At 44.6% G+C, this 62,461-nt stretch overlaps 4 protein-coding genes and 1 long non-coding RNA gene across 5 annotated transcripts; 4 read left to right on the plus strand and 1 right to left on the minus strand.

The window, feature by feature from the left end:
- Nucleotides 1-28,820: 28,820 nt before the first annotated feature.
- LOC126367880 (brahma-associated protein of 60 kDa) lies at nucleotides 28,821-32,592 on the plus strand. Its single transcript, XM_050011659.1, has 8 exons — nucleotides 28,821-28,921; nucleotides 29,011-29,249; nucleotides 29,386-29,597; nucleotides 30,201-30,374; nucleotides 30,572-30,868; nucleotides 31,142-31,252; nucleotides 31,667-31,841; nucleotides 32,466-32,592. The coding sequence occupies exons 1-7, from the start codon at nucleotides 28,887-28,889 to the stop codon at nucleotides 31,838-31,840; spliced, it is 1,242 nt and encodes a 413-aa protein (XP_049867616.1). The 5' UTR covers nucleotides 28,821-28,886; the 3' UTR covers nucleotide 31,841; nucleotides 32,466-32,592.
- A 1,859-nt stretch (nucleotides 32,593-34,451) lies between these two features.
- Nucleotides 34,452-39,846, plus strand: LOC126367680 (uncharacterized; the record flags this gene model as incomplete). The annotated part of the gene is made up of 4 exons (XM_050011323.1): nucleotides 34,452-34,532; nucleotides 34,618-34,968; nucleotides 39,160-39,240; nucleotides 39,525-39,846. Coding segments are annotated over 4 exons (621 nt in total), but the record flags the coding sequence as incomplete, so codon positions are not given.
- A 5,600-nt stretch (nucleotides 39,847-45,446) lies between these two features.
- On the plus strand, nucleotides 45,447-48,987 carry LOC126367883 (aquaporin-like). The gene is made up of 4 exons (XM_050011662.1): nucleotides 45,447-45,763; nucleotides 47,236-47,513; nucleotides 47,953-48,201; nucleotides 48,274-48,987. Exons 1-4 carry the CDS (start codon nucleotides 45,754-45,756, stop codon nucleotides 48,478-48,480), a joined length of 744 nt encoding a protein of 247 aa, XP_049867619.1. The 5' UTR covers nucleotides 45,447-45,753; the 3' UTR covers nucleotides 48,481-48,987.
- Nucleotides 48,988-50,240: 1,253 nt separating this feature from the next.
- Nucleotides 50,241-52,044, minus strand: LOC126367242 (ubiquitin-conjugating enzyme E2 S). Its single transcript, XM_050010654.1, has 3 exons — nucleotides 51,646-52,044; nucleotides 51,242-51,573; nucleotides 50,241-50,563 (listed from the first exon to the last, which is right to left on the minus strand). The coding sequence occupies exons 1-3, from the start codon at nucleotides 51,800-51,802 to the stop codon at nucleotides 50,399-50,401; spliced, it is 654 nt and encodes a 217-aa protein (XP_049866611.1). The 5' UTR covers nucleotides 51,803-52,044; the 3' UTR covers nucleotides 50,241-50,398.
- Nucleotides 52,045-54,031: 1,987 nt separating this feature from the next.
- On the plus strand, nucleotides 54,032-54,423 carry LOC126367708 (uncharacterized). The gene is made up of 2 exons (XR_007566507.1): nucleotides 54,032-54,127; nucleotides 54,247-54,423. It is a non-coding gene; the product is annotated as an uncharacterized LOC126367708 (long non-coding RNA).
- Nucleotides 54,424-62,461: the final 8,038 nt, after the last annotated feature.

Raw genomic sequence — 62,461 nt, forward strand, 5'->3', positions numbered from 1 at the left:
GTTTCAGCGCCTATCAACAAAAATAATTTAATTTTCAATTTCCGAATTCAAAAATTATTAAAAGCGAGTATTGAATCGTTGTATAGTTTGCAAGGAGTGCTCCGTCCTTCGCGAGGGACATCTCAAGGTGATAGTATCGTCGAGGAAAGCTCTCGAAACTGTAAAACTTGTGGTTATTATAGACGTACCTAAGATTTATGTGTATGAAATTATTCATAAATAAACCAACTTCTAAGTTTAAGTGCTTCTTCCCTACTTTTAATACGTAACTTATAATTGTCCACGCGAATGACCACCCAAATCCCCTGGTAGTTGCGGCTTCCAAATACATCCCACTTAGGGACAGTACTGAAAAGTATCGGCATCTAAAGGACGTAATATACGATCCCGACGACCCGATTACTCTAGCCATAGAGGCGGCCAATCAGCTCGCGACACCAAACACTTCAGAACCCCGATACCGACCCCCCAAGCGTGGTCGACGATTTCCCTCATTCAGCGCTTATCGCCATCGACCCACTAAGGTCGATTAATCCTTTCAAATATTCTTCCTCTCAGACGACGCCCTGAGCCGAGGTTCGCGCCCAACTGGGCACCCTCAGGCCTGTTGTCTTAAACGTTGTACCGGGTGAGAGTCTTCAGCCCTCCCCATATGTCCGGCCAAGTAGTTAATGCTATCTGCGGAAAATCTACAATAAGTCACGTCAACAAAAAACCACGCGAATGAGCACCTATTATATTTAGGGTGCCGTACCTACCGCAACGGGATCCTATTAGTAACCTATCCGTCGACCATAAGAACCGTAATAGGTAGACAATTGATCCTATGGTCGTCTGAGAGGAAAAATATTTGAAAGAATTAATCGACCCTAGTGGGTCGATAGCGATAAGCGCTGAATGAGGAAAATCGTCGACCACGCCGGCGGGGTCGGTATCGGGGTCCTGAAGTGTCGTATGAACAGAAATGCGTGGCCAAACATACGTACTATGTTTGTTTGGCCACGCATTTCTCAGAAACCACAAATCATTTTTCAAAATAATTATCGCAACACATACTATTAAATGACCTCTGACGGGTTCATGTTGCCTACTAACACCGACAAGAGCCTCCTCTATACAAAAGACATCAACGAGTTCATTGTTATTGTTCCGTAACAATTATTTTTGACTATACTTAACCTCAAAACCACGCCGACTTTGCCCTGTAAGCAGGTAGGTATGCCCTGGGCACGGCCGGTCGGGTTCCCGACCTCAAGCCACAGACAGGCGACCTCAAGCTAAGGCAACCGTTTTCTTCTCTGTTGTCTCCAAACTTTTCAACTTATCGTATGAACTCGGCTTTACAATAATATCGTTTACTAAAAGTTGTTACTCGTTTAGTTATATTTCAATTCAGCAATTCTGATGTTTCGTTCAGGTTTTTATTTTGTTATCATAGTAAACATACATACAGAAATTAAAAATAAAGAGGCACTGTAAACTTAGGTAACTCCGGTAGTCGTGGAGACGATTGTGCCCAGCAGCAGTGGGAGTTGGATATTTATGTACGGGTATTATAGGTAGGTATGTACGGGTACGGACTTCAAACAAACAAAATGATCTATGAAAATAACACGCATCGCCATCTCTCGCAACCAGGCAGAACTAAATGCCTGGCGAGGTAGAGCAGTGTAGAGAACCGTACTAAGCTCCAACTAGCAATCAGCGGCTGCACCCGCAGAAGTTACACCGCCGCCACGCTAGGTGGCGCTGTGACATACAGAAACAGGAAAAACTGTGAAAACCCCGCACACATGTTCACGGATCAATGTGGTTATTGTGCAACAGATTACAAAAACACATTAAGTTTGGACGTAACCACTCGGATACGTTAAATTCTAATTCTGATTACTAATTAGGTTACTTAATCGTAATTGACATTTTAAAAGTCATGTTTGGAATATTCTATAACAGGTTGAGGATAGTGAGTGCGTATTATGTATACCTTTGTAAGAAGAGATTATTGTTGTCTATTGTTATGTTACAGAGAGATGCCGGAGAAAGATAGAGTCCATGAGCACATGTGTCGCGGGCGTGGGCGCGGGCGCGGGGACGGTGGCGGCAGATCCCGCGCGTTATCACGAATGCGCGGCCCGCGCGCTGCGGCCGCCGCCAGCTCATATTAATTCATTCAATGTATGCGCAATTTATTTACTCAGCCCACCACTGTACACTGGCTCTCACAACGACAAAATACGTCAGTAGTCATACACGGGTTATAATGTTTTAATAAAACCTCACGTAACTTGGTAGCGCTACTGGCTGCTGCGAGCCCCGCGCCAGGAACGTACCTTTAATTATACTTAGAGATGAAACGCAACAGCGAAACCACGAACCATTTGGTATTGTATTGGTCGATTTGCTAATTTTACGTGTTAATCATAATTATACTTATATATATTATACACAAAACCTCAATCCAGTAATCCCAAAGGGGTAAGCAAAGACAAGTCTCGCCGTGTACTTATCAGTCATCTCCATCATCGTCAATGCGTTATTCCGTTGTCACAGGGTCTACTCACCTTAACCTAAAGTTTTGACAAGTCCGGTTTTTTACAGAAACGACTGCTCTCACCTTCCAATTAGCGAAGGGAAAATCAGCCCAATATGGGTTAGGTCATATAACCCCGAAAAACTTTTCTCAGGAATGTGGGTTTCCACCAACCTGCAGTGGAGCAGCGTGGTTGGAGTATGTTCCACACCCCCTCCGGTTGATTGAGGGGAGGCTTGTGCCCAGCAGTGGGACGTATATAGGCTGTTTATGTTTATGTGAGTTTCCACACACCACTGATCGATTGATAATAATTTAAGATCTAAACATGAACACATCACAACATTCTCGGTAAGAAGAAGATCACAACATCGTTATATAAATTATTTTACCACTGTTTTGCACTTTGTGTTCTCGCAAATAAATTGCTTTGATTTAGTTACATTGGACCCGTTCTGGGTTTCGAACCTCATAGTGCGAGTTCTTCCAACTGGGATACCGCGGCTCCGTCAGTTGCTGGTGATATAAATGTTAAACTATAAAGCGACTGTTAAGACAGTTATCGCCGCCGCATACAATAAATCCATCACGTTGGCTAGTGAGGTGAGATTATCACGACACATACACGGGGTGATAAGCAGCGTGGAACACTCTTCGTTTTTCTTTCCGTCCCTAACCATGCATGGAGCGAATTATAATGTTAATTCTTAATAATTGTGGTTGTTTATGAATTAATCAGTGCAATGCAACAGCAAAGAATCAGCCCTCGCAGCATGTTACCGTCGTCCGCTACCGGCCGTCACCGTCCGCCCCACCACCACCACTACCACCACCACCACCATAACCACCACCATCGCGCGACCAAACCGACCGCTTCCACTGCTCACATTCGAAAATAAACTCCTCTCTGCTAACTTTTCACTTACTTTTTTCAGTTGCAAAAATATCTGAATATTCATACGCAGTGCGAGTGGTATGTATATTGTAAATAAGTATAAGTTAGGTATAAGTACTTATTCTAGAGAATATAATGAGCAGGGACACAACAATATATCATTCATCGTTTTACGAATCGTAATTCGTAATCAAACTTCCTAGTAAGTTGGTGAGTGCCAGCTGCAGAAGGCCCCTGGCAACAGCGCTGCTGCTGCGCGGGAGCAGGCTATCAGCAGCGCTATCTGCTGTCATCGCGGACACAAATAGAGCATCGAAATTATTACAACTTGTTAATCACTGATCGGAAAATAACGTCGCCGAGCGCGATAGCTCCTCGACCCGAGATTATGCGCGTACGGCTGCAGGGCAACTTGCGCCGTGTGTCCGCGGCGCAGCGGCGACAGTGGCGCGCACGCACGCCGGCGATAAGCGCGCGCCCCCTGACCCGGCTTCTGGAAGCGTATCTCAAGAACGTCCTATCTGAGGTCGCGCCCCACCGCCCCCCACCACCCACGCCGCCCGCGCCTACATACCACACTACAATTATTTGACTCGTTTCCCTATCGCTAACGACCCGCTTCTACTAAATCGGGACGTGTTTAACCCGCTACCAGTATCGGACTCCGATACACGGCTGACACTGATGACAGTGACAAAACTACCATAACAATAGGAGATCATGTGTGTATAGTAGTTGTCGACAGCGGCGAGGGCCGCCGTCCGCGCAGCTCGCTCGCTGGCCGCGGGCCGCGTGTCCCACCGCAGCGCAGCCGCTGCGCACGCGTCCCTCGCCGCTATTATGCTAAGCAGCGCCGGCGACGCGGCGACGCGCGCACGATTAACATCTAAATGCCGCGCGCTTAGCGCTAGCGTAAATTAATTAAAAACCAGCACGTACATTTTTTTGACCCACGTTGCTAATATAGTATATTTTCGACGTTCATTACATTATTCGTATTCGCTCCTACATGCAATATACGTCGCGGCCATTGCTTTTATTACTTGTTTTTTCTGTTTTGTACATCGAGGCATGCGATACTAAATTGTATAATAACAAATATTCCCGTATGAGAGACGTTGGTATCACATGGTAAAGCCGGCAAAGGGCAGTTAGTAGAGTCGCAGTCGCTCACTGAATTCCAAATTCCCGATTGAATTTCAAATGTAGCGCGCGCGCACTGCGCCGCGTCAAGTTCAATGTTAAAGCTAACTCTTTCCTCACAAAAACTATAGTTTACACACGGAAACCTTGACATGTTGGCGGCCCCGGCTCGGCACCCTATTAAAATTCATCAGGCTCATACACAATACATAGCTAGCTGTCGAATGGCCGCTGATACACACGTTCCGTGGAGGTATGTGCCGGCACGCTGCGGCCGCAGCTCAGCACAACAGCTCACCGCGCGCCTCGTCACTCGCCGACGGAGAGAACTCGTCCACGTACTAATTTCCGAATTGGATACGCAAAGCTATCTGCAATTAAAATGAGCTCTAGAAATAACGAACTTCTTGACGAGGCCTAGCATCGCTGCGCGGGCGGCGATAATTCATTCATCATTAGAGCAGCCGCCGACAGGTTCCACCGGTCACGCCGCTCGCGCCGCGCTCCTAGTTCGCCGCCAGCTTCACAATTCTATACTTTAACTAATCTTCTTTTCTGTTTACCCATACATGATCTGGGAATAGCAGAAAAACTATTAACGTTCCACGCCACATACCGCCGCGCGGGCACGGGCCCGTCGCCGTAGACAACACACGTGTTGTCGTAATACAAGCGGTGTACTGGTGAACTCTTGTTACTTACTTGTATATAGTTCACCAGCCACCTAAAATGGTGACAGGTTTGTCTTCTGATAACTTACGCATCTGCCAACCCCAATAGCTTAACTTAGTTTGATTAGGTAAGATTCTACTAAACTTTATAGAACTTGTTGAAGAGTTGGCCGAATATCCATCGATAGTTCAAAGACACCACAGAGATATATTAGGTATTACCGTTAGTATTTGTTTATTGAAATTGATATTTAGTGATCTGTTCGGAAAAATGAGTGATATTCCTGAAGACGTCGACGTGATGAGACTAACATGTAAGTTGTGTTCAACCATCTTTGCCATCACTTTTGTGAGTGAGTGGACGTATGTGTGTCGCGAGTGTCTGAGGTTCTGCGGGAATATGAATGATGTGTGAAAATTAAATATGTTTTTATATTGTTTACACCTAAGTTCCATAATGTTTAATTATATTATTGTTTATATTTAAAGTTTCACGGCGCATTGGCGCCTCTGCACTGTAAAGTCGTGAAATGTAAATAAATAAATAAATGAGATACATAAAAGACAGTCCATTTAATTACGTCGTCCCATGTTTTTTACGATTTTTGACTTCTGTAGAAATGGTTGAAAACCGGCATTGGATGGTGGCATAGCTGGCTGTATCTCAGCACGAGCTGAGCAACAACTTTTTGCCCTTATTCATAATACATAATAGTATATATAATTAAGATTAGTTGTTAGAAAAATGTAAACTGTTAATGGCAATAAATTAATATTAATCTTCAGTCCTGCTGGCCCACCCTCATGGCCCGGAGGAGAGGAGCACTGCGCCGCTGTTTGATTACATGTCGATAAGGAACCTCATGTACTGTTGACGATATTTTTGTCGTCATGCACACGATATCCAATACTATTTCATTATAAGAACCTACTGATAGGATTGGAACTCACGACCTTTAGTTTCAAGGCCAGCGCTCTACCACGTGTCGTCGCGGTTTGAAAGTGAGTAGCCCGGCAACCGGTTCCGCTGGTCACCTGCCCGTATCGAGACTCTAGCTAGCCACGGCGGAGATGATGTTGACGTACTACCATCCCTCTGACATCGCCGGTGGTAGAGCCGCTACTGCCAGCGAGGAGCGATTTGCATCATATGGCACAGTGAGGCGCGCGCGGGAGGGCCTGCACCTGTTGCGGCCCTCCCCGCACCGCCCCGCCCCGCTCCGCCCCGCCGGCCATCTACACGCGGCGGAATGAGAGCCGCCAGGGCCACTACATCACCTTGGGTGTTCCCCGACTCTATAGGTCTCGCATTCTCTTGAAAAGCCTCCGAAATCGTCGTAACTGAAACCTTATAACAAAAGACTTCAACGAGCTAGTGGTCACCGCGAATTTCTGACAATCGCCAGATTCCGCTTCCGAGTGATGTTGATACGATATAGATATAGATAGTGACGTCACTGGTACAGTCGGCAGCGACGTGGCGGCGAGGGCGCGGGCGAGGTGCCGCCGTCGGGGTGACAATCGATGCGCATGTTTGCTCAGGGCGGCGCTGGGGCTGCGGGCCACCTCCACTCGCTGATTATTACCAACATTCAACTCGTTTTAAAGCAACTATAGTGCCTATCATTGTATAACAATTTTAACAAAAACTAAGCAGCATCCTGCGAGCCGCGAGCGAGTACTTCAGTAATTATTGTCCTCACACGTGCGCCATGTGTTGCGATGGCTAAATGTGGTACATCAGCGCGCTACATTCCGCGCGCTCACTACATTTGAAATAAGTAACTAATTATTTTTATTGTCCACCTTCCGCTTCTTAAGGTACAGTAGTAAACTTTTTTATTATTATTATTATTATTAGTATCCACGTGGAGGGCGGCGTCGAAGTATATTTATGACGGGGCACGTCATATTTGCATGTCAAGCCACAGTTAGTGCTCCCCGGCCGCCGTCCATCACAGCGCCCGCCGCCCGCTATATACTTTCATATTTTTACTCTGAATGGATTAGGAATAATTAAGTTATCTAATACGCATAACACACCCTTATTTTGAAATGCATACATTCTATATCTACTTGTAACGTTTAGCGAGATTCGTACAATTCTGAACTGGATATTATTGTTTTTCGGCATCATCAGGCCTGTTGTCTTAAAGTACCGGGTGAGAGCCTTCAACCCTCCCCATTTATCTGGCCAAGAAGATAATGACATATGCGGCAAATTAAAAATAGTCCCTACGGAATCTGAAATATCTAGTTAGTTGCGATTGAATCAGTGAAACGCAGGTACTAGTTCATCATGCGATGCTTTCAGAGGAAAGCACTGTATAATTGTATATTCCTAATTGGGATAGTCCTCTGACTATACCTAGTCCTCTGACTGTTCCTAGTCGTGTGCCTAAAACACAGGTGCCTGTTAGTAACTTTAGATGAAGCTGGCGCACCTGGTATGAACAGAATAAGTACTACAGCAATTAGGTATATACCCGATTGGATATTCATAACTCAAAATGTCAATGGAGGTAGATTATACTCCAGCTGGAGACAGCCCCGGCGCGGGCATCCCACGTGGTCTCTCCGCTACCCAGGTAGGTCCGCGGCACGGGCGTGCTGGCGACACCTCGCCGCCCGCACTAGTCGCTCGCCTCCGACAAATGTCCACAGCGAGTCATGTCAGCTGACGTGACATACATTCATCGTGTCGCAGGGCTCCGTCGCGCCCCGTGACGTCACCACGCGGTCACCACCCGCCCACCGCGCCCTGCGACCGCTCACCACTATTACTTCTCATATTCTCCACTACACATTGAATACTTTTCCCCTAGAGAAACATACTGTATTAAATTATTTAATAAAGTAAGTAAATACCTTACTATTCACATTGAGAAATGCAGACTATTTATTGCAGACACCTCGAAATTCTGAATCACATTTATGCTCAAGTGTCTCTAGCGATCTTAATGTACTGTATGGCCATTCCGATGACAACTATATCTTTCATTCATTCATTCATATTATTCCAAAAATTTAAACCACATTTCAGTTTGAAGACCAGTCACTTCACGCCAAAAAAGGCATATGATATGAATGAATGTATTTAGATATAATGTGCATTATCACGTGTAATGAAGTATGTACGTCCCCGTGGTGGTGCCGCCGCGACCCGGATCTGAGCGTCTGGGTGACCCACCGCTCGCACCGGAGCAGTGGGGAGACTTCGGCCGATAATATATACATACTTACTACTCCTACTTACAATTTAATATTGTAATTATTATGTTTATGTAATTAATAGGTAAGTGGGTATAAAATGCGACATCATGTTGTTATGAATGTTTTCCATCTGTGGGCAAATAATTGACAATTAAATTAAATCAATATTTCACAGCAACAAAGGCTACAGAAAAGTCGGTTTCAGGAATTTCACGAAAGTAGGACAGGTAAGTACCATAATTTTAGAAAAAAAAGAAACACGCGGGGAATGCAGCGCCGCGCATTTTCCAGACCACATAGCAGTTTTTAGTGCGTCGCAAATCAAGTGAAACACGTTCATTCATAAAATATTATATTGTTTTCCTGCAACAGTATTTATAGAATTCGCGCGACGATAACAGCGGCCATCATAATTTTAAATGTTTATTCACAAATATCGCGACACGTGGTGACGTGGCGCTGGCTCGGACCTCGCCCCCGGCGCCCGCGCACCCGTCCTCCACGGCTGTGGGCTGCAGGCCTCGTGGACTATCTTTGATACGTACCATATTTTTTACATTGGAGAATGCGCGATACAATATGTATTATCCTATTATATTTTAGATGTTTGTAACTGTTTAAGTCATTTCAATAAGTCTAGGAAATGTTTAGTTAATCACATGTAGCAGTCCAGCAGCAGAGTGCATGGTGATTAGGATGATGACGGAATGAGGGCCGCGGGCGCGGGCGCCGGGCGCGAGTCCCGCGGCGGCGGCAGCGGCTGTCCTCGCGCGGGTTATCGCGCGACCTGTTATCAGCGCGCACACAGCGCCGCGACGCGCACGCACACATGCGCACACGTGCACTAAGCCACCCGAAATGGGTCGCGAGTGTCGTCACATGTAATTAGAGCAAGAAACTCGCATCGAGTCGATACTTACTTGTGCTACTATTGAATTATTGTCTATTGTTTCGTGCTGTTTGCAGCTGCTACACATACGATTGTATCAGATAGGGTACAAGTGAATTTGGCCAACATTGAGGGCAGCGGTTAGCAGCCTATAGCTAAAGGGTCATTCGTGTGAGAACAAACAGTAATTGATGATATGATACACCAGCGGCGGCTGAGCTCGTATCTTATCCGCCGACTAAATAAGTACTTACTCATTTGATAATTTATCGCCACGCAAATTATTAGGCAAAGAAGATAACTAATTATTACACTTACTGATTTGACAACATTTTTATAGTTACTCTGTTTATAGGCAAATAGATAAGTTATGATCGGTTTCTATGTAAGGAGGGCAAGTTGTGATGATTTAGTTGTGGAAGTAATGTGTATGTATGTGTGCGTGTGACCCGATGTGCCAGCACTCCAGCAGATAGCCCCGGCCGGCCGCGCGATAAAGTGCGCCGGCGCCGGACCGCGTGAAACACACACTCATGTGACACCATCACACCACCTCTCCACGTTGCCAATAGCTTGCATTTAGACATACAATTGAAACCATAAGAATGAAATAATGTTACTCCTAAATACCTAGATTATATTCTTCATTTTTACAATATTTTGTCGACAAAAGACGTACTCACAGTAGGAGGCTTGAAACGATGTAGAAATATCTCGTAGAATGACAATGCAGTGCGAATTAAACAGTGGCGGGCGGTGCCGCGTGCCGCCAGCACTAGCACCAGCCGGGCAGCCGGGCTCACAGCTCTAGTACTGTAGTTGTCGATCAACACTCACTAGGTTGCTTTCTCAGAACTTTTAATAGAATTATGCTTTATTAAATGCAACATGGAGGGGAAACAACCTCATTCTACTAAAACTAAACCTTGACCTTACTTCCTTTAACCACCAAGGGACCCTAAATTTATTTGTAACTGGCGTCTCTTTGACCTGAAGTTATATTCAGCACCCTGCTGTGGAGCCTATGTTGTGGGAGTAACGGCGAGAGAGACACAGCCAGCACGGCGACAGCAGCGAAATTCAGTTAAAAACAAACTCGTGCTTCTCCATCCGATTGCAATAGATTTGGCGAAGTGTTAGATTCCCATTTATTCCACAATAGGTGACCATAATGAATGCGTGAGCGCGGGCGCGGACTCTGGACGACGTGGTCTCTTCCCGTACGCCTCGTACACGCACAATTATTATTTCTCTATAAAGAATGCGGAAAGGAACAAGGAACGTTGATGATGATACCTGTAGTTAAATAAATGGGGGGCAAGTTTTGTCAAATAAGTACATAGTGAGCCAACCAATAAGCTCACCCCCTCTTACGTGGGACTTACACCTAGGTAGCGAGGAGTGGGTGTACTATACATCTCTGCTGACCCCTTCCGGGATACAGGCGTGATGTTATGTTATGTGTACGTAACAAACCATACAACAATGAGATCACTAAGGTTTCCTCCATCGCAACATTGTCAACTAACCAATACATCATGTTGCCGTTAGCAAACAGATTTCAAGCGACCTGTTGCCTACTTGGAATCGTGGTCGTTGCGTCGTTTACTTTCAATCACAATAAAACAGGCTTCTTAATAGCATATACCATTATGTTATCTCTTAAGATCAAACTGTCGTTAGGAATTCTTCACTGTTCTAAATATAAATAGTAAGTAGTTGTGTAGGAAAGTGTCGAGGGTTGGTAGTATCGGGAGTGTGCCGGCGAGGTGGGGCGGCAGGTGGAATAATTGTCACAATAAACAGCGGTAATGGAGTGCGGCGCGCCCTCCCCCCTCAGGTCAGTTAATTAGTGAAATGAGTCCCCCTCGGCACTCCCTGCGCCGTGCCCACTATCTGCCAACACGCATCTTATTCACATTTTTGACAACAATACCTATTTCCATTGTAATCACCAATTACCAACTCTACAGACATGCCTCTTTCTGTGTTGTAGCTGGAGTGTCGCCAAACTGTGAACACAACATCATACATGTATAAATGTAGGTACCTAATGAAAGAAACTCGTAAACTGATAACATTTTTTACTCTTACTATGGAAATGAGTTAGAAATAATATGGAACCTTCTTTTTTTCTTTTCGTGTGGCTGCTGAGATCCATTGAACCGACCTCACCAACTGCAATGTCCTAACAAATCCAGGGACAGTCGTATAAATTCATGAAAACTTTACACCAAGGATGGCAAGATAAATGGCAAGCACCAGGAGGTATTGTAGGGTGAACAATCTAATTACCAACTACCTATAACTCCAAGGAAGAGCCCTCAACCTCAGCGCTCTCCAGGTGCCCGGCCAATGCGGCAAATCTACGTTAAGTCACAATAAAAACTAACTATGAACTAAACAATACATGGTTTGTACCAATTCCGAGCCCTAATTTATCTGAAGTATATTGTGATCTATACCTATTGTAGTTATTATCCAACAAATACACAAACATCTACCTACCTATACACGCGTCTCATACATCACCATACACGTCGCCATACGCCGTAAACATTATAACATTATACACGCTTATTACTAACAAATAGTTCTCTAAGATTTTACTAAAAAAATTGGATCATAATGTTGTTTGATAAATAAAGATTGTAGCTAGCTAGTCAAATCGGCTTCGCCAAGATTATATTTTACGATTCTCGACGATATGAGATTCCTGGGCATCGTCTTCCTTGTACACAACGTGTTGATATCATAAAGCATTCGTCTTCTCGTACTGGCTGTTATCGATGTAATGTCGAATGTCAAATCACACAGATCACTGCAGCCCAGATAGCGGCCGGGCCCCGCTAACGAGCACACGCTCCACCCTCGCTCTACTTACTACAGATCATATAATACTAACGTACTACCTACCTATATTTCCTATTTTTTGGTTACTAAGCGTGTTCGAAAAATACGTTCTCTATAGGAGAGGTCACAGTCAACGACCAATTTCGTCTTAAGATATTCATAAAAAGTAGGTAATATCTAACAAAATATATTTTTTCCTCTTTTTCATTATTGCTGATATTACCGAGGTACAAATAAATAATATAATATCCTACGATTAACCACTGAAGTCATATGATGATTTCTTAACTGTAATAGGTATGTAATATTAAACTTTAACCTTACAATCTAGTTTTAAGACTTAACGGAATGTGAAATTATCTTTATTGGTCTCTTGTTGACCAAAAAACATGTTTTTATTAAAGTATTTGTAACATAAACATCTATAAAAATCTCGTTTTACACAGACACTACACAGATGCAGCGTGTGCCGCCTTACTCCGTTAGTGTCCCTTCTATACTTACCTACATAATATTACTGATTATTCTATGCTCCAAGTCACAGGTCTTCCGATTTCAGTTATCAGCACCGAGCTTATATCATCTTGCAATTGTTTTTTACTAAGATTATTTGTATCGACTTAATATACGTATATGTTGTGGCTGTCCGGTAAACAGGGCCATTATTGATAATTTGGTATTTTAAACTAAAAAATAATTATTTTGCTCTACACATAATGAGTGTAGACATCGATCCGCTCGTGTTAAAGCAGTAGAAGGGACCTGTAGAACTAACTACAGGCTGCCTAGAACCCTAATCTACCCTCTAGCATAGTCCCATCGGAGATTCTCAGAAATGTGGCCTAAACCTGACAGGAAGCTGACCCAAGGCTTCAACTCTGCAATCCTGTTAACTGCAAGGATAGACTAAAACGGAAAAGCTCACCACATGTGAGCCATAGTGAGTCGTGACGCAAAGAGTGGCTGCTCACTCAACCACCTCAAGACGCGGGCCGGTCGCTGTGGGCGCAACACGCGGGGATACGCCGAAGAAACACTGCGTGACTGCGGAGCCTCACCACAAACAATGCCCCACTTGTTAACATGCTCTCAGTAGCAACAGACAAATCGTCAAAAGACAAGTGACGTTGGATTCCTACGTCCCGTCGTCCCGAGAAATTGGATAATGTACCTAATAGGTAATCATCCTCCTAGCATTATCTCGTTTTTCACAGGGTCCGCTTACCTAACCTAAAAATTTGACAGGGCCGGTTTTATACAGAAGCGAATTCGAAAACAAATTCAACAATCATTGGTTTAAGCCTGTGCTGGATTCGAACCTGCGACTTCAAAGCTAGAGGCAAGCGTTCTACTAACTGGGCTACCACGGCTTAATAGACGCCCAAATACCCGGTCGAGCACTGACCATGAGTAGAGTGTGACCGGAAAAAAGACTCGCATTGATGTCTTTTATACGGAGGTAAAGCTATTAGATAATGTTCTCGGTGTATTTCACGATTTGAGAAAGGAAATGATTTGAACTTATTAAAAATACTACTTTAATGATACCTAGTGTTATATACGTATATTTTCTGTATACCCACTTATACGTGTACACTCCTGGTAGCGCAGTGGCGTACAGCAACCTAAAGTAAGTAGGCAAGGAGTCTAATTATCGTGATAGCGATAATAAATCGGTATTCTGCGTTAGTACTTCCCATATTATATATTTCTATTATTTTGAGATTATTCTTATAAGTATGTAGAACTATTTTACTAGCGTATTCCATAGGCCACATCACTTATCGTGTACCAAAATCGTGATCAAACGGAAATCTATATGTATTTACTTTTAAAAACCATTCGTCAATCAGCTATTTATTTAGATTTTCTTTGTCCCAGAATTTACATAAGTACTTAATTAAAAAGATAATATGCTTATGTAGGCATACTTAAGCCTAATTTAAAAACAACCTAATAAATAATAGGTAACATCAGTTACAGATTTCTCTATATGTATCGATGGTCTGTTACCGCTGCGCTGTGGCAGCTGTGAGTGCAAAACGCGGCGTCGACATGTACATATCTCAACACTTTCCTCTCCAATTACAAAGCGATCTGAACACATGGGAACCTGACTAGTTAGTGGATAAGTTACAATAAGTAATTTGTTTTTATTTACATTGATGGGTTCCTATTGATAATATGTATACCTAGGTCTAATCCTAGGGCAGGGTGAAAAGTAGTCCTGGTTGTACGCAGACTTCGGTGTACCTGCGTTGTGGCAACATGTGGTAGCATCAACAGGTCGCCGGGGCGCGGGGGGGGGGGCGACTCGCGCTCGCAGTGAGTCGGCAGAATCGGCCGCAGTCGAGGTAACTTACTGACATAAATTTAAATGTTAATGTGCAGCCGCGGGGTCACGGCGGGCGCGGGCGGCCGGCAGCGCGGCGGGCCCTGCACCTGCCGCACGCCACGCCGGGGACACTTGACTCGGCTGCCCTATCTGGCCTCACAACTTAGGAACCTAGGATACAACCATACCATGTTGTTGTATGTATACATCGTGGTATATAACTACCCACATGTCATGTTACTTACGTCGTGTTGCTGAGCAAATATCGATGCTATTTCCATTCGCTTATGAATGATACAGAACTTTATGAATGTATTCAACTTTTTATCGACTGAGTAAGAAGTCAAGGTCACATAAAATTCAGCAATATACCTAAATAAAGTTGCTGCCTCTACAGACATAATACCGGTGTTAATAATCACGTATAATGTGACGCGCGAGTCGCTCAGTTTAGTATTCAATCGAAATTAATATGTCCATTTAAATGAAGTCCAAAGTATTATGTTACAGCTCATTTAATATATTATTCCTTCGATAGTTTCTAATTCCACTGGTCGGACACCCGATGTCGAGACGGTCAGTACCTATATAATGCTGCGCGTGCGCAATATAACGCCGACTAGACGTGTGGAGTGAGGGCGCCCGGCGCGGGCATGCAAACAATTGGTTGAGGAGACAAATGTTTAATTCACTTTCACACATATTATAATTATAAAGTAATGTTTACGTATTATTAAAATAATTTTAGATACATAATTACTATACGTATATACTAGGGAGTCGTACTTATACTAGGTAGTTGAGCGTGCCTGCATGTATTACTCTATCATTGTATGCTTAACCACAATAACAGTATAACACACAGTAAAGATACAGTACTTACTTACTATTATAAAATATTACAATAAACTTAGGTTCAATTTTGATAATCCATTTATGCACAATAATAGTGCATGTAAGCTATGCATTGTGTGAGTGCTAACTCACACATCGAAATCCGTGGCAACAAGATGACAGTTAATTTACAAAATCGGTTTAATTAATTAGTGAAATATGATACTCACTATATCGTTATATACATGTTAGTAAAACTGCGCACTCCTCACAATAGACCCACGCCTCTACCACAAGCGTTGTACAATATGAACTTGTCAGCGGATCTCACTTCATTTATTAGTTTATCATACATAGATAATTCAAGCTTCCTGAAAGTATATAACATTAGTCGACTGGAAATACCATGACAACTACATAAGTTAACAAAATCTTATTTGAAAATCATAAACATAATAACATTTATTGTCAAAAGCTACGAATACCTATCCTTGCAACAAGGGTTTTGTAATAATTATGTTCGCGTGAAATGAATTAATGAAAAATACCTACTTACAGATGTACCTACCCTTACAAAGATTGTTGTATGGTAGCAATCCAGGATAATGTACCCTATTTAGAGTGACCTAATGTGCATAGTTGGAGGGGATCCATTCGTCCGTCCATTCCTTCGTTCCATCTTGCGTGGTGCCCGTTGATGTATAATATACCATTAAACCTCATTTTTGTAACATCTTACGGAAGTAGATATTATGACATTTTCTTACCAAATTCATAATAATTGCCACAAAAAAGCAAGCGTACTTATATTAATATCAGATACGAGTACATAACATACACAGCGCGCATATACGTCCATCTGTTGGGTACAGGCTCCCCTAAATCAACCGGAGGCCGTACCTACCTACTCCTCCGCGTTGCTCCACTGCGGGGTGGTAGTTGATATTAATACCACATGTTTTTAAATAATATACAGTGTATATGGTTTATCGGAGACTGGATGCAGCTCGCAAAAAAGCGGTATGCCTTCACTAAGCAGTAGGCGAGTAAAGATACGTATAAGTAATAATAATGTTTTAAAATAATTATGAGGAGTGAAGTGTGGTTATGCCGGCATTTTATTAAAGTATTCCAAATTGTGTTCACGCACAGTTAACGGGCACAATCAGCTAATTAACGAGAAGAGTGCCGTTAACTCGCGCCGGCTGCGCCACATGCGCACACGATACAGCCTTCATGTATTCTTTGCCGATCATTATTATACTTGTCATACATTGCGCTACCATTAAATAGCACCTAAATTTCATTAAAAAATCAAAACTTGCTACACTCAGAGCTAGGGGATCTAGAAGGAACCTGCCATGACAGAGCAGCGGCGCCACGTCTTCAGCGCACGCGCAAGGAACATAAACACAAACAATAATTATAGTCATTTTGACAGTTTGCCAAGTGTACCCGTCCCACTATTGTAGTGGTCGGAGGCTCATTGAACTTACCAGTGCTGCCAGCCCGGGCGGCTCCGGCAGCCAGTGAGGTCGGGCGGTGGCGGGTGCCGGGTGACGGGGGCTGGGTGACGGGTGACGCCAGGTGAAAATGTCCCAAAAGGGAAATAGGGTAAATGATCGCGTCGCGCCCTTCGCCGCGGGGCGAGGGGAGCGCGGTCAACGGCGCCGCATTTAAAAACCAGAATTAAGCGCCAAACAAGATCTGAAAGCCAGAAAGGTAACGGTACCGGCCATAACCAACCGAAGACCGATACAGGCTCGCGGCCAAGCATATACGTGTGTACCGTACACATGTATGAAGTTTATCGCGCGCCCACGGCCGCAGGCGCAGGGTCGCCGACCGCGCGCCGCGCCCGCGCACGCTACTCCCGCACTCGCGCCTCACGCCATCGCATGCAGCGGACGACCTCCTCAACCATCCCAGTACCCCGTCATCAGCAAAAATACTCCACTGTTTTAAGATTATTTAGGATAATGGAATCCTGATGCTGACGGGACGAACATCGCAACCGGTACCGGTTAGGTTGCGCAAGTGAGCAAAGCAATCTAGTACTTATTAAGATCACATAACTCAGGTGTGTTTGTGGTGTAAGACGAACTTAATTAATCAGTAAGTACAACAACAACGATAAATCGTAAACCGTCAGCTTGGCAATGATGTTACTGAGTTCAGTCCGGGTGCACGTCAGACCGTCCGGTGTGTGACGGCCGCTGTCTACGTTAGAGCACTAGATGGGGAAGTATAAGAGTGCGCTCGTTGTCGCAGGGAGGTGGTCAGCGCGCGTCCCATCGGGCTTGAGCCGGCAGCTGCGGCTGCGCTGTCACGCGGTATATTTAGCGCAGCACACACACGTGCGCGCGCGCACACACGGCCGCGCACACCAACACAACAATGATGTTTAAAAATATACGCTAATCATCTCGCCGGAGCATCGACGTTGTCAAATTCTGGTCACTTCTCGTGCATCCGAAAAATTCTAGTTCGAGCGCACAATTTCACTGCGCGTATCGGGGAAGGTGTTCGGAATGCGCCGTTGCCATGTCGATGAGTTGCCTCGCGATCGATACAGCCTTTAAAATGTATAAGAAATTATGTAGGTATTGGTGGGTGCTCCGCAGCCGTCGTCAGCAAACAGGGCGCGTTGTGCGCTGGTGCCCTGCGCGAGCAGCCTTCGCGCCGCACTTGCGCAAACACCCCGCGCAGCCGGCGGCCGCGCTCGCTGCGCACGCTCACACGCTCTCCAACCAAACACTGCTACATTGTCACATGATTCAAATGAAAAGCATTCTTCCTATTATGAAAAGTCGCAATGAATCCAGATATATACATGCTCCAAATACCTAGCGGCGTGGCTCCCTAAAACCGGGCATAATAAAACTACGTGTACATACGTACTTTTTCATAGGTTTCATTTTGGACTTACCCCTCCCGACCGAACTTGCGAGAGAGTGATCGGGAACAAGTCTAATCGGACCCGAACCCTTCTGCGGGATCTCGAAAAGCACCTCAGATATCATCTGGGGGTGCGACTAGGAAATGAATCCAAGGAATTTTGGTCCAACTCAGTTGGCCTGAAACATTCGAAGCAGCTGATTAGACCTTTTTCTAAGAAATTATCATCAGAAATCCTTACTCTCACTAAGGGTCAGGTTAGGATTTTTATACGGGCCTTCACGGGGCATTGTACACTCAATAAGCACCTACACAGAATGTAGCTGACCGAGTCTCCTTTATGCAGATTCTGCTTAGGGGAAGATGAGACGCCACCACATCTGCTGTGCAGCTGTGAGGCTCTCATACATAGTAGAAGCCGTTCACTTGGGGGCCACATAGTGGACCCCCAGGAAGTCATGGAGCTTTCTCCCAAAAAGACGTTGGATCTCCTCGAACGGATCGGTCTAGAGGACACGGACACGGACACGGACACGGTCGGTCGGGACATTGGTCCAACTGGTTGTACTACGGAGCCCACCAACCAGTTGGACATTGGTCCAACTGGTTGTACTACGGAGAAGTAAAGTTACCTATAGTTAAACTGGTTGTTCTATGGGGAAACATCTTTACCACTGGCTCAACTGGAGTGAGTTGTTCTTTCCTTGGTCCAACTAGTTGTACTACTGGGAAATTTATATGTACCACGGGTCGGGAGGGCAGTTTACCAGTTAGTATTAATTACAGTAGGTACTAGTTCAAAACACATACCTATGACCGATCAGTGCGGCAACACTGTCGTTATTATGAGATTTATGTAATTCTCATAATGGATGTATGTAAATCTCATAATGTGACGCCCTAAAAACAAAACTTCTAGTTGCCTTTTAACTATGATGATTTTTCACTAGGTGGGCAACTGAATCGTTGATGTCTTTTTCTAACGCCTGAGCGCGCGGCCGGGCGCACAACTGCTAGAGCCCACGGAGCAGCACCCCACGACACCGGCTCAGCCGGCCAGCAGCCGCGCTGCGCCGGAACTAGCCCACACCACATCACGCCGCCCCGGGCTGTGGCCGCGATCGTCGTTCGTTTCACGCTACTACGCTTTAATTGCTTCGATGTGGCCCGCCTGGACGGTATCCCCATTTCCAGACCTGTTAATGCCCACTATATATTCCTTTGAGTTGAATTACAATATAAGTTTTATAGTTTTGATTATCTAATTTAATTACAATTAATGAATTGTCATTTCAGTGAAACAACAATTCTAAATGTAATAGAAAATGGAAACAAGTTGTGAGACTCCGAAGACTATCTACCTACTTGTAGTCGAGTAGTCCTTACGGATTACATTGGTATAGTATGTATATTGTAACTTAATAGATTACAATTCTCATGTGGGAACTTATAACTGTTATAATAAGTACAATTATAGTTCCAATTCCAAATACAGAGTGATGGTGGTCAACTTGCAACTAAAGATAATTATTATTCGAAAGTTATGATCTCTGGCAGGATAGTTGAGCTCGTTCGCTAGCGGGTAGTCTGGCAATCCGCGGAGCAGCGATACCCGCTGCGCGTGTCATGCACGATGGGCAATAAACAAGGGTTTATGTGAGGGCGCGTCCGCCCCCCCCCCTCCCCCCGCAGCTCCCCCGCGCCCTCCGCTTATTAATAATGATTATTCTGCCCGATTAGGCACTCCCGCCGGCCAGCGCCCGGGGACGTCGCTCCCGCGCGCCGCACGTCAGCGCCTGAAATACGCGCGCGGGCCACGCGACGAGCCGCGCGGCCAGCGGCGCCGCGCCCGCCGCGGTGTGTCACGGGCCCGCGGCTACAGCAGGCCCGCGGTGGTGCCAAACCAGCGGTCAACGACTCCCGAAATAGATGCGCGACGCGCACCTATAGGAAATTAAAAACCGGTCCTGGCGCGGCGACATTCGGACACCTAACCGATAAGAATTCGATTCGAAAGCGGAATCCACCTGAGCGATTAATTTACAGCAGCTTTCACCGGCCTCCTCGGAGTCAGGTCGGAGTCCCGGCGAGGGCGCCGCCGGACCGCACCGGCGACCGCGGCCGCAACCGGTACGCCAGTTGCGTGTCTACCATCCCTTTCGGGCGTCCTTCCCTGTCATAAAACCATGTTCATCGTCGTAATGGAGCGACCTGCACGATTTCTAATTCGGCTCCAAACATGCTAACACTAACTAGATTATACCACTAGCGGAAGTCGTAATGTGTAATTAAAAAGCGTAGAAATGAGGTTGCATCTAAATGGCCAGAAAACATCTAGTCGCGAAGACAGTGCTGCGGCAAGACACGGGCCTTGACCCACATCTTTATATTCGAAAAGCCGAAACTTTCCACCCACTGATGAATAATGCACCACATCTTCGGCGAAATCAGCGGGTCTCGTGAATAAAACAGTGTTGCGAGGCGTTCCCCGGCGCCCGCGCCGCCCGCACCGCTTCCACCGACACCGCACCCGGCACCTGCCGCAGGTCGACGTATGCTGCGTTAGCACATTCTTTTCTAGGAGCTTTCCTCTAGATCAGCTTCCACAAACTATTTCCTAAATTTGGTGGTTGTAAGACAGTGGATCAAATTTAAGGAAAAACGAATACCCACATAATCCCACGTTGTATTAGGTTTTATGTTACTTAGCAGAAGAAACACACAAATTCAATTTTCTTAAAACGCCTTTGCTGCACACTTGTAAATTAAATGATTATTCACTTGCTTAGGCATATTAAAAAAAAGTGAAGGTAGTCAGCCACGACTAGACTGCTGTACAAGTTGCAAACTACTCCACAAGCTATCACATCATGGCATGGGAGGCGCTGCTGAACTGAAAAGATAGGAGACAAGCCAATGTTATCGTAACATCGACTAACTGATGTGACAGTAAGCAGGACTGGTCGTGAGTCGTCACTCGAGGGTTTGGAGCCTCTGAGGTGGATGTCCAACATACATGTATTATGTGTTTAAAAAATAGTAGTGGACAGGACATTGCTAGTTTCATAATAACGACCGAATTTATGCGAATGTGACTTTCACCCAGATACTTATAATTTCCGTTATTTGGACATTAAGGTGTCTTTAAAACTGATTATATCCGAAAACAGTTTTACAGTTTAAATGAGTTTCTAAATAATTAAACGTTTATGTTTTCATTTTTATTTTAATTATGTTTATGTAAAATAGCTCACTGGTAAACCATGATTTATTTATTTTTACCATGTTTTCTACAAATAATTTTAATTTTAAAAGAAGTCTAAATCGTCACCAGTTTTTTGATTGATTAAAGAGAAGTAACTTCTACTTAGGTCGTAGATTGGAATGCTGCGTTGGACTCTTCAGATTGTATAAAAGATAAAGGAAACATCTTGTTCAATTCTGGGGGGTTAAAATGGCCACATCGAAGCAATTCATCTAAGAAAGCAGAAAGCAATATTGCTATTTGACATTTGTTTGCATTGCGCACTTACTTTTATATGCGCAAATGTCAAAATTGCTTCGATGTGGCCATTTTAACCCCCCTGAACAAATCACAGGCGTGAGACGTTCCTCCAACAACCGCAATGGAGCAGCGTAACGAGTATGCTCCATACTCACTTCGATAGATTCACAGAATGGAAACTTGACTTTATGAGTTGCTACCCTCGTACTACCAGTTGACCAACACATTGGCTTCGCCTATCATACGAAAGTCCTACAGATAACACCTTTGGTTGATGTCTCGCTATCCTGCAAGACTTCCAGCACCCTCAAACTCTGTAAGGATGCAGCAACCAATTGGTTTTAACTGTTGTCTTCAGTTCCTGGCCATCCATGCAACTTGAAATGTCAAACTAGAAAATAGTATCCCTAGGGATACACACTTTACACTAGCGTCAAACATCTAACGGTTTTGGTATGGAATCGATAATGAAGACGCGTGATACAGACAAAAAGATCGTGGAGGATCAGCTACTGAGCTCCATAAATATATCAGGTTCATAATAATTACTGAATGTTAATGGAAATAAGAAAGACGATAAACCCGTTCTGTCGCCTCCCAGCGTGTCACCTGCGCCCGCGCCGGCAGGCATCCGCCACCATTGCATGGCTTTAAACGTTAATCGCGGACTTACAAACTACAAAAAATAGGAAATTAATTATGTCACTATTGTTAGACATATTTCGTGTATGAATTGAGACAATCGCGTAACGACAGTAATTTAATAATGACTGATAATAATAACCTAAGATAATAACCGATAAAGTGATTAAATAATTAGATTAGGTGTCTATATTGGGCCAAGTTTCTGTATCACATACTAAAACCTAAAGCAGTGAAATGTTTAACAATGTTAATCTCGTTTTTACGTAATGCACAGGTAAGTGATTTCGATTGGCTTAGATTATGAAGGAACCCGTATATTCACAATTACAACAAGTAGAGCGTTTCACGCGTCTACGGCGCGCAGCCGCAGCCGCCGCCGCTCGCGAGCATGTTGCATGCAACAAGTTGCTGTCCGCGGCGTCCGCCGGCCCGCCGGCCCCGACCGGCCTCGCACTCATGAGGGAAGATTGCGTTTGTTTTCGCAGTTTTGTGTACCCTCATAATACTGACCTCAGTGTTAAGATTGACTGTCTTTCAGACTTTCTCAACAGCGCAAATTGTTTTTTTCTGAATATGCTCCAAGACATGAGGAATTTGACAATCCATGTCAATATTTTGTTTGGTGGGCAATTATCATTACATTCTAGGCTACGGAACTCTTAGGAGTTTCGCTGTTTATTGAATTATTGTAGACCTTTTCGTTTCGCCTTTATGTAATTGTAGGTGATAATTATATTACCTCTACGTAAATAGGAGATCGCGCTGAACTTAAATGTTGAGTCATGTAAGGTGGGAGCGCGCACAGCTGGCGGTGGCAGGGCTCGCCGGCTGCGGGTCCGGCCGGCGCTGGCGCTGCTGCCGGTGACGTAACGCGGCGGCCGCTGGCGCTGCAGCGCGACTCGCGACACGCGACACCAGCGCACGCGGCGCCACGCGGCCCGCTCCGCCGCCGCCGCGTGGCCACCGCCGTTACCTGAACTTCGCAACCGCCGGCCGCCGCGGTCGCCGCCGCCGGCGCCGTCGACACCGTAAATATAACCAACGTCGTCCGACCGGTTCCGTCGGCCCAAATTCCTGGCGATGAACGTGGAACGTGGAGCGCGGACGACATCTTTACCTGACAGTATTAGAAAATAAGTATGGGACTCTAATGCTGCCCGGTAAGATGCGAACCGCCACTCCGGTGTTGACGACGGCGAGGCTGTGCAGCGAGGAGGAGCTGATGTGGCGGCGAGGCGTGCGCCCGAGGCGGCGGCGCGGCGCGGACTGGCGGCGCTGCGGCCGCGGCGCGCCTCCTCCTGCCGCCCAGCACCCCGCGCTCTGATAACCCGCCGACACTCGCCTCCCGATGGATTCCCTATCACGATCACAAACAAAACATCCGTCGATTTTCATCTTCATATTCGTTCTGTTCTGTTGACGACGACTGTCATAGGTAGGTAGATATCCTAGAAACTCTTTGTATGAACTTCTAAAGGATGTCCGTTACATTTCTGTTACACTCAAAAACTCGACGCTTGCATTGCGATCAGCTGATGGGTAGGTAGGTATTCTGTGTAGACATACATAAGATTATTATTACAATTACCTACCTAAGTAGGTAGGTAGCAAATGAACTAAAAGCTCGTTGCTGTTAGGTGCTGTTTAAAAAATCGCAGACGGGGTAACCAAGGGTCACGGAGCTCACGGATGAATAGTAATGTAGTAGGTACGTACCTACCTACTTAAAGGTTAAGGAGCATGTTAAGTTACTTGTCGACGTCGTGGTATCGTAGAGACAGATACCTACCGGCCTACCAAGTCACCCTGCATGACGATAATGAAATGACTGAGATTCTTCTGAACTGAACATTGCGCAGCGCAACGTAGGTATAGGTAGGTACCCAACTACCTTATTTTCTGTTATTTTCCTATGATCAAGAATTTATTTATGTAGGTATTTTCTATAGGAATTCATAATAAAGATTTAGTAAAAATCTAAACACGTACAATACGTAATAAACTAATACAACTATTTTGTACACCAGCTAGTTCCTTACTTGAAATACTATAAGCCTAATCGCAAAATTACTTTGAAAACATAAACTTCCTTTGATTGACATAAACCTTGACTTGGCTTGACAACTGACAGCTTAAATGTAATGTTACCATTTAAAAATAAAGAAATAGTAGATCTTTCGGCATCCCATGACTCGGGAGCGGGACCAAAGACCAAGTATAGAATAAACGGAGCGTATTTAAGACGAAAGAAAAACATAGGTTTTGTCTCTCGCACTCATATGAGCCGTCATAAGTTAAAAAGAGATAAATATACTATCGTCGTAACGTCTTTTGTACTCGCGTAGCCGGTTTGTTATAGAAACGTACCTATTGTATATATTTTTGTGTCAAGACCACTAGTGCCGTTCCATGTCTTTATCGACATTGTTATCGGCTAAATATTTCATTTTAATCCAAGATCTAAAAATGTATACTTTACAAATTGAGTGATTAAATACAGAAATAACGCCCAAGTCCCATATCAGGGTGGGTAGAACCACAAGTAAATTAGTTAAAACGATACCTATTCGTTCCCAGATAGAAAGATGCCTATGAAGAACCGTGCGGTGCGGTGACAGCTTCAGAACCACTTATTCCACGTAATTATCATGGACAAACTTGTTGAAAGTCAATTTATCATTTTTGAATCTACATCATTTCGCAAGGTGTTATGGCCGAGGAGGTCAGGACGGTCCATCTAGTCCAAATATACTATAGTATTATTTTAATACACAGACATCAAAAAAAAAGCAAGAAGCTGATTAACGTAATGTGTGAAAACAATTATTTGTACAAATGTGACGGCTTTGCTGAAAATATGCGTCTGCATCGTATTTAGGGTTCAATAAACTTTACAAAAAACAGACCATGTAATGTATTTCTTGCATACAAACATGTATTATTGGTCGATAACTTACCCATGGTGAGACATTATTTGATCGTTCTCCATTATAACATCCATTATACTCTCACAACCAATGGCTACGCAAGCCATGGTTCATAATGAATAACTATTACACAGATATTTTATATAAAAAGTTAAAATAACGTCCCAAAACACCAAAAAACTAACACCAGGTTTGGTATCCAGCTGGCTACCACAACGTCTCAAAACTGGAAACACTGACGTTCTAGACAGTTGTGTTTGTCTATGTTTGTTTTTTTTTTCACAGAGAATATTGCCATAGGGAAGAAAGAGAGCTGTGATAGTTTCATCGTCATTCTAAAATATCATCTGTCCATTCAAGTACTTGGTCCTTGTTTATTGTATATTTTTTTTCACCAGCCTAAAGAAAGCAATTTAGAAGTATTTTTAAGACACTAATGGCAACATTATGCGACGCCGCTGCAGATTTTGTTTGACGTTTGGGAAAGCAACTGTCAGCAGTCATGTCATTGTCGCAACATTGTCGGCTTTTCGGCGGGAAACGGGAACGGGACAGTTGCTTTCTTCATTGGGTAATCTAAATAATTAATACGAAGTGGTGTTTTGTGGTTAATGATCGCATTAAGTTAGTCGGAAGACATTCGCGAGTGTTATTATATTGGAGTATTCAATGAACAAAGTGTATCTGCCTATTTTCGCTTCGTGCCGGGAAGCCGCTTCATAACTCAAAAGTTTATGCGGACTTTTGAGTTAATTCGTTTGGGGTTCGGAGTAGGAGTCTACTCCGAGGGTGGGGGCTTAGGTTTCATCATCATCACCTTTCATCATTTCATTAATCATCAAGAAAAAAAATACGTCAGACATGGCTGTATGGGCATAGTTCCCTTTGCCTTACCCTTCGGGGAAAACCAAAAAAAAAAAATCATGTCATTGTCAATCGAAAGAATGAGAAAACTATATAGAAATTAGATTGATTTCATTATTAAACATATTAATTTCCACGTACGTTGCTTGCGAAACAAATCAAGATTATCACACAATAATAAACTCGTGCCAGCGAATCATAACAGAATACAGTGAAGCTTGTGTGTAGCGGCATCAGAGGCCACAGCCAACGGCGCTGCAGATGGCGGCGCGGTTTGGCGCGCCAGGCGCCGGCGGCGCGGGCGGCGCACGCTACGCGGGCCCGCAGCCGCAACCGCCGCGGCCCTATCCAGGACCTGCCTTTGTAAGACATTGTATCACTTTCAAAATGTCTTATGCTATCATTTTGTGTCATATTATTATACGACTATGAATAGTAGTTTGTTTGTAGGCTGAAATTATTATTTAGTGTGTGCGTCAAGCTAGCGGCCTCAAAAAAAAAATGGGCACGAAAAAATAATTTGACCATACCAAAAAATAGTACTCTTATTGAAAAAAATAGTACCTGTTGTAAAAAAATTAGTACCATCACGGTTCTGGATTTATAGCCATGTTTTATTGCACTTGCTAGCTTGACGGTGAGCGAAATTTGGCGAGAGTTAACGACAAGGTCTTTCGCTTTGATTTAAACGCCAAAAAATAGTACCGAAATAGTACTCACCCCCTGCAAAATACCGAAAGTAGTACTTCAACGGTTCCAAAGTTATAAAGGCAGTTCTTTGATCCCGCTAGCTTGACGTTTTGAAAATACCTATTATCTGGGGAACGCTTGCATACTTCAGTATGTAACTAATGTCAATAAACTCGTATGAAATAGTACTCCCTACCATCATAATTTTGATCCGATTCTCTTTGTAGAAATGTTAAAAAATCATCATAACCTATGCCATACATTTGTTGTTGATACAGTCACGTAGACAATTACATAACCTCACAATTTATTCGTAAGTATTGCCATTTTGGAGGTCTACCCTACCATTTCTTTGCACTTCAGAGTGCTGCTATTACAAAAAATTCCTATTGCATACACCCATATGCACTAATTTTAATAGAAAATGGCTGCCTGGGTCTAGTTCTTATCGAAAACAATCTGTGATTTTAATACATCATAATACATTTTTAATCTGCTGTTTTATTTTATAATTTATACCTTCATGTTGAATTTGTTACGGATCGAAGTGTTTGTTAATAAACAATTTGCAGTATTTGTAGAATAACTCAAAGAGTTTCAACAATGATATTACTTTCATCTGACAACCCTGGCACTTCACCAATTTTTACCCAAAAATGGGGAAAAATACTGAAATCTGACAACATTCTTGACCATGTGTAATAATTTTGTTCGCGACTGTACTTGTCTTGATAAATGTATGACATAGGTTATAATGACTTTTTGACATATTTCTACAAAGAGAATCAGGTCCAAATTATGATGGTGGGGAGTACTATTTCATACGAGTTTATTGACATTAGTTACAAACTGAAGTATGCAAGCATTCCCCAGATAATAGGTATTTTCAAAACGTCAAGCTAGCGGGATCAAAGAACTGCCTTTATAACTTTGGAACCGTTGAAGTACTACTTTCGGTATTTTGCAGGGGGTGAGTACTATTTCGGTACTATTTTTTGGCGTTTAAATCAAAGCGAAAGACCTTGTCGTTAACTCTCGCCAAATTTCGCTCACCGTCAAGCTAGCAAGTGCAATAAAACATGGCTATAAATCCAGAACCGTGATGGTACTAATTTTTTTACAACAGGTACTATTTTTTTCAATAAGAGTACTATTTTTTGGTATGGTCAAATTATTTTTTCGTGCCCATTTTTTTTTTGAGGCCGCTAGCTTGACGCACACTATTTAGTTAGTAAAGTAGTCTCCTGTGGGAGTTAAAAACTTTTGATATATCATGGGAGCAAGCTGCAGGGGCTGCAAAAGATCGCGAGGAGTGGATATCTGTTATTCGAGCCCTACATCCCAACAGGGGATAAAAGGGTTAGAAGAAGAAGAGATAATGGTCTTCTCACAAAAGAAATACCTGATTGTTAACTGTGAAAAGATTTCCTGCGGACGTGTATATTTCATTTTCCAAAAATCCAGAGAGAGGCTTCTAAACTACATCCAAAGAAAAAGTTAAACTTGTTTCTGAATCACGTGTTTCCATAAAGCAATCAAACAATTTGTATGAATCTCTGCCAGACCAAAGCTTGTCACTAATTGAAGGATTCATTCATCATCACTAACTGAGTGACACTCTTGTCGGTCTCCGTGCTTCTTTTTAGGGAAAAATAGGAAGCATTCATTATTATGAGCAAAGTCATACTAAGTATATTGATTTGACTGTAGTACTAACAATATACTAACTTCTTTGGGTGAGATGAAAAAGAAAGTCCATTACTGTTTAATTTTTCGGCAACATGAGTAGAAAGTTGATTTAAAAATACAGAATGCTAAATGGGTCCCTTGGCGTGTTGCAGCAGCGCAGCGGGTTCACGCCGCCGCCGGGCGCGGGCGGGGGCGCGGCGGGCGCGCGGGCCGGGGCGCCGGCCGCGGCCGCGGCGCCGCCGCCCGGCTACGCGCTGCGCGGGCCCGCGCCGCCCGCCAAGCGCGCGCCCGACGCCCGCAGCCCCATGCCGCCGCAGCACAAGCCCGCGCTCTACAACCCGTACGTATCCGCGCTGCATGCCGTCTCGCTCCCCATGCTTACTTTCTACTGTATGTTGCAAGCGTACAAAATATGTGTTCGTGTTACAGAGACGCGTACGGCGGCGGGCCGGCGGCGAAGCGCAAGAAGCGCCTCGCGGACAAGATCCTGCCGCAGAAGGTGCGCGACTTGGTGCCTGAGTCGCAGGCCTACATGGACTTGCTGGCCTTCGAGCGCAAGCTGGACGCCACCATCCTGCGCAAGCGCCTCGACATCCAGGAGGCGCTCAAGCGGCCCATGAAGCAGAAACGAAAGCTGCGCATCTTCATCTCTAACACCTTCTACCCGGGTGAGTGGCACACTCGGATGACCGATGTTTGACTGACAGAGTTTGACCACATGTGTCTACGCCCCTGCTTTCACTTATTCTATCATACACTTTTAATAAACAGAATAAAAAAGTATGACTGGTTACGGTCGCGCAGGTCAGGGCGAAAACGGCGTGGCGTCGTGGGAGCTGCGCGTGGAGGGCCGGCTGCTGGATGACTCCAAGAACGACCCCAACAAGGTGAAGCGCAAGTTCTCCTCCTTCTTCAAGTCGCTGGTCATCGAGCTGGACAAGGAGTTGTATGGGCCCGACAACCACCTCGTCGAGTGGCACCGCACTGTCACCACCCAGGAGACCGACGGCTTCCAAGTAACTAATGTTTATTTGTTTAATAGCATCCCGCCAGCGTCTTCATCCGCGTAGATTTCATAGAAATTTTCTTTCTTTTGACATCTTAGGAGATGATTTTCAAAAATCCCTTGTTAGTGTTCACTTACATACATCGCTACCTTTGTGCGAAATTCCTTCCTTTTGCTTCTGACTTCAAAAATGAACTAAACCTAAGGGATAAATAAATTTCAAAAAATACTTTTTAGAGCTTACTTACGTCACTTAGGGTTCCCTGTTGTGCAAAAGAATTAAAAACCTTATAAAATTTTACATTACATTTATTTTTTATTCCTAATACTTGTAGTATTTTAATAGTTTCCTGACAATCCTTACAAAACATAGACTAACGAGGTGTTTGGATTTTTTGACGAGTGTCAGTATAAGAGAAGAAGATAACTTTATGAGGCCGCTCATTGGGCGGGAGCCCAGCGGTACGGCAGCGGCGCCTGTTGCTATACCGCTCCCCGCGCCGTTCTGCCTTTGAAATGAAATGTTTGGCTAAATGTAAATATATATTTTTCCTATTCATATTTGTAGGACGTAAAGTAAGCCAGTGTCATGTGAGTGTGTGCGTGTGTGCAGGTGAAGCGGCCCGGCTACAAGAACGTGCGCTGCACCATCCTGCTGCTGCTGGACTACCAGCCCATGCAGTTCAAGCTGGACCAGCGGCTGGCCCGCCTGCTGGGCGTACACACGCAGGCGCGGCCCGTCATCGTCAACGCGCTCTGGCAGTACGTCAAGACGCACAAGCTGCAGGTACCCGTCCCTGCGCCTCCCTATATATTGGATCTAAGGTCGCAAGGACCACATGCCTTTTAAAATCCCGTCCATCCCGTTCATCTAGTGTGTGTGGAAGTCCGAACCTTATGAGTTTAAGAGTAAATACGGAGTAAGTTCGGCGCCACCTAGCGGCCGAGCCCCGTAGTACATGTTCCGTCGGCGTATTGCCTCAGGACCCGCACGAGCGCGAGTGGGTGGTGTGCGACAAGTACCTGGAGCAGATCTTCGGCGTGGCGCGCATGAAGCTGGCCGAGGTGCCGGCGCGGCTGGGCGCGCTGCTGCACGCGCCCGACCCCATCGTCATCAACCACGTCATCGCCGTGGAGCCTCCGCACGACGCCAAGCAGACCGCCTGCTACGACATCGACGTGGAGGTGGACGACACGCTCAAGGCGCAGATGAACAACTTCCTGCTCAGCACCGCCAACCAGCAGGAGATCCAGGGGCTCGACGCCAAGATACACGAGACCGTGAGTCCCCAGCCTTACATACTGACCCATTGACGGTTACCGCCGTCTACGTAAGGATCTCTCGTTTCACTTTCCGAACCGAAATTAAAACAATACACAATGTGCATCTTCTACGCTAATATACTAATTCCTCAGTATAACTGCGTTTATCTGTAGTCTAATAACGGTTGGGAATGCTCCCTAGATTTTGCCCTATATTGATTGAAATTGAAAATGAAGAGGACGAATTGCACCTCCATTTTGTCTCACATTGATCGCCTTCTTCCATCTCAGGTGGACACTATCAACCAGCTGAAGACCAACCGCGAGTTTTTCCTGAGCTTCAGCAAGGACCCGCAGCAGTTCATCCACAAGTGGCTCGTCAGCCAGTCGCGGGATCTCAAGGTACGCCTGGCGACAGGACAAATTATTTTTATCTTATATAACATGTCGGTTAACTTAAAATATTATGTGAATGCCATCAAAAGAAAGGAAGAAATAATTTAATATTAAGCACTTCACACACATGTACTCTATCGATAAACCAAGTCACCGCGATGGGGAGAAGGGTCAATTTCTCCCGACAGATGGCGTCTAGACGCCTAATTGTAAGATTAAAAATAAGATTAAGGTCAGAACGTAGGAAAGAATCAGATATCACAGATAAGTAGCAAAAAAGAGGAAATACAAAGAATATAATATAAAAAGGAAATGCAACTTTGTAAAGTATATCAATACTGGCGTCCATCGGTTTCCCACCACAAAAATATTCGAGGTTGCGAAAGTGGTCTTTGACTAGCCTACATGGTCCCCCCCCAGACGCTGGGCGCGGCGGGCGCGGGCGCGGGCAGCCCCGAGGAGGAGCGCGCCAGCGCCTTCTACGTGCAGGCCTGGGCGCGCGAGGCCGTGCAGCGCTATCTGCACGCGCGGCTGGCCGCGCGGCGCCGCGACCTGGACGCGCAGCTGCAGCACCACCACCTGGCGCGCCTGTGACCTGGCCAGCTGCAGCACCACCACCTGGCGCGTCTGTGACCTGGCCAGCTGCAGCACCACCACCTGGCGCGCCTGTGACCTGGCCAGCTGCAGCACCACCACCTGGCGCGCCTGTGACCTGGCCAGCTGCAGCACCACCACCTGGCGCGTCTGTGACCTGGCCAGCTGCAGCACCACCACCTGGCGCGCCTGTGACCTGGCCAGCTGCAGCACCACCACCTGGCGCGCCTGTGACCTGGCCAGCTGCAGCACCACCACCTGGCGCGTCTGTGACCTGGCCAGCTGCAGCACCACCACCTGGCGCGCCTGTGACCTGGCCAGCTGCAGCACCACCACCTGGCGCGCCTGTGACCTGGCCAGCTGCAGCACCACCACCTGGCGCGTCTGTGACCTGGCCAGCTGCAGCACCACCACCTGGCGCGCCTGTGACCTGGCCAGCTGCAGCACCACCACCTGGCGCGTCTGTGACCTGGCCAGCTGCAGCACCACCACCTGGCGCGCCTGTGACCTGGCCAGCTGCAGCACCACCACCTGGCGCGTCTGTGACCTGGCCAGCTGCAGCACCACCACCTGGCGCGTCTGTGACCTGGCCAGCTGCAGCACCACCACCTGGCGCGTCTGTGACCTGGCCAGCTGCAGCACCACCACCTGGCGCGTCTGTGACCTGCCGCAGCTGGACGCTCAGCTGCAGCACTAACAATCGCTAACAATAATAATGTATCTTCTTAAATCAATAAATCTTTTCCATACAACTCTATCTACTCATTTCTCTGTCGTTCGAAAACTACTATTCTTACTTTTACTTCCTACTGACCAGCTGCAATCGCAGACGCAGACGCGCAACGTCCGCATTCTGCGTATCTGTTATCCCTAAAAGGTATACGAAGATTAGATGTCGCGAGAAAGCGAAGGCTGCGGCGGGGCGGGGGGCTGCGGGGGGAGGGGGCGGCGCTGCGGCGCCACTGCGCGCGCCATGCCGCCCGAAGAGGACACGTTCGCCGCCGGTGAGTGCGATCCTTATTAATACTATTCTGCTCCACATCACACCGCGACATCCTTCGTAAGACGTTCTTAAATACATCGCTGTGAAAGATGTACCTATATTATTAAGACAGATCGTACGTGTATAGGAAATTAAGAAATATCGTTCTGACCCTGCTACACGACATCCTACCACGATCCTTGATTTCCAATCTGCTCTGTCTATTCACACTACATACATTTTGTGGACAGAATTACAAAAAATCACATTATCACAAACTTTGACCATTTGAACTTTGACTTTGACTTTGAACATTTTTGATTTTGATAACTTATATTAAATTATTTATTTATTTATAATATCGTAAATCTTAAAGATAATTTAAATCAAGTGTTTATAGAGTTAAGTGATAGATCATGCACATGCACACTATTTAATAAACGTTTTGATGATTTTTTTAAATATATTATTTATTCGTAGGAATAATTATATTCTGTGGTAGTTAAAAACACATACCAATGCGTGTAGCACACATATCTCTCATGTACTAAGTCAACAAAAAGGACAGAGATTATAATCACTCGTTAAGACTCATCACGATGATAATGTGTCGTAATTGTAATGATGTTTGTAATGCACTATACGTATCTAATCTCACACTGATACGCTACTGCCAAATATTTGATGAATCGTTTGATTGTCTCATTGTAAATAAGAGGCGGCAATGTCTTCCTCATAAGATTTTAAATACTATGATCAAAACAGTTCTGTGAACTTATTCTTTTGGGTTTCACACTTCCTCCTTTTTAAACGCCTTCGAATCCTTAAGAATATATTGGATGTCAATCCTTACAAAGTAAAATCAAGCTAATTTCGAAAGTGGTAATATATGTTTAATTGGGATATTTTTCATTTAAATATTAGAATATCCAGGGTGCCAGTGTCATCGTAATGAAAACTTTGAGGGATGATTGAGACCATGATTCTGAGTTAATAAAGTGGAATTTTCTATTGCAAAAGTATGGAACTGAAATTTATTAAAAAAAAATCTTCATAAAATTTCCGATAGGAAATTCGACTTGATATCATCAACTTAGAATCATGGTCTGAATCATCCCCCTCAATATTTGTTATGGTGTCACTAACACCCATACCTACAATATTGTGTGGCTACCTGTATTTATGTACTTACGATAAGGTGTAAACTTCCAATCAGTTTCTTACAAAATATTAAGGTTTTTAGCTTTTCTGTGATTAGGATGGATTTCTTCGCATGATAGTCGATATTCGATCTTAAAATGTGAAAAATTGTGTGCACTAGCACAAGACGATGTTTATACAATCGCGGAACTCCGTGCGTCGTAAAGTTTACGAACGAGTGGAGGGCATAGTTAAAAACGAATTTATTGATCATACTAGTAGTCGGCTCTTTCGACCTCTTTCTTCTATTCAGTGGCACCATCGGTCCCGCAGAACCGACAGTACTGGACTACATTAGCGTTGGGAAACCGATTTCCAGGTGAGCCGGAGGTGGGGCTACGGAAGCGCAGCGCCGCCGGCGTCGGGCCGCCGGCCGCGTCGCCGGCGGCGGCGTGCGGCGCCGAGCTGGGCGGCGCGCTGCTGCTGGTGCTGCTGGGCTGCCTGGCGCCCGCCGCGCCCGCGCCCGCCGCCGCGCTCGGCGCCGGCGCCGTGCTGGCGCTGCTCGTGCAGGTACGGGCGCCTGCGGCGGGGCGATTCCTCCCTGGAGCTCCGATGACTTACCGGTGTATTTTTTTTTTTTTTGCGGACGCGGCAGTGCTTCGACCACGTGTCGGGCTCGATGTTCAACCCGGCGGTGACGCTGGCGGCGGCGCTGCTGGGCCGCGTGGGCTGGCGGCGCGCGGCGGCCTACGCGGCGGCGCAGGTGGCGGGCGGCGTGGCGGGCGCGGCGGCGCTGCGCGCGCTGCTGGGCGCGGGCGCCGCCGCCGCCTGCGTGCCCGCGCCCGCGGCCGCACTGGGCGCCGCGCGCGCCGCCGCCGTGGAGGCGCTGCTGGCCGCCTGCCTGGCGCTGGCCAACGCGGCCGCCTGGGACGCGCGCAACCGACGCTGGCGGGACTCGTGGCCGCTGCGCGTCGGCGCCGTCGTCGCCGCGCTCGCGCTCGTCGGCGTGAGTACCCCGCCCGTCCTATTTGTCGACGAAAACGTGCGACCGCCTGTCTCCCCGCCGCATTTCTGAAGGAACGCACTCGACCGACCCGCAACCTGACCTTCCATTTTCGACCGCTAAGGCCTCGAAGTCATCTCCTGCCCTCGTTCTATCGCTTGAAAGGGAGCACGTGTGTACGTCCAAAGTTAATAATCCAATATACTAAAACCCGAGATGGCTTAATTGTCTAGAAACTCATATTGAGCAGCCAAACTACTAAATGAGGAACTTTCCTCCCGACTTTCCCCAAAAATATTGTACATGGCGCAGTACAGAATTGCCTTCTTCTAACCTTCTAGTTTTATAAACGACAGACATATACGTCTCTTATATTTGTTGTTGGGTAAAAAATAACGACCCTTATAATTACATCCAGACACAACTTCATCTTCCACCCGTTGGTACTAATTCCTGTAAACACCATCTAATTTTATTTTAAGTAATAACTGTCATTTTCTTATCCGCCGAAAAGGAAACGGACGGGTCATCGACAAGCATAACATTTATGAAACACACGTCAATTTCAAGCAGAAATCTAAAACAACCGTCTAAAAATTTTACATCGGCCAATAATCCTACAGAATTAAGTAGACAGCACGTCAAACAGATTGTATACCAGGGAGATGCGTATTTTATTCCCACGGATTATTCATTCCTTTTAAAATCCTTTTCGGCAGATAAGAAAATGACGGGTATAACTTAAAATAAAATTAGGAGGTCTCAGCAGCAATCGGGGCCATTATTATACTAAACAAAATAAAGAGAAGCGATATAGATAGCAACATAATTTTACATCATACCCACCTGATCCAAATATCTAGCAAATAGCCATAATTATTATTTTATATATGCCTCTGCCATTACATTACATTTTTTAATTATGTACCCGAGTAATGAGAAAATACGTAACAAAAACTTAGACCACGTAATAATTTAGACCATGATTCTGAGTTAATATCAAATGTAATTTTCCGTCGCAAAAGTATGGAATTTAAAATAAATATGATTTAGTGACCTCCGATTGATTTCCGGTTCAAAATCATGTTTTTTTACCTAATTATCACGTTAAATCTGTGCATCGCCCTCGTATCTAATATAGCTTTGGCAAGGAGTGGGTGTATAATACTATACACCTCTGCCTACCCCTTTGAGGATACAAGCATGATGCTGTGTTATACTATCTTACTATTTTTTTTGTGATGGAACAATAAATTATCGATTTTCGGATTTTCCCTTTACTTGTGCTGTAAGACCTTCCTACCTTCTTGCCAATTTCATAGTTGTAGGTCCCAAAGACCTTGTATAGAATAGACGGATAATATTTTAGAGTGACGATCAAACTATCACAGCTCTCTTTCTTCCCTATGGCAACAATCTCTGTGGAAAAAAGAAACAAACATAGACAAACACCGCTGTCTAGAACGTCAGTGTTTACCGTTTTGAGATGTTGTGGTAGTCAGCTGGATACCAAACCTGCCGTTAGTTTTTTGGTGTTTTGGGACATTATTTTAACTTTTTATATAAACAATCTGTGAAATAGTTATTCATTATGAACCATGGCTTGCGTAGCTATTGGTTGTGAGAGTAGAATGGGTGTTATAATGGAGAACGATCAAACAATGTCTCACCATGGGTAAGTTATCGACCACATAATACATGTTTGTGTGCAAGAAATACATTACCTGGTCTGGTTTTTGTAAAGTTTATTGAGCCCTAAACACGATGCAGACGCATATTTTCAGCAAAGCCGTCACATTTGTACAAATAATTGATTTCACATTTTACGTTAATCAGCTTTGACAGATCATGTACCCAAAGTATTATAAGTAGTGTTGTCCTTTGATATCGATAACATAATATTATGTTTGAATGTAACATCTACATGTTGCGTTATTCTATTCACGTTTAATTTATTTTTCGACCTGTTTCCGATTTGGATGAAGATTACATAAAGATATTGTATTTTCCAGATTTCCTAAATATCCTAATTTACGAAACAAGAAATTAAGAAACAATTAGATTCAGACCATGAAACGAGATAATTCTCTCTTCTGAAGGACGCCTTCTCCTTATTTAAGCCTGTGCTAATTACATTTCGATGTATCTTGCTTTCTATCGAGCAGGATACCAAACAAAAATATTACATAGAGATGCAGTACCAACAATATTCACTCACATATCTCACATAAGGTGAGTTTAAGTTTAGTTATAAGTTTATAGATAAATTTGCAGCTATTTCGTTTTTGTATTCTACATTAGCATGGAAAAAATATTTCAATACAATACAAATATTCTCTATTGCACAAAACTACTAAACAAAACTATTTTGGTAATTACCTGTGATTATTCCTTCTATAAATAATTAGTATGAATAACTATTTTTGTTATTACCTGTGATTATTCCTTCTATGTGCAATGTGTAAACATGCAATGCTTGTGTATTTGTGTGCTCCACGTTAATATGTGCCATTCTTGCAGGTAAAGTTATAACGACCAGAGCCGACACTATACACTTCTAAAGAAAGTGAACAAGAGGAAATATTTTTTTTTATCACCAAAAGTCGGAATTGTTCAGTGCTTCGTAGTCATTGTATTCTAACTATATTGAATAAAAATCTTATAAAGAAGTATTTGCTTTTATTCTTTAATCGCATTGAGATAATCCCCGAAATATACTAGAAGGTCGTCTACTTCTTGTATCGAGAGCCGATTCGATTTCCGGTCAAGTCAATGAAAAACGTGTATTTAATTTTTATAAAAGGGTAGGTATGTGATTTATAGCAACCAAAGGGTGGCCGCAATATCGTATTAAAATGATACTATAGTATATGTGGACTAGATGGACCGTCCTCGACCTCCTCGGCCATAACACCTTGCGAAATGACATAGATTCAAAAATGATAAATTGACCTTTAACAAGTTTGTCCATGATAATTACGTTGAATAAGTGGTTCTGAATCTGTCACCGCAACGTACGGTTCTTCTTAGGTATCTTTCTATCAGGGTACAAATAGGTATCGTTTTAACTAATTTACTTGTGGTTCTACACACCCAGGTATGGATACTAGGTCGTTATTTCTGTATTTAATTAATCATTCAATTTGTAATGTATATTTTTTTAGATCTTGGACTAACATGAAATATTTAGCCAATAATAATGTCGATAAAGACATGGAACGGCACTAGTGGTTCTGATACAAAAACATATACTATAGGTACGTTTCTATAACAAACCCGCTACACGAGTACAAAAGACGTTACGACGATAGTATATTTATCTCTTTTTAACTTATGACGGCTCACATGAGTGCGAAAGACAAAACCTATGTTTTTCTTTCGTCTTAAATATGCTCCGTCTATTCTATACAAGGTCTTTGGTAGGTCCATGGAAACTACCCCGAAGTTTTTTGTTCCACGACGAAATGTATGAAAGTTATGACGTATTAAAAATAAACTACCTACTAGATCTCGTTCAAACCAATTTTCGGTGGAAGTACATCATATGTTCTTTTTTTAGTTTTATCATTCTCTTATTTTAGAAGTTACAGGGACACACACACACACGCACTCATACATTTTACCCCTTTGGAAGTGTCTCTCGCACATCTATTCAGTTGAGAAAAAAGTATATATTAAAAACCTCAATATCATTTGTAAAGACCTATACATCACATGTATGCGTTTGATGAAATAAATATTGAGTTTCAGTTCTCAGTATGGGGAACCCTCAAATTTTTTTTCTAAAATTGTGTAAAATCTGAATGCGGTTCCCATAATACATCTACTTGCCAAGTTTTAACAGTAAAGTTCTTATATTTCCAGAAAAAAGTGGCTGTGACATACTGACGAACAGATAGATAGACATGATGAATCTATGTAAGGGTTCCGTTTTTTGCCATTTAGCTACGGAACCCTAAAAATGACGATTCTAAGTGTAACTATGATACCTACTGAATAAAGGTATATTTGAATTTGAACCTTTCTGTGCTCCCGTTGTGGTGACGAACTATTGGTACGCATACACCTAGGTGATGCTTAAGCGTAAATATTTATTCACTGTAAAAAATGACTAGGTAAAGTATAGAATAAATACAACTTTTGAAATTAAAAAAAATGGCAATGGGAACACTTGTAATTGTTGTTGTACCACAGGGTCCGCTGACGGGCGCCAGCATGAACCCGGCGCGAAGCCTCGGCCCGGCGCTGTGCTCCGGGAACTGGCAGCACCACTGGGTGAGTCACATCGTTTACGCCGATGTAAAAACTACATGTTTCACCAAAAATTTCGAAACACTTCCTATTTTATGTTCCTCAGAGTTAGATTTGAGTTTTATATTAATATAATTTGAATTTGGAACATTAATATTAGGAATTAAGAACCTTATAATACCTGCTGTAAAATTACATTTTAGTTATGTACTTTTATTCTTGTTTAAACTAGCCAGATGTTTATTTATTTATTTATTTTTGTTGAGAAGCGTATGTGATGGGTGCAGCATGGCAGTGTGTCGTTGCAGGTGTACTGGGCGGGCCCGCTGGCGGGCGCGGGCGCGGCCGCGCTGCTGTACCGCGCCGTCTGGGCCGCGCCCCCCGCGCCCCCCGCCCGCCCCTGCTGCGCCGTCTAGCCACCTCTACGGGGAGTGGACCTTATCTGCTTTTCCTTATGGCGATTTGTACGTTTCACATTATTGTCACTAGGTGGCGTTAGCCACCCAATACACGTGACACGACGCCAGCTACACATTCCCGCTCCCAGAGTGATCCTCAGATATCGAGAGTTTTACACTATGTATTTTGTAAGCTTAATTAATAAATAAGTCTCGATTTAGCGTTAATACATTCACGACGTTTCATTTAGATAACTACATTTATCAAAAGTTTACAATAGAGGCTGCACCAGCAGTAATCGGTTGGTTTTCATATAAAGATTGTTTTGAGGTCACGCGCGGGCCAATGTATATCTGCCGAGGCCGAGATAAGCTGACCCGCCGACGGCGCTCACTGCGCCTCATAATGGGAAATTGTAGTCTACTCTCCAGTATTACCAGCAGAACTACTTTCGTATTCTTCACAGTAATAATGCAGATAGAGGGCGCTTCACCAAATGCATCTGTGCTACACCCTTTTGGTTCCCTCTATTATTACTGCCCACTCCTGTATGCCATGTCTGAAGGCTAGCTATAGAGACCGAGTGGGGGACCCCCGGCGCACCGGGCGTGTCTGGTGGGACCCTATTTGCAGATCTAATATGTTATACTTAATAACATAATAATCATGTAACACGCTTACAAAAATCTGTCAATATTGTCAAATTGAATAAATATCTGGAAAATATATGCAATTATCGCCCAGTTGTGAAAACGTAGCGCTAGGGCTGGAGCTAACTTGAAAATGTCATGTTCATGGGCACTATGAGAGGATACTATGGTGTCTTTCAGGAGTTTCAGGTATTATTATAGCTCTCTTACTTGTTGGATTACAAAAGATAATTATATCGCGGCCGCAGAATGATAAGTTCAATTAATTTTATACTGATTTAATTGCTAAATAATCAGCTTCATTTGAACTTGTATCACCTCAAGTGATGTTTATCTCTATTATTTTAAACTCTTGTTCGCGAGTTTAAAATAATAGAGATAAATCATTTGGCTATAGACTAATTATGTTTTTCTGTGTCGTTTTTATGTTGCTGTTTCTTGTGTGCACTAGTCGTAATATCCACCTTCTTTTTTTGCACGTCCTTGAACTACACATCCTTGTGTGCCAAAAGCAAGTTCTAATAAATCCGTAACTGTATTCGTGTAATCAAAACTGAACAGTTTCTATGGCACTTCCACAGCTTTCTCACCAGAATTGGCCAACCAACTTACACTGCTCCTTAAGATATACGAGATAGCCTTTTATTATTATATTAATAGCCTTATATTAATAGTTCATTATATATATATGAGTAGTAAATCTGTTATTAGCTATTATAGACTTCGATTACGTTTGGTCACAGAATTCATACTTATTTGTTTTATATTTGGGCGATCAACAGCATTCGCTTCATGACTAATAATTAAACTAGTAACACAAAGCCAATTATAGATCCCAACAAACAGCGACAACGTAGAAGTAATAAGTGAGACAGAAAAACAAAAATATAAAGAGAAAGAAACACACGCATCGCTTACATTGGAAGCCTAATCAGAAATCAGAATCATTTATTCAACGTAATTATCATGGATAAACTTGTTGAAGGTCAATGTAACATTTTTGAATTTACGTCATTTCGCAAGGTGTTATGGCTGAGGAGAAGAAATGACAAGAAACTGCAACAGCAACACATCTTTTAAAAACCAATGAGGATATACATTACAAGTTATTTAATAACTAGAGGAACACATTCAATAACTACACAGAACAAATAAAAAGTTGTCCATCATTGCTCCTCAAAACATTGTCGGTTCATCAATCGTCCTGCCGCCTCACAACCAGTATTAAATAAATCCAAGTCAAGTGGTCGACTGAGCTTTAAAGGTGAGTGTTAAAGCAGTTACTAGCTCGCCACATAAATGAATTTTGCCGGTAATAAGTAGAAGCCGGAGGGAAATGTATCAGGGCGTTATGCCGTAAAGTATTTTTCGGAGGTCTTATACGTATTTTGGACATCAGACCAGGGGAATCAACAACACCAAATGCAATTACATACATACATAAACTCACGCCCGCAATCCCTAATGGGGTGGGCAGAGCCACAAGCAATCAAAGACAACTTGCAGCCACTGCAAACCAAACCAAATGCAATTTTCAGGAGATAAGTGAGATCAGCTACTTTCCTTCTCTCGACCAAGGGAAGCAAGTGGTGCTTTTTACAAACGCCAAGGTAGTTCCTAGATATTGGTTTCTTCTTCTAATCCTTTTATCCCTTGTTGAGATGCAGGGTCGAATAAATATTTCCACTCCTCGCGATTGTATAGATAATCGTGTTTGGTCTCAATCTCAATACTCTTTATTATTTTAATATATGTATAAATATATCTGACGTGGCCAAATCGTAGAATTGATCATTTCATGATGTGTTCGACCATTTCATGAAATGTTCATATTTCATAAAATACCCAACTTAACTAGACCATATCGTTGAAACGTCAACTTTAATGATATTTCAACCATGTCTATGCTATGTGGTTAAATAAAAATGCGAATAGTCGATTAATTTCTTAGGTTCAAAATTATGTACCTATTCGATATGGAAAATTGTGCAATTACATTGATTCATCGATTATAATATCAATCAAGTTTTAAATATAATCGACACCAGCGCCACTACCGGTGGATAATGTTACTAATTTTACGATATGATTGCCAACGTTTGGCCATAGCATAAAGTAATCATTCATTTAGTTGCTCATATCGTTAAACGTTTTGTTTTCATTGATTTGGCCAAACCACATCATAATGTGGCCAACGTGTGATATTCTATTCCATGAAATATGACCATTTCATGAAATGGTCGACCACTTCATGAAGTGATCAATTCTAAGATCTGGCCACGACATATCCACCCACCTACCTCTAGAAAACAGAAGCACGTTTAAGATGTTTGCTGCAAATAGCCGTCAACACTAAGTGTGTGTTCACATTCATTAAACAAACAATAACAGTTTAGGAGCTGTGATACACGGATACGATGAAATGATAAAGAGTTCCGGTACGAACACCAAATACTATGCGCTGATAATGAACTCACCGAGGATTAGTCCACCCAAGGTAGAAAATGTCACTTCAATACTGGGACATCTGCCTAGCGCCGCCTCACCCGGCCACCGGTCCTGCAGCCGCTACCACATACCTCCATAGATGATGGAACATCCTTGTGTTGTATTACAATACAAGCCGTTGAAACTTTCCTTCCTCGATATAATGTATAAATCAGTAGATAGGTATATGGTCGCTATCGGTCAGTATTATTTGAAGTTGGTGTGCGTAATGGCGCGAGATAACCCCGCGGTCGCGCTATCTGCGCCCGCGCCCCCGCGTTGCATAACCTGTTGTTTTGTTGTATTGCTGCTGCTACATATCAACTCATTCCACTATATTTTAAAATATATGTACTATCTTGACCGCTGCGGAATTGTAACAAATCCCACGGGCATGTTTATCTGATAACGTTCTAATTATTCATTATTGTATCATCCACCGTACAAGGACTTTTTTATTGAAAAATCTTACAGTATACTATTACCCAGTACCTAAATATCGCCCTAAGTGGAATTTGGTGATGCTTAGAAACAAAATGTACCTACTTACTTATAATTTCACTCCGCGACGGACCAGGGACGGATATAAGATGTTCGTTTAAGCTATTATAATAGGTATGCTTTATGTTTCGAACATTACTAGTTAAAAACAATATATATATATATTATTGCATCACCAGATATTTTTAACATGCATATAAGCACATCTCGATCTCCGATAGAACATAGCGGATAGTTGACTTTGTTGTTTATGTCTAAGGTTCCGTACCCGATGGCAAATAGAGTTATTTTCACCCACAACATTATCTTGTGAATTCAAGTCTCGTAGCTAATCAATATTAAATCACCTGTTTATATATGAAAGTATTTATCAAACGTCCAGAACGTTTTACTACTCTCTATCTTCTTTGAAATCCAAAAGTGATTGGACCACGCAATATCGTCAAGCACAATATCAACGTACTTATTATAAATTATGGTATCTAAAATAATAATTTAAAACCAACAACCCTGACGGCCGCCACAAGATCGTTCCTCTTTACTAATCGCTCTATCTAGGATACCCGCACCACGCAGCGGAGTACCTACGAGGAAACAATATTTTTTTATCTCATGTAGTCAGTATTTTAATTTGGACACTAAAATTTAAATCTTCCATAACGAATAGGTACACACGGCTTAGTGTTGAAAATGCGAACATTGCACGTCCAATAAACAACAAGTGTGACGATCAGTAAACGTCACTTGCGACACGAGCTGCAACTTGCCTTGTGTCGCCTGCCCGGTGAATGCACGGGAACCACTATTCAGTACCTACCTAGATGTTCATGCCTTATTTTCAAATGTTTCTCTAACTCAAACTCAGCGTGGGCCGATGTCACAAGCCATGGATGCCATGTTGACATCCCTGATCCCTATCCACCCTGCGGCGTCCACAGCTCGTCATTCCGGATAGATACAGTCCTACACCCACACTACGAGTGTGGCAACTGTACCTGCCTACGTCAGCAGTTTGACTAGTCTTGGACCCTAGGTTGTTTTGTTCCTAATCCGATCAACTTTTCACACACCTGATTATATTCAACGGAGAGTGTTCAGGAGCTAAGGATTAGGTACGTGGGTATCTACTGACGCGTACAAAAGACATCAACGTGCAACGACGGCCCCCGGACAACCCGTGCGCAAACATTTGATATAATGGTATACTTAACTGATTTCTAACTAGTCACAACAGATCGTCTCACGTAGTGTGTGTTGATTGAAACTTCATTTAAACAAATTTTCCTTTGCAATTTCTACGTACCTAAATAACAACGCACATAATATACTAGGTAAAAAAAACTTACACGTTATACTCATAGGTACGTACAGTGTGAAACAATTACATACATACATACATAAACTCACGCCCGTAATCCCTAATGGGGTGGGCAGAGCCACAAGTAATCAAAGACAACAACAACGATTGAAACAACAACAACAACAATTGTTGTGAAACAATTACGTACTTATATTGGAAATTATCATAGGAATTAGAATAATGTAGGCAAAGTGTCAAAATCAAATCAGAGGAGATAGTGCACCAGTAGCGCCGACAGCGGGAACAAATATTGACTAACACTATCAATTTGTAGAGTTCGGAACAAATACGCGTTACGTGTGATTTGATTCGATAGATTTATTAATAGTGTTGGTATCACGTTATCTGACAAGAACCGGAGCGGTGATAGCGGCTCGCCGCCGTGGCCCCTGCCCGCCCCCGCGCTAGGTGGGGCCGCCACCGCCACTGCTCTCGTCAGGTAACGTACGGGAATGTGACCGCTCACAGCGCAGGACGTCCGCCGCTGTCGTCTCCATTATTATCTCTTTATCTGGTTTGCGAGACAGTGCCATTGTTGACGATAAACAGTTAATTCTTATTTGTTTCAATACAAGTGTACGGGAAATACTTACAAATATAAGGCGCTCTTTGTCAAGCTCTACAAACGTTTCTCACGTGTTCAAATACCACATAAATGAGAGGTCGATGAGGAAAATTGCCACTGTAATTCAGTTTCCTTTTTTTGTCGATTCCGGAACTATATTTAGCACTTCCATTAATAACGAATAGTCACGCTGTAGTATTTAACATACAGAAATGACTTTGTCAACACAATATCTGTGTTCAGACCTACAGAAATCAGTGTAAGTTAGGACGCTTTTAAAAAGCGTTGCGGGCTTCGCCTGCAGCGGCGGCGGCGCCGGCGTCGCGGCGGCGGGCGGCGCCAGTCCGCGCGCGACCTCCGAGCCCGTCGCCGCGCCGCACGCGCTCTCTGCGCTCCACGCTACACGCTCCACGCTACACGCTCCACGCTACACGCTCCACGCTACACGCTCCACGCTACACGCTCCACGCTACACGCTCCACGCTACACGCTCCACGCTACACGCTCCACGCTACAGGCTACACGCGCCGGACCGCTACATCTTACTACCACACCGTACCGCTCATTCGCACACGATGCCGCAAGGTCAGTACTCAGTTACCTGTCGCCGTCCCTCCCGGACCAACACCCCCTATTTTACACATTCTCTTTTTTATATATTCTGATTCATTTCATACTACTTATTCATGAATAAAATTAAATTTTAATTCACTTCGCTTTTATTGTTTACATCGCATCGGAGAGTAAAACTGGCGAGCGGTGGCGCGTGCGTGTCTCATGAAAGCTCGAGCCGCGGGCCGCGCGCGGCGCGAGCTTACTCCGTCATTCGCTCACATTTCGCATTCCAAATACATAGGTACATTTCGTCACTATAGCAAGTATATAGTCGAATACGATTTTTGATTACTTACGATAAATTGTCTTGCCACTGCACCTAAATCGCAGACGCAGTCACTGTTCATATCACCAAAAGCTATAGGTATGTTAGTAAGTAAACATGGCTAGATGCACTATTTTTTGTGCGATCTGTAGTGATATATCTATCTAATCCGCGAAAGGAGCGACAATTGCTTAATCCGAACTCAGCTAATTTTATTCGAATAAATAATGAACAATTTGCATATAATACCAGGAAGTGCGCCGGCGCAAAGTTCGATCAAATGCAAATGTTGACAGTGTCGCCGCCGCCGCCGCCGCCGCCGCAGCTCTCTCCTCCCTAAGTCCCTACACGAGGCCGGCTCGCTGCCCCTCCACTGACTCCAAACATGCTCGCTAATGAGTTGTCCAGCTCAGCAGCAGCCTGACAATACCGGTTTAACTAATGTCTAAATAATGCAGATTTTATCGCCTGCTCGTAGGTACCTACAGTTTATATTGCACCGTGTCGTGGGCTTGTATTTATTTGTATGTTATTATTAAAATGCTTTCAATACAAAAATATGTGGGAGGCGGCGAGCCCACTACAAAAATAGACTTGTGTTGTCGACCTTGCGCGGACGCCGGATTAATGGTGCGGCAGCGCAGCAGCGGTGGCTACGAGCCCTCGCTGCTGGCCACTGCGGAGTGCATTATTAGATATAAGTGACGCTACGTAGATCGTGAGATCATTTCAAAATATAATAACGTTGCAGAATGAGAACGATGCCAATGCAGCGCAAACAAAACTACACAAAATATCAAAATTATTATTTCCACATTTATTTTAAGAATCGTCTTAACATGTTGTTATGGCTATTATGAACAGTAGGCAGCTACTTACCTACTGAATGTGTAATTTTATTGTGAGTATACATAGTTCACGAACTCACTAGAAAACACCTGATAAAACATTTAGGCGTTTTAAATAATTTACTCGATATGTAAAAGATACTTAATAAAAGTTTTAAGGTTCACTCATGGTGTGGTGAGAGCCGCGTGGAGCATCAGGGACCGTGTTAAAGGCGATCTGTGTTCCAGTACGTAGTATTATGGAATTAGCGTCATTCGGTAAACTTGAAGGGTACCTCTGTGAGGCCACTGTTAGCCGGTAGTGAGGCCGCGCTGCTCGCCCGTTGCAGAGCAGGGCGCGGGCGCGGCGTGGGCGCGGCGCTGGCTGCGGGCGCTGGCGGGCGAGCTGGTGGCCACGGCGCTGCTGGTGGCGCTGGGCGTGGGGTCGCTGCTGCCGGGCCCGGCGCCGCTGACGCACCCCGCGCTCGGCTTCGGCTTCGTCATCACCGGCCTGGTGCAGGCCTTCGGCGGCGTGTCGGGCGCGCACATGAACCCGGCCGTCACGCTGGCCGCGCTCATCTGCGGCCAGCTGCCGCCCGTGCCCGCGCTCGCCTACGTGCTCGTGCAGGTAACCGACCACACGCTACACACGACTGAGGCGCGCGCCCCCGGGCAACTCCACTCCGCCCACATCTGGTATTGAGTCATGTCATGACAGGTGACTAGCTATTTGGTAGGTAGTTCATCATTTTGAAAAAGATATTTATTTTTTGTTACTTGTGTGCCTACCTGCTCTTTACCCTAAACAATTTGTAATCTTCTATCGTGTGGGTTGTGAGGTAGAGTACCAACTTCATCAACCCTGGTGTCAGGGTTACTATTGAGCCGCCATAGACCCCTGACATGTCTCATGTAACGACTATTTACCTACTTACATCAGTAAGTAGTGACCGGGATCAACGGCTTAACGTGCCTTCCGAAGCACGGATCATCTTACTTTCGGACAACTTCCTTTCTTATTTGTTCTTACTTTATGTAATGATACGGTGCGCGTTGGACATCCGCAGTTCGTGGGCGCCTACTGCGGGTTCGGGCTGGTGGCGGCCATGACGCCGCTGGAGGCGGGCACGTGTCCGGGCGTGACGCTGCCGGCGCCGGGCGTGAGCGCGGGCTCGGCCGTGCTGGTGGAGGCGCTGCTGACCGCCACGCTGGTGGCGGCCGTGGCCGGCCTGTGGGCCGCGCACGACGCCGCGCGCCCCGACCACGCCGCGCCCGTCAAGCTGGGGCTCACCGTGGCCGGGCTCGTGTACGCCGGGGTGAGTGCCCCCGCCCCGCCCCGCCCCGCCCCGCCGCCCCGCCCCGCCCGCTGACGGCGCCGCTTGTTGCAGGGCAAGCTGACGGGCGCCAGCCTGAACCCGGCGCGCAGCCTGGCGCCGGCGCACGTGACGGGCTGCTGGCGCGCGCACTGGGTGTACTGGGTGGGCCCGCTGGGCGGCGCGGCGGCCGCGGCGCTGCTGCAGCGCTTCGTGCTGGCGCCGCCGCCGCCGCGCCGCGGGCCCGAGGAGCTGCCGCTGCGCGACAAGCCCGACCACTGAGCGCCCGCCGGCGCCGCCGCTGCAACGACGAGGCTCTCCGAAGACCCGCATTTTGCATTCCTAATACTTTGCTCGACTATCTATTGACATAAATAATACTCTTAGGACTTTATGGAAAGTATCTGATTCGTGTGTAGATATGCGCGTACAGAATAGTAATTAATTCATATCTAATTAATGAGCAACGGTAACGCGGCGACGCACGGCGACAGTCGCCGACTGGTGACGACGATCAGCGGCTTCTAATTAACACGCCCTTCATTCACCATCGACATTGACTCACTTGCTTGAACGTTGGCAGTGTTCAAGCTGTCAGTCCTGAAGGCAAAGTATAAGTAGGTCTGTGCTAAGCTTTAACTCGAAAATATAACAGCACTTGTACATTTTTGTTTATTAGCAGAGTCTAACAAAGTTATCTTTGATTGTATTTCTATTGTTTTTTGTTTTGGCTTAAGTACGTTTAAAAGTAATAATTTGTTAAAATAAATATATTTTTATAATGCGAAATTGTTCAATTTTCCATTATTTATCTACGACGTTCGTTATTAGTACCTATAAGTTTAGACCGTCTTCTAACGACGACTTATTGTTTGTACTCGTCTTCAAAACCGAAAGAGGTCTAGGAGGTAGTTTGTGTTATTGGTTGGTAGGTACTTCTACTACATACTGTACTCGTTTTTGTTTCGTAATTATACATACTTACGCTATTATTTTTGTAAATCTTCTAATCGTGTGGGTTGTGAGGTGGAATACCAACCTGGTGTCTGGGTTATTACTGAGCCGCCAAAGGCCCCAGACATTGCCCATGTAACGACTACATACTTACATCAAGAAATAGTAACCGGGACCAACGTCTTAACGTGCTTTCCGAAGCACGGATCATCTTTCGGACAATCAGGTGATCAGCCTGTAATGTCCTAACTAAACTAGGGTTCACAAAGTGATTTTTGTGATATGTCCCCACAGAGATTCGAACCCGGGGCCTCCGGATCGTAAGCGAGATATTATTTTAAATATTTTGTTAATAATAAACACAATATACATAAGCTCACGACACTTATATCCCAATGAAGAACTTTCCAGGCTGCGGCCCCACAAAGATATAGATGGCGCTGTGCATTTGCCTTCGCTTAACCTTATACTTTCATGGATATAAATGATCTTCTTCTGTGCGAGTCGATGGCGATCGAAACTAAATTTTTGCTGACCAATAATTGGCCACGCTTACGGCATTTTCAGTGGCTTCGTACAGGTCTTTAATAGTGCAGATATAAATGATGACCCCTGTTATTACTTATTACACCCAGACACACATTATTCTGATCAAAATAAAGAGAAGCAATATACGTGATTCTATACATATTTAATCCAAATATTAAGCAACGATTATTTTTATATACTATATGCCTCTGCCATTATATTATATTTTTTAAGTAATTATGTACGCGAGCAATAAGAAAATAGGTAATTATCACGTTAAATGTGTACAGCGACATCTACATTTTTTTAGGGAGCATTGCCTGAACAAAATGAGAGAGCATTGGGTAAATAATGAACCGACAGCATATAAATGGGTAAATTCCCAACAGCCAAGACATTTACGATTTTAGACGAGGATATTTCGGCAACTCGGCGCCTACACAATCTGCGACGGAGCCGGGCGAGCGCGGGCGGGGCGCAGCATGACGCGCCGGACCAGCGGATGAACATCGGCGTAAATGATCGGATTCATCTTCGGAGACCACAAGTAAATAATCGTATACAAAGGTTTTCTCAAAGAACACGTTTATTACCGATTTAAAAACTAATAGGTAGGTACATCAAAGAACAACCACTATCATTAACTTAAGATCGAAAGGTGGAACGACTGTGTCGACGTTATAATAGTTCGTTAGACGCGGCGCTCCGTGGCGGCGTCTCATAACCGCTTGAGGATGCGGCGCTTGTCCCGCGCCCGCGGGCCCGCCGCGCGCCGCTTGCTGGCGCCGCCCGCCCCGCCCGTCGCCGTCGCCCCGGCCTCCGCCCCCGCCTCCGCCGTGGCCGCCCCGGCCTCCGCCGTCGCCGCCGCGGGGCCCGCCTCCGCCTGCATCCAATCACCATTTCATTTAGAAAAATAGTACCTTGTACAGCTGTGTTTTATAAAAATTGTTACTCAGTATGTGTGAGGAAAAAATTGCGGGCCCGCTATGGCTAAGAAGAGGAAGAAATAGAATTACATGGAAATTGCTAGAGGCCTTTGTATTGAAAGGACACACTACACACGAGACTGTTAGTACTTAAGTTATATTTATTTATTTTATCATTGTAAACCTGTCTTGTGTTTAGTTAAATAAAAGGCTTTGAAATTGAAATTGAATGTGTGAGGACGTACAATGCCCTCCCCAGCCATTTAAGGGAACTTCCTTTAAAACATTTCCGTGTAAAAGTTTTTTATTCTTTGAATGAGTTATTGCATCGTAATAATATTATGGAAATTAGATGTAAATATAACTAGTTAATTTAGAGTAAGATTAGATTAATAATATAATAATTACCTATTGTATGTTAGAATATGACTGAATGTGCTGAACCATAATATTTACTTCCTTCGCTATGTATGACTACAATTAATTTCATTTCATTTCTTCATCAGGCCACTTTTAAATGCCTAATTATCAAAATCTGAAAAAACTGTTCATTTTGCAAAAAAAAACCCAACTTTTACTAACCAATGTACAAAACACCATTATTTCTTGTAATTGTTAGGAACAGTAGAGGGTACCTGAGAATCGGGCAGAGCATGTATGTCAGTGTAGAGGCGCGCGCGAGCAAAGTACTCGGCGTAGTCGTCGCGCAGCAGCGCCGCCGCCTCCGCGTTGAGCGCCGAGTCTGGGTTGGGCGCGATCAGCAAGCAGCGCACCGCCAGCAGCGCGTGCGCCAGCCCCAGCTCCGGCCGCCAGTCGCGGGCCAGCGTGTTGACGCACACCTCGCCCGCCGCCGACACGTTTGGGTGGAAGATGCGGGTCTCGAACACGGCGCGCGGCGGCCGCGCCGGGTAGCCGCCGCCCAGCGCCAGGCGCACGCGGAACGACCCGCCCGCGTACGGCGTGTCAGCTGCAAGACACGGAATGTATCAGTTAGTTGAGCAAGTGAGGGTGGTGTGGATGCCGTGGTGATGACGCTCACCGGGGCCCGCGATGAGCGCCGTGAGTTGCGACAAGTCGTCATCCTGCAGCAGCAGCTTGACGCCGGAGGGAGGGCGTGCGGCCAGGCGCCGCACCTCGCGCGCTATGGCGCCGCGCCCGCCCCATGCTTGCGGACACACGTTCTCTTCGGAGCCCATACTGGACGCACAGTTCGCAGAATCAATGCGCCGCGCTTTCCATCTCTCTACACCCAATGATCGGACAGGTAACTTCGCTTCGTGCCGTGCTGTGAGACTACTAGAATACCGACTTTCGCTTAATAAATAACCTAGATTATTGAGACTTTTACTAGGGTTGAAACATTAATAACAGAAAATCACAAGCTACAGTACACAATTCAACCAAACCAAACAAAGATGTCGACAGCTTGTTAGTGACATTGACATAATGACACTGTCAATCACTATCACTTGTATTTTTTTTGGGATTTTTTGGCCTGGTTACATACACCATTAGGCCACTCAATCACTTGTCAGTGGCTTTTCGGCGGGAAACGGGAACGGGACAGTTGCTTTCTTCATTGAGTAATCTAAATAATTAATACGAAGTGGTGTTTTGTGGTTAATGATCGCATTAAGTTAGTCGGAAGACATTCGCGAGTGTTATTATATTGGAGTATTCAATAAACAAAGTGTATCTGCCTATTTTCGCGTCGTGCCGGGAAGCCGCTTCATAACTCAAAAGTTTATGCGGACTTTTGAGTTAATTCGTTTGGGGTTCGGAGTAGGAGTCTACTCCGAGGGTGGGGGCTTAGGTTTCATCATCATCACCTTTCATCATTTCATTAATCATCAAGAAAAAAAATACGTCAGACATGGCTGTATGGGCATAGTTCCCTTTGCCTTACCCTTCGGGGAAAACCAAAACAAAAAAAAAAAAACACTTGTCAGTCCTGTCACAGCGTGATCTCACACGGGGGTATCCGAGTTGTCTGTACAGCAGCATTTAGGACCTTAGGCTTGGCTTAGAGCGGTTATTTATTGGGCATAGCTCCCTTTGCCTTACCCTTCGGGGAAAACCAAAACAAAAAAAAGGCTTTTTGGCGGGAAACGGGAACGGGACAGTTGCTTTCTTCATTGAATAATCTAAATAATTAATACGAAGTGGTGTTTTGTGGTTAATGATCGCATTAAGTTAGTCGGAAGACATTCGCGAGTGTTATTATATCGGAGTATTCAATAAACAAAGTATATCTGCCTATTTTCGCTTCGTGCCAGGCCAGGAAGCCGCTTCATAACTCGAAAGTTTATGCGGACTTTTGAGTTAATTCGTTTGGGGTTCGGAGTAGGAGTCTACTCCGAGGGTGGGGGCTTAGGTTTCATCATCATCACCTTTCATCATTTCATTAATCATCAAGAAAAAAAATACGTCAGACATGGCTGTATGGGCATAGTTCCCTTTGCCTTACCCTTCGGGGAAAACCAAAACAAAAAAAAAAAAAATGTCAAATAATATTTTAATAGGTGCTCGAAATTGACTTGGAATTTTACTATTTCATAGTCAAAATGATAGTAGTAAATTGAATAAAAATAGTAATGGTAACTGTGTTTGTTTGTTGATAGCTAAAAAAGTCACTATTCACTAAAGCGTCTAGATGGAAGCCGACGGGTTCGGCGTGAGCGTGGACTTGTCCAGTTTCTTCAGTGACGAACGCGCGCGCTGCTGGGTTTGGGTGCCGCGGGCTCGCCGGGTGCGCTGGTTAGCGGCGCGGCTGCGGCGGCGCCTGCGTCTGCCCGTGCCGCCTGCCCTGCTGGCGCCCAGGGGCCTGCTGCTGCCACAGGACCCGCTCACGCTGCTGCAGCCCAGCGAAAATTTACGGTCTCTTATTTCCTTATTTGAGTTTTAACAATATCTTCAACAAAACTATATTGTACTATCATTCAGATGAATGAGGAATGGTTTCTCTACATCTACCATTAGCGTACCACAGTTTCCTGACAATTACAATCACAATATTTTTATGTCACAGTGCGATCCCAGGAAGGAGTGAGTGGTTTCTAGAGTCAGATGACAATAGATCTTCAGATGATGATTGTGAAACAAACCACTCGCTAGGAATGGCAGCATCAACCAAAGATTATGTCACAGGAGTTACAAAGGGCTCACAATCCGGACCCATCACTGCATACGAGGAAGCTGACCCCACAAATACAGAACAAAATCAAATTATCAGATCTGAGGGTGACACTTTACAACTAATGAAAAAGCGGGCACTGGCGCTTCTTAACAACTATGATGAATCCTTCCAATGTACATCATCTGGTGCGAGCGAGGGAGCAGAGGAGGCCGATGTGGTCGATACGCGCGATAGAACCAGGTCCCCCCACCGGGCCGCGGCCCCGGCCGCTGCCGACGCGGAGCGCCGCCGCCGCCGCCGCGTGCGGCGCCGCCCGCGCCGCGCGCCCCGACACCCGACTGTTGTCGAAGGCGATGTCACGCCGCAGATTATGTTACCATTTCAGGTACTTTTTCAGTGTAGGAGCTTAAAGTTACCACAAAATATGTGCAGTGTGAAACACCACTGAAATACTAATAACTTTGTTGAGTATCGATATAAGTGTCCTCCTTTCCCCGCCCGCAGGATGCCGCGCCGCCCGTGCTGCGCAACGCGGCGCCGCGCGCGCCCACGCCGCGGCTGGTGCGCGCCGTGTGCTCGGCCGCCGCCTGACGCCACCCGCTCGCAATCCAACATTTAATTGTGATATTTAGTATAATACGTACTTTATCTAATAAGATTTAAAAAATGACTATAAAACTATATTTTCTTTTTATTACTTCTACGTATTCTTTACCTTGTTATTAAAAATTAGTCTAAAATTTTTATTGTGTAAATATGATGCGAACACTACCGTTATTCTTTTAGTAGGCAATAGTACAGGGCTCACAAAACAGCAGTTAACTAAGTATCATAGGTCGCTAATGACTGTTGAGTGTGGAAACTTAATTATTTGTTCGTTTCCATACTCAAATTCATTAGCTAGTGAGGAAAATAATTATATATTTTCTCTCAACCAACACCTTTACAACAGAACCTGTCATCACAGTAATATTATTTATTTAGATTTGAATAAGTTTATTCAAAATTGTTTAATAAAGACAGATAGAATATATCTATCTAAGTATTCTCGCTGCCCGCTGTGGTCCAGGCCATGGTTGACAGCGAGAGGTCGTGGAAGGCGGTTCTCACATTTTGTGAAACCGTCCTTCGATCCAAGGAGGATGCGGAGCGGGAGAGGGAGGCTACTGCCACCGACCCTGCACGTCGCAGGAGACCCGGGCGGAGACGGCGGGCGGATGTCGGCCGTCTTCCGCCCTAACACTGATGCGGGTCTCTCCCTGTGTGTCCTGGACCAGAGGAGGAGGGCACAACAGGGGAGACCCCGGGACGATAAGACCCGAGAGGGCGTTACATCGGTGCCTTGCACCGTAAGAGCCACGTGCGGCAGACTCGGGGGAGTCTGTCGTACCTAACATCTGGCTCGAGTTGGCGTTGCGTGCGTGTTCCCCGCACGCCACTCATTCCCGATTGAGATGGGGCCTATCGGGCCATCCACCACCGGGTCGCGGAAGCATGCTTCGGCGATTCCCGGGTCCCGGTAACACCGTGGACGGGACGGAACACCGTTGGTTTTTAGTGGGTATACCGGGTGGCAACACCCGGGGAGTCCCACATAACCACGTCGCCCCCCCGGGTGGCGTGGTATGCGTAACGCATTTTCCAACGTAAAAAAAAAAAAAAAAAAATGGTACCAAGTACTTGGGGTTTAGTACCAAGTACTTGGGGTATGGTACCAAGTACTTGGGGTTATGGTACAAAGAGCAGTTCGCGCTATTTATAAGCTGCGTTGTCGGGACTCTTTGAGGGAGCTGTTTAAAGAAATAAATATACTGACGGTCGCAAGTCAATATATACATACAGGGTGTCCCGTAAAGAGCACGACAGACTGAAATGTAAGGAAGATTGAGGTGTGCCCTACTCGATAAAAAAAAATGACCTCAGTAAAAGTGTCACCGTTTTCGAGATATTCCCGACTTTTTATTTTTTTCGACAAATTCCGCTTTTGGTCTTACATACAGGAAGGCATACTTACAATACAAGAAATAAACATAAAATTGCTATTCAAAATTCTAGATTAAGTAAATTTAATTCATATTTTTTGGGGTTATGTATACGTTTTTACAATAATATTTTAAATTTGTCAGAAAATAAATTTAAAGCTCACGTGAAGCTTACTTTATGTAAAAAAGCTTATTATAAGATTAATGACTACCTAAATGATAAAAATGTCTGGTATTGAATGTGTTCCTCTAGTTATTAAATAACTTGTAATGTATATCCTCATTGGTTTTTAAAAGATGTGTTGCTGTTGCAGTTTCTTGTCATTTCTTCTCCTCAGCCATAACACCTTGCGAAATGACGTAAATTCAAAAATGTTACATTGACCTTCAACAAGTTTATCCATGATAATTACGTTGAATAAATGATTGATTTGATTGAGTACTTGGGGTATGGTACCAAGTACTTGGGGGATGGTACCAAGTACTTGGGGTTTAATACCAAGTACTTGGGGTATGGTACCAAATACTTGGGGTATGGTACCAAATACTTGGGGTATGGTACCAAGTACTTGGGGTATGGTACCAAGTACTTGGGGTTTGGTACCAAGTACTTATGGTATGGTACCAAGTACTTGGGGTATGGTACCAAGTACTTGGGGTATAGTACCAAGTACTTGGGGTTTGGTACCAAGTACTTGGGGTTTGGTACCAAGTACTTGGGGTATGGTACCAAGTACTTGGGGTTTGGTACCAAGTACTTGGGGTATGGTACCAAGTACTTGGGGTATGGTACCAAGTACTTGGGGTATGGTAGTAAGTACTTGGGGTATGGTAGTAAGTACTTGGGGTATGGTAGTAAGTACTTGGGGTATGGTAGTAAGTACTTGGGGTATGGTAGTAAGTACTTGGGGTATGGTAGTAAGTACTTGGGGTATGGTAGTAAGTACTTGGGGTATGGTGGTAAGTACTTGGGGTATGGTAGTAAGTACTTGGGGTATGGTGGTAAGTACTTGGGGTATGGTGGTAAGTACTTGGGGTTTGGTACCAAGTACTTGGGGTATGGTAGTAAGTACTTGGGGTATGGTAGTAAGTACTTGGGGTATGGTAGTAAGTACTTGGGGTATGGCGGTAAGTACTTGGGTATGGTGGTAAGTACTTGGGGTATGGTAGTAAGTACTTGGGGTATGGCGGTAAGTACTTGGGGTATGGTGGTAAGTACTTGGGGTATGGTAGTAAGTACTTGGGGTATGGTGGTAAGTACTTGGGGTATGGTAGTAAGTACTTGGGGTTTGGTACCAAGTACTTGGGGTATGGTAGTAAGTACTTGGGGTATGGTGGTAAGTACTTGGGGTATGGTGGTAAGTACTTGGGGTATGGTAGTAAGTACTTGGGGTATGGTAGTAAGTACTTGGGGTATGGTGGTAAGTACTTGGGGTATGGTGGTAAGTACTTGGAGTATGGTGGTAAGTACTTGGGGTATGGTGGTAAGTACTTGGGGTATGGTGGTAAGTACTTGGGGTATGGTGGTAAGTACTTGGGGTATGGTGGTAAGTACTTGGGGTATGGTGGTAAGTACTTGGGGTATGGTGGTAAGTACTTGGGGTATGGTGGTAAGTACTTGGGGTATGGTGGTAAGTACTTGGGGTTTGGTACCAAGTACTTGGGGTATGGTAGTAAGTACTTGGGGTATGGTAGTAAGTACTTGGGGTATGGTGGTAAGTACTTGGGGTATGGTGGTAAGTACTTGGGGTATGGTAGTAAGTACTTGGGGTATGGTAGTAAGTACTTGGGGTATGGTGGTAAGTACTTGGGGTATGGTGGTAAGTACTTGGGGTATGGTGGTAAGTACTTGGGGTATGGTGGTAAGTACTTGGGGTATGGTGGTAAGTACTTGGGGTATGGTGGTAAGTACTTGGGGTATGGTGGTAAGTACTTGGGGTATGGTGGTAAGTACTTGGGGTATGGTGGTAAGTACTTGGGGTATGGTGGTAAGTACTTGGGGTATGGTGGTAAGTACTTGGGGTATGGTAGTAAGTACTTGGGGTATGGTGGTAAGTACTTGGGGTATGGTGGTAAGTACTTGGGGTATGGTGGTAAGTACTTGGGGTATGGTGGTAAGTACTTGGGGTATGGTGGTAAGTACTTGGGGTATGGTGGTAAGTACTTGGGGTATGGTGGTAAGTACTTGGGGTATGGTGGTAAGTACTTGGGGTATGGTGGTAAGTACTTGGGGTATAGTAGTAAGTACTTGGGGTATGGTAGTAAGTACTTGGGGTATGGTAGTAAGTACTTGGGGTATGGTAGTAAGTACTTGGGGTATGGTGGTAAGTACTTGGGGTATGGTAGTAAGTACTTGGGGTATGGTAGTAAGTACTTGGGGTATGGTAGTAAGTACTTGGGGTATGGTAGTAAGTACTTGGGGTATGGTGGTAAGTACTTGGGGTATGGTGGTAAGTACTTGGGGTATGGTGGTAAGTACTTGGGGTTTGGTACCAAGTACTTGGGGTATGGTAGTAAGTACTTGGGGTATGGTAGTAAGTACTTGGGGTATGGTAGTAAGTACTTGGGGTATGGTAGTAAGTACTTGGGGTATGGTAGTAAGTACTTGGGGTATGGTAGTAAGTACTTGGGGTATGGTAGTAAGTACTTGGGGTATGGTAGTAAGTACTTGGGGTATGGTGGTAAGTACTTGGGGTATGGTGGTAAGTACTTGGGGTATGGTAGTAAGTACTTGGGGTATGGTAGTAAGTACTTGGGGTATGGTAGTAAGTACTTGGGGTATGGTAGTAAATACTTGGGGTATGGTGGTAAGTACTTGGGGTATGGTGGTAAGTACTTGGGGTATGGTGGTAAGTACTTGGGGTTTGGTACCAAGTACTTGGGGTATGGTAGTAAGTACTTGGGGTATGGTAGTAAGTACTTGGGGTTTGGTACCAAGTACTTGGGGTATGGTAGTAAGTACTTGGGGTATGGTAGTAAGTACTTGGGGTATGGTAGTGAGTACTTGGGGTATGGTAGTAAGTACTTGGGGTATGGTGGTAAGTACTTGGGGTATGGTGGTAAGTACTTGGGGTATGGTGGTAAGTACTTGGGGTATGGTGGTAAGTACTTGGGGTATGGTAGTAAGTACTTGGGGTATGGTGGTAAGTACTTGGGGTATGGTAGTAAGTACTTGGGGTATGGTAGTAAGTACTTGGGGTATGGTGGTAAGTGCTTGGGGTATGGTGGTAAGTACTTGGGGTATGGTGGTAAGTACTTGGGGTATGGTGGTAAGTACTTGGGGTATGGTAGTAAGTACTTGGGGTATGGTAGTAAGTACTTGGGGTATGGTGGTAAGTACTTGGGGTATGGTGGTAAGTACTTGGGGTATGGTGGTAAGTACTTGGGGTATGGTAGTAAGTACTTGGGGTATGGTAGTAAGTACTTGGGGTATGGTAGTAAGTACTTGGGGTATGGTAGTAAGTACTTGGGGTTTGGTACCAAGTACTTGGGGTATGGTAGTAAGTACTTGGGGTATGGTGGTAAGTACTTGGGGTATGGTGGTAAGTACTTGGGGTATGGTGGTAAGTACTTGGGGTATTGTGGTAAGTACTTGGGGTATGGTAGTAAGTACTTGGGGTATGGTAGTAAGTACTTGGGGTATGGTGGTAAGTACTTGGGGTATGGTGGTAAGTACTTGGAGTATGGTGGTAAGTACTTGGGGTATGGTGGTAAGTACTTGGGGTATGGTGGTAAGTACTTGGGGTATGGTGGTAAGTACTTGGGGTATGGTGGTAAGTACTTGGGGTATGGTGGTAAGTACTTGGGGTATGGTGGTAAGTACTTGGGGTATGGTGGTAAGTACTTGGGGTTTGGTACCAAGTACTTGGGGTATGGTAGTAAGTACTTGGGGTATGGTGGTAAGTACTTGGGGTATGGTGGTAAGTACTTGGGGTATGGTAGTAAGTACTTGGGGTATGGTAGTAAGTACTTGGGGTATGGTAGTAAGTACTTGGGGTATGGTAGTAAGTACTTGGGGTATGGTGGTAAGTACTTGGGGTATGGTGGTAAGTACTTGGGGTATGGTGGTAAATACTTGGGGTATGGTGGTAAGTACTTGGGGTATGGTGGTAAGTACTTGGGGTATGGTAGTAAGTACTTGGGGTATGGTGGTAAGTACTTGGGGTATGGTGGTAAGTACTTGGGGTATGGTGGTAAGTACTTGGGGTATGGTGGTAAGTACTTGGGGTATGGTAGTAAGTACTTGGGGTATGGTGGTAAGTACTTGGGGTATGGTGGTAAGTACTTGGGGTATGGTGGTAAGTACTTGGGGTATGGTGGTAAGTACTTGGGGTATGGTAGTAAGTACTTGGGGTATGGTGGTAAGTACTTGGGGTATGGTAGTAAGTACTTGGGGTATGGTGGTAAGTACTTGGGGTATGGTAGTAAGTACTTGGGGTATGGTAGTAAGTACTTGGGGTATGGTAGTAAGTACTTGGGGTATGGTAGTAAGTACTTGGGGTATGGTGGTAAGTACTTGGGGTATGGTAGTAAGTACTTGGGGTATGGTAGTAAGTACTTGGGGTATGGTGGTAAGTACTTGGGGTATGGTAGTAAGTACTTGGGGTATGGTGGTAAGTACTTGGGGTATGGTAGTAAGTACTTGGGGTATGGTAGTAAGTACTTGGGGTATGGTAGTAAGTACTTGGGGTATGGTAGTAAGTACTTGGGGTATGGTAGTAAGTACTTGGGGTATGGTAGTAAGTACTTGGGGTATGGTAGTAAGTACTTGGGGTATGGTGGTAAGTACTTGGGGTATGGTAGTAAGTACTTGGGGTATGGTGGTAAGTACTTGGGGTATGGTAGTAAGTACTTGGGGTATGGTAGTAAGTACTTGGGGTATGGTAGTAAGTACTTGCGGTATAGTAGTAAGTACTTGGGGTATGGTAGTAAGTACTTGGGGTATGGTAGTAAGTACTTGGGGTATGGTAGTAAGTACTTGGGGTATGGTTGTAAGTACTTGGGGTATGGTGGCAAGTACTTGGGGTATGGTACCAAGTACTTGGGGTTTGGTACCAAGTACTTGGGGTATGGTACCAAGTACTTGGGGTATGGTAGTAAGTACTTGGGGTATGGTGGTAAGTACTTGGGGTATGGTGGTAAGTACTTGGGGTATGGTGGTAAGTACTTGGGGTATGGTGGTAAGTACTTGGGGTATGGTGGTAAGTACTTGGGGTATGGTGGTAAGTACTTGGGGTATGGTGGTAAGTACTTGGGGTATGGTGGTAAGTACTTGGGGTATGGTGGTAAGTACTTGGGGTATGGTGGTAAGTACTTGGGGTATGGTGGTAAGTACTTGGGGTATGGTGGTAAGTACTTGGGGTATGGTGGTAAGTACTTGGGGTATGGTGGTAAGTACTTGGGTATGGTGGTAAGTACTTGGGGTATGGTGGTAAGTACTTGGGGTATGGTGGTAAGTACTTGGGGTATGGTGGTAAGTACTTGGGGTATGGTGGTAAGTACTTGGGGTATGGTAGTAAGTACTTGGGGTATGGTAGTAAGTACTTGGGGTATGGTAGTAAGTACTTGGGGTATGGTAGTAAGTACTTGGGGTATGGTAGTAAGTACTTGGGGTATGGTAGTAAGTACTTGGGGTATGGTAGTAAGTACTTGGGGTATGGTAGTAAGTACTTGGGGTATGGTGGTAAGTACTTGGGGTATGGTGGTAAGTACTTGGGGTATGGTGGTAAGTACTTGGGGTATGGTGGTAAGTACTTGGGGTATGGTGGTAAGTACTTGGGGTATGGTAGTAAGTACTTGGGGTATGGTAGTAAGTACTTGGGGTATGGTAGTAAGTACTTGGGGTATGGTAGTAAGTACTTGGGGTATGGTAGTAAGTACTTGGGGTATGGTAGTAAGTACTTGGGGTATGGTAGTAAGTACTTGGGGTATGGTAGTAAGTACTTGGGGTATGGTAGTAAGTACTTGGGGTATGGTGGTAAGTACTTGGGGTATGGTGGTAAGTACTTGGGGTATGGTAGTAAGTACTTGGGTATGGTAGTAAGTACTTGCGGTATTGTAGTAAGTACTTGGGGTATGGTAGTAAGTACTTGGGGTATGGTAGTAAGTACTTGGGGTATGGTAGTAAGTACTTGGGGTATGGTTGTAAGTACTTGGGGTATGGTGGCAAGTACTTGGGGTATGGTACCAAGTACTTGGGGTTTGGTACCAAGTACTTGGGGTATGGTACCAAGTACTTGGGGTATGGTACCAAGTACTTGGGGTATGGTAGTAAGTACTTGGGGTATGGTGGTAAGTACTTGGGGTATGGTAGTAAGTACTTGGGTATGGTAGTAAGTACTTGCGGTATAGTAGTAAGTACTTGGGGTATGGTAGTAAGTACTTGGGGTATGGTAGTAAGTACTTGGGTATGGTAGTAAGTACTTGGGGTATGGTTGTAAGTACTTGGGGTATGGTGGCAAGCACTTGGGGTATGGTGGTAAGTACTTGGGGTATGGTGGTAAGTACTTGGGGTATGGTGGTAAGTACTTGGGGTATGGTGGTAAGTACTTGGGGTATGGTGGTAAGTACTTGGGGTATGGTAGTAAGTACTTGGGGTATGGTAGTAAGTACTTGGGGTATGGTTGTAAGTACTTGGGGTATGGTGGTAAGTACTTGGGGTATGGTAGTAAGTACTTGGGGTATGGTAGTAAGTACTTGGGGTATGGTAGTAAGTACTTGGGGTATGGTAGTAAGTA

Source organism: Pectinophora gossypiella, chromosome 6 (assembly GCF_024362695.1).
Source record: "Pectinophora gossypiella chromosome 6, ilPecGoss1.1, whole genome shotgun sequence".
Taxonomy (NCBI): Eukaryota; Metazoa; Arthropoda; class Insecta; order Lepidoptera; family Gelechiidae; genus Pectinophora; species Pectinophora gossypiella.

Coding starts and splice junctions, on each gene's coding strand:
- LOC126367242 (XM_050010654.1), bottom strand. CDS start 51,802: ATGGGCTCCGAAGAGAACGTGTGTCCGCAAGCATGGGGCGGGCGCGGC. Junction 51,574..51,645: donor GGCGCTCATCGCGGGCCCCG/GTGAGCGTCATC, acceptor CGTGTCTTGCAG/CTGACACGCCGTACGCGGGC. Junction 50,564..51,241: donor ATGCTCTGCCCGATTCTCAG/GTACCCTCTACT, acceptor GATTGGATGCAG/GCGGAGGCGGGCCCCGCGGC.
- LOC126367880 (XM_050011659.1), top strand. CDS start 28,887: ATGCCGCCGCAGCACAAGCCCGCGCTCTACAACCC. Junction 30,375..30,571: donor TCAAGACGCACAAGCTGCAG/GTACCCGTCCCT, acceptor GTATTGCCTCAG/GACCCGCACGAGCGCGAGTG. Junction 31,253..31,666: donor GCCAGTCGCGGGATCTCAAG/GTACGCCTGGCG, acceptor GTCCCCCCCCAG/ACGCTGGGCGCGGCGGGCGC.
- LOC126367883 (XM_050011662.1), top strand. Junction 47,514..47,952: donor TCGCCTACGTGCTCGTGCAG/GTAACCGACCAC, acceptor GGACATCCGCAG/TTCGTGGGCGCCTACTGCGG. Junction 48,202..48,273: donor CCGGGCTCGTGTACGCCGGG/GTGAGTGCCCCC, acceptor CGCTTGTTGCAG/GGCAAGCTGACGGGCGCCAG.